The 71,513-nt window shown below is 46.2% G+C and overlaps 2 protein-coding genes across 4 annotated transcripts; one reads left to right on the top strand and one right to left on the bottom strand.

Moving 5' to 3' along the window:
- Nucleotides 1-15,115: 15,115 nt before the first annotated feature.
- Nucleotides 15,116-52,298, top strand: MPP1 (MAGUK p55 scaffold protein 1). Its single transcript, XM_081115382.1, has 12 exons — nt 15,116-15,382; nt 31,641-31,784; nt 32,066-32,144; nt 34,580-34,665; nt 37,581-37,649; nt 40,144-40,340; nt 43,035-43,141; nt 45,934-46,014; nt 48,120-48,200; nt 48,840-49,042; nt 49,275-49,349; nt 51,656-52,298. The coding sequence occupies exons 1-12, from the start codon at nt 15,281-15,283 to the stop codon at nt 51,830-51,832; spliced, it is 1,401 nt and encodes a 466-aa protein (XP_080971508.1). The 5' UTR covers nt 15,116-15,280; the 3' UTR covers nt 51,833-52,298.
- Nucleotides 52,299-55,000: 2,702 nt separating this feature from the next.
- DKC1 (dyskerin pseudouridine synthase 1) lies at nt 55,001-68,717 on the bottom strand (the record flags this gene model as incomplete). Of its 3 annotated transcripts, none has more annotated exons than XM_081081457.1 (15): nt 68,586-68,717; nt 67,748-67,815; nt 67,281-67,367; nt 65,761-65,852; nt 65,364-65,548; nt 64,209-64,273; nt 63,696-63,822; nt 62,921-63,051; nt 61,912-62,055; nt 60,096-60,216; nt 59,056-59,174; nt 58,063-58,166; nt 57,505-57,553; nt 56,552-56,704; nt 55,001-55,884 (listed from the first exon to the last, which is right to left on the bottom strand). In XM_081081457.1, exons 1-15 carry the CDS (start codon nt 68,599-68,601, stop codon nt 55,819-55,821), a joined length of 1,527 nt encoding a protein of 508 aa, XP_080937583.1. In that variant the 5' UTR covers nt 68,602-68,717. The 3 variants fall into 3 exon arrangements, with proteins under 3 accessions (XP_080937583.1, XP_080937585.1, XP_080937584.1); XM_081081459.1 differs by having other exon boundaries at nt 65,364-65,499; XM_081081458.1 differs by lacking the exons at nt 55,001-55,884; nt 56,552-56,704; nt 57,505-57,553 and having other exon boundaries at nt 58,059-58,166.
- Between the last annotated feature and the right edge of the window lie 2,796 nt (nt 68,718-71,513).

The following is a 71,513-nucleotide window of genomic DNA, read 5'->3' as shown; positions in this document are numbered from 1 at the left end:
AGCAGATATTGAGGAGAAGTTGGAGGTTGGAATGCAGGAGCAAAAAAAGCCGGTACTATGAAATAGAGATAAACAAAGACTTTAATGGAAGGAAGATCAGAGGGAAAATGATAGATGCAGGAGACAATTTCTTTGTAGAGGAAAAGCAAAATAATACAACAGAAAAGAATACTCCAAGGTCTAATTTTTTTAAAATGTTGCAGAAATAAAGGAACAATTGGCACTTGGCACTGGGGCAAGTACTTGTTGATTTTTTTTTTTTAATCCTCATCTGAGGATATTTTTTCCATTGATTTTTTTTTGGAGAGAGTGGAGGGGAGGGAGCAGGGGGTATGGGGAGAAAGAGAGAGAGAGAGAGAGAGAGAGAGAGAGAGAGAGAGAGAGAGAGATGTGAGAGAGACACATTGATTGGTTGCCTCCCACATGCACCCCGATGGGGCCTGGGGTTTGAGCCTGCAACCAAGGTACTTGCCCTTGACCAGGAATCCAATCCTCCAGCCTTTGGTCTGTGGGCCGACACTCTAACCACTGAGCAACTGGCCAGAGCTGATTTTTGTATTAATACATTTCACAGCAAGGATTGCAAAGTTTGTCTGTGCTTCTTTAGTGTGTGTGCACTTTTCCCAGAAGTACTGCAGTACTAGGTTAATGTGCAGAGTGGATGGAGCAAGCTCTATTCTATCTCCCTGCTCCAAAAATACATTTAATATATTGTCCTCGGCTAGAGGACGTACCAGATAGTAAACTGATAAGAACAAATACTACACTTGATCCTAACCAAAAGGCCAGGAAGCAATCTCTCTGTGCCTCTTTTTAAAAATATATATTTTTATTGATTTCAGAGAGGGAGAGAGGGGGGGGGGACATCAATGATGAGAGAGAACCACGGATCGGCTGCCTCCTGCATGCCCCACACTGGGGATCAAGCCTGCAACCCAGGCATGTGCCCTGACCGGGAATCACACCTATGACCTCCTGGTTCATGGGTCAAAGCTCAACCACTGAGCCATACTGGCTGGGCCTAGACATAGTTTTTGATCCTGTGCCTCTAATACACCATTAGCTGCAGCTGTAATGAAGACTTAAGCCAGCTTCTGGTTAGCTGAGGAAATCCACATGGAAGCCTCTGGAACTCCAGTGCCAATCAGGGGGGCTGGCAGGCACTACCAAGTATGCAAAGATACATATATAAGGACTTTTTAGTATTGTTTGCAATAGTAAAAAGCTAGAAACAAATGTCCACTGGTTGATTAAGAAAGCATTGAATATTCATACAATGAGTACTATATAGTAACCAAAACATTGTTGTAGAAGGACAATTACATGGAATCATATTCATGAAACATTGTTGAGTGGAAAAAAGATTATAACAGAGGATATATAATTTAATCTGATGTGTTACTTAAAACCATATGTACAGGGGGAAAGCCTTTAAGGACCAAATCAAATTATTAGACACTAGAGGCCCTATGCATGAAACTCGTGCACCGGTAGAGTCCCTAGACCTGGCCTGCTATCAGGGCCAATCTGATTCCCCACCTTCCCACCTCCCTGCCTCCTCCTTCCCTCACTCCCTCAGTGCTCGCTGTTGCTGCTGATTGCCTGCCATGTTCTGCGCCACCCCCTGGTGGTCAGCACACATCATAGTGAGCAATTGGACTAGTTTTCCTGTTCCAACACCTGAGGGGACACTTCGCATATTAGCCTTTTTTATATATAGATGGGTTATCTCCTTGTAGTAGTGACTAGATGGTTTTAATTATTATTACTACTGTTGTTATTTAATTTCATGTTTAGTGTTGTCCATCTGCACTTTCTAATCTTTCCACAACAAACTATATTGTTTGATTAGTATTTTTTTATTTTTAAAAATATATTTTTATTGATTTCAGAGAGGAATGAAGAGGGAGAGAGAGAGAGAAAAACATCAATGATGAGAGAGAACCATTGATCTGCTGCCTCCTGCTCACCCCCCCACTGAGGATCGAGCCCAAAACCCGGGCATGTGCCCTGACCAGGAATTGAACCATGGCCTCCTGGTTCATAGGTCAACATTCAACCACTAAGCCAAGCCGGCAGGGCGATTAGTGTGTTTTTTAAAAGATATTTTAAAAACAAAAGAAGAAAAACTATCTGACCATACTTCTACTTCCACCTCCAATCCTACCTATACCAGAAACATTTTCTCAAGTCACCAAAGCATTTGGTTCAAATCAAAGCATTTGGTTCATATTAAAAGAAGAAGTTGTCTAAGTTCCTATCTTGGAAAAGATGATGTAACTGTGCAGACCAGGAGAGTGGAAAAGAGTTTAAACTTTGTTCAGCATTCATTATTTTCTCTTTTTTCCCACAGCATTCTTGTGGGTGAACCAAACCAATAAAGTCCTAGAAGATTCAATTGGGCAAGCATGGAGTTTAGTTGGCTGGATTTCAAGAAAGTGCAGTGTGCTCTTTGCTTATAATGAGAATGTATCTATCAATTTTTTTTAAAAAAAAACATAAAAAAATAAATTATATTTATCTTGCACTATTTTTGTCTTATTTTCTCCTTTAAAACATGCAATTGAAAAATGGTAATACCCTATTACTGTCTTGATTATAAAAGTAACGCATGCTTGTTGCAAAATTTTTTTTTTCATAAGATACAAAAAGAAGGAAGAGTATCCATAATCCTAGAGCCCGGAAATAAACATTGTTAACATTTTGGTGTGTTCTCTTTTCAAATCTTCCTATGCTCATAGTACCAGTTTCCCAAAATCTTTTCTAGGAAACAATACTTCTGTTTTAATAAAAACATTATGAGACAATAGGGGCTCTTAGGTCAATTAAATTTTTTAAATATATTTTTTATTGATTTCAGAGAGGAAGGGAGAGGGAGAGAGAAACATCAATGATGAGAGAGAATCATTGATCGGCTGCCTCCTGCACGCTCCCCACTGGGGATCAAACCCACAACCTGGGCATGTGCCCTTGACCGGAATCGAACCTGGGACCCTTCAGTCCTCAGGCCGACACTCTACCCACTGAGCCAAACCAGCCAGGGCTCAATTAAGTTTTGAGAGATGCTGGATTAACCAAATGTAAGCATGGTGTTTTTTTTCTTCTTTTTCAATTGAATGTATTGGGGTGACATTGGCTAATAAAATTTTATGGGTTTCAGGTGTACACTTCTATAATACATCATCTGTATATTGTATGATGTGCTCACCACCCCAAGTCAAGTCTACTTCCATCACCATTTATCCCCTTTCCCCTACTCTACTTCCCCCACCCCCTTTCCCTCTGGTAATCACCACACTGCTGTCTGTGTGTATGAGGCTCCCCCAACTCCCTCCCCTCTGACAGCTGTCAGTCTGTTTTCTGTATCTGTGAGTCTGTTTCCATGTTGTTTGTTTCTTTGTTATAGGACCTTTAAGGGCAAATATGAACCTCCAGCAGAGGGTATAACGTGCAGAAATTGGAACACGGGATTGAGAAATGCTGACACACAGTCACAGAAACTCATGGATAATTTTTCTTTTACTAAATAGCACACAGAGCATGCTATTTTGTAGCTTACTTTTTTCTTCACTGTGACATATCATGGATATCTTTCCCTATCAATAACTAAGTGTCTACATAATTTTTTTCCATATATTTTCCTGACCGGGAATCGAGCCATGACCTCCTGGTTCGTAGGTCGACGCTCAACCACTGAGCCACGCTGGCTGGGCCATCATGGCTCTTGATTGCATTATTTTCTCTTGTGCTTGATTTACTCTCAGGTTAGCACAGTAACGTGCTGTACAGGCCTACAAGGAATAGGCTGCACCATACAGCCTAGGCGTGCAGTAGGCTGCACCATCTAGGTTTGTGTACAGGCACCCTAAGATGTTTGCATAACAATACAACCACCTAACATTTCTCAGAACTGTCCTCGTCCTTCAGCAGTGTGTGACTGCATTTAAGGTTTTTCTATGTTTTCACTATCTATTTATATAAAAACCCTGAGTGTAGCGCGTCACGACCGAGGCTCGACCAACCGGAAGGAAGTCAGTCCTGCAGTGGTCGTCTTGGCAATGGCTGTGCCCTCCTCAAGCTGTTTCCTGGAGCTGTTTCCCTTGAGGGCGAGGTTTGAGGCAGGAACTGGCCCTCGGAGTGTGGACGCACTGAGTCCTGGGTCCTCTTAGCAACAGCTGCACCCTCCCTAAGCTATTTCCCTTGAGGGCGAGGTTTGAGGCAGGAACCGGCCTTCAAAGCATGGACTCACTGAGTCCTGGGTTGCCTTGCCAAGGGCTGTGCCCTCCCCAAGCTGTTTCCCATGAAGTTTTTTTAAAACATATTTTATTGATTTTTTACAGAGAGGAAGGGGGTGGAATAGAGAGCTAGAAAACATTGATGAGAGAGAAACATCGATCAGCTGCCTCCTGCACAACCCCCACTGGGGATGTGCCTGCAACCAAGGTACATGCCCTTGACCAGAATCGAACCTGGGACCACAGGCCGACGTTCTATCCACTGAGCCAAACCAGTCAGGGCTCCCATGAAGTTTTAGTACATAATATTAGAGGTTGTGGTGGTACTGTTTTACCCACAGCATTTACAGGAATTGCTGCAAATTTACTTCTTGGTGGAAGAACCTTTCATTCAAATATAAATTACCAATTCCATTAAATGAAACTTCAATTTCTAGACTCGATATAAACAGTGAAGTTGCTAAAACTATTAAAAAGGCCCAAGTTCTCATTATCGATGAATGCACCATGGCATCCAGTCATGCTATAAATGCCATAGACCAGGGGTGGGCAAACTTTTTGACTCGAGGGCCACAATGGGTTCTTAAACTGGACCAGAGGGCCGGAACAAAAGCATGGATGGAGTGTTTGTGTGAACTAATATAAATTCAAAGTAAACATCATTACATAAAAGGGTACGGTCTTTTTTTTCAATAGTTTTATTCATTTCAAACGGACCGGATCCGGCCCGCGGGCCGTAGTTTGCCCACGGCTGCCATAGACAGATTACTAAGGGAAATTATGAATTTGAATGTTGTAGTTGGTGGGAAAGTTCTCCTTGTCTATATATATAAAAGGCTAATATGCTAAGTGTCCAACCATCTGACTGGTCACTATGATGCACACTGACCACCAGGGGGCAAATGCTCAACACAGGAGCTGCCAACCTGCAGTGGCTTAGCAGCAGCGATTCTCGGGTGATGCACCCCGAAACCAGAGAGGAGGGAGCCCGATTCCTTGCAGGGCTGCACGATTCCACCTTCAGCCATGGGTTATGTTGTTGCTGGGGCACTGTCACCCGAATCTGGTTACTGCACACATGCGTCTGCATTCCACACCTTGTACCACAGCAACTTTGCACAGTGCCCTCTCACACTCTGGGACCCCTCAGGGGATGTTGGAGAGTCTGTTTCAGCCCCATCCCCACAGGCCAGGCTGAGTGATCCCACCTGCCAGAGGGACCCTGGCTCACTCCACAGATGCCCTTCGAGCAACAGTGCCACCCCAGGTGCAGCCAGCCAGGTAGGGACTGCAGGAGGTTGGCTCCAGGGCATCTGGCCCATCTGGCTCAGTCCCACCCTGCCAGCCACCTTCTAATTAATTTCCTTTCAATGTGCACGAATCCGTGCACCGGGTCACTAGTTATAAATATAATGCAGGTAATGGTTTTATAAATTATTCACTGGCTTTTCCCTTTTGCTGTTCTGCATTTGAAATCATTCACTCAGTGGACACTTATTGAACACCTACTGTGAGCCTGGCACTATTCCAGGCAGGTAGCAAAACAGACACTCATCCTGGCTCCTGTGGAGCACCCCTGCCCCTGCCAGTGGAGGATTCAGATTATTCAAAGGCAACAACAGGTGTTCCAGGCAGAAGGTGCAGCAGGGCACAGGCACTGGACTGAGAGAGCACCCCTGGTATGTTCAAATAGCAGCAAAGAAACCAGAGTCAGCCCCGCTGGCATAGCTCAGTGGTTGAGCATCGACCTATGAACCAGGAGGTCATGGTTCAATTTCTGGTCAGGGCACATGGCCGGTTTGTGGGCTCAATTCTCAGTGTGTGGCATGTAGGAGGCAGCCAATCAATGATTCTCTCTCATCATTGGTGTTTCTATCTCTCTCTCCCTCTCCCTTCCTCTCTGAAATCAATTTTAAAAATATATTTAAAAAAACCACAACAGAAGAGCTGCATTTTTCTGAACATCCAAGTTCAGGGTTAGTAGCATTTGGGACTCTGCTACACAAACAATTTGATGAGCATCCTTACACACATCTTTATAGTCTTTATATCTTGTCCAAGTTCCTTAAGTTGCTGAATGTGGAATTGTTGTGTTATAGGCTATGAGCATTTTATGGTTTTTTATATTGTTCCACAGAATAGTTGTAACAATTTACACTCCAAGCTCATAGCCCTCTCTCCTCCCACTGTCCTGTACATTGTGTTATTTCATCAGTTTCCTTTATATTTTTGGCCATTATGTTTGGCAATATCTATTTAATTTTGCCTGTATTTTTTAAACGCTTGAGGTACCCTGAGGCTCAATGGCCCAGAATTTTCTAACTTTTTTTTCAAAATATATTTGTATTGATTTCAGAGCGAATGGGAGAGGGAGAGAGAGATAGAAGCATCAATGCTGAGAGAAAATCATTGATTGGCTGCCTTCTGCACGCCCCACACTGGGCATGGAGCTCACAACCCGGGCATGTGCCCTGACCAGGAATCGAACCATGACTTCCTGGTTCATAGGTCAATGCTCAACCACTGAGCCACACCAGGTGGGCCTCACTTCTTTTTCTGAAGTGTAGTGTGCCTACGGAAAAGAGCACATATAAGTTTTCAGCTCTAAGAATGATCACAAAGTAAACAAATTGATTGGCCTCCCCCCTTCGCATCACCAGCTCCTCCTCACCCCTAATGTAACCACTGACCTGTCTTCCAGCATAATAGCCTTGCTTGTTTTTAAACTTCATAAAAACTAAATCATATGTATGCATTCTGTGATTTTCTCCTTCTACTTGCTTTATGTCTTAAGATCCATCATGCTGATGCTTGCAGTAGTAGTTAGCCCGTTTTCCTCCATTCTGTGTAACATCCTATTATATGAAAAGGGCTCTACTCACTTAGACCATCAACTGTAGAAGGACATGTGTATGGTTTCGGGGTTTTACCTAATTGAAATAAAGCTTCTATAAATATTATTGCAGGTCTTGTGGGCCACATATGCAAGGATTTCTCTAAAGAATACACCCATGCCGCCAAAACCGGTTTGGCTCAGTGGATAGAGCGTCGGCCTGCAGACTGAGGGGTCCCAGGTTCGATTCCAGTCAAGGGCATGTACCTGGGTTGCGGGCACATCCCCGGTGGGAGATGTGCAGGAGGCAGCTGATCGATGTTTCTCTCTCATCGATGTTTCTGACTCTCTATCGTTCTCCCTTCCTCTCTGTAAAAAATCAATAAAATATATTTAAAAAAAAAAAAGAATACACCCATGCCGAAACCGGTTTGGCTCAGTGGATAGAGCGTCAGCCTGCGGACTGAAAGGTCCCAGGTTCGATTCCGGTCAAGGGCATGTACCTTGGTTGCGGGTGCATCCCCAGTAGGAGATGTGCAGGAGGCGGCTGATCGATGTTTCTCTCTCATGGATGTTTCCAACTCTCTATCTCTCTCCCTTCCTCTCTGTGAAAAATCAATAAAACATATTAAAAAAAAAAAGAATACACCCAGTGATTGACTTGCCAGGTCAAAGGCTCAGTGCACACTTCACTTCATTATACAATGCCAGCTTCCCAAAGTGATTGAACCAATTTATACTCCTACCAGCAAGCAGGAGGAGTGTAATGTTCTCATTATCCCACTTCCTTGAGAACATGCAATATTATCCGTTTTTCAATTTTTGCCTATCTTATGGATGAGAAGTTGTATCTTATTATTTTTTACTTTGCGTTTCCCCTGATAACTGATGAGATTAAAGGCCTTTTTAAAAGGTTTTATTGATTTCAGAGAGCAAGGGAGAGGGATAGGGAGATAAAAACATCAATGGTGACAGAATCATTGATCGGCTGTACATCCCCTACTGGTGATCAAGCCCGCAACCCAGATATGTGCCCTGACTGGGAATGGAACCATGACTGCTTGGTTATGGGTTGATGCTCAAGTCAATCACTAAGCCATGCCATCTGGGCAATTAAATACCTTTTTCACGTATTTATGGATCATTTGTCTTTCTCTTTTATGAAATTACTGTTAATGAATTTTGCCCATTTTCCTGAATTGTAGTTTCATTTATTCCTTATTTATCAGCAGGAATTCTTTATATATTCTGTATACTAATGCTTTGTAGGCTATAGATATGGAAAATATCTTCTCCCAGTTTGAGGATGATATTTTCACTCTCGATGTGATGTATTTTGATGAGTAGAAGTACTTGTTTTAATGTAGTCGAATTTGGCAATCATTTTTCTCTGTTAGTGTATTTGATGTCTATTTAAGAAAGCCTTTTCTACACCCCACCCCCTAAAAAGGAAACACTTTTCTACCCCAAAATCTCAAGTGTCCCATATTGTCTTCTAAAAGCTTTGTAGGTTTGCCTCTCATATTTAAGTCCTTCAGCTACTTGGAATTAATTTTTGTATGGTGTGAGGTAGAGTCCAATTTTATTGTTTTCAATCTTGTAAGAAGCTAGCCTTTTCCACTCCTGAACTTTGAACTGAACGTTTGTGCCTCAGGGCAATTCTAAGAATTGAAAAAAGCAGGTACTTGCAATAAATTCCAAGAAGCAATAAATTCCAAGGAGCAAGATCAGATTCTGAGTAGCGAGCACCTTGAACTGGAATGGCTGACCAGAAGAAGGCATGGGATGTTGAAAAAGGACAAGCTGTGTGACCATCCATCCTCGGAGTCAGCTGACTCGCTTGCCCAATACTTTTGACCCTGAGCTCTGCCTCAGTAAAAACTTGAAATTGTGTCCAAGGAGTCACCTTCTCTGAACTTCTTCCAACCGCAGTCGTTTGGATAGAATGTTTGCCTGCACCTCTAACCAGTCTGTTTCTGTTTTGATGATATGGCTTCCAACATGCCCAGTACCACTTAATGCAAGTCTGCCTTTTCCCTACGGCTCTGTAGTCATGTTACCAAAGGTCTAAATATGCATAAATCCGCTGGTTTGGCTCAGTGGATAGAGTGTCAGCCCTCGCTTGGGCTGAAGGGTTCCGGGTTTGATTCCAGTCAAGGGCACATACCTTGGTTGCAGGTTCGATCCCCAGCCCTGGTTGGGGCGTGTGTGGGAGGCAACCAAATGATGTGTCTCTCTCACATAGATGTTTCTCTCTCTATCTCTCCCTCTCCCTTCCACTGTCTCTAAAAAAATCAATGGGAAAAAAATATATATATATATAATAAAGACCTAATATGCTAATTAGACCGAACAGCAGAACGACTGTCCGGACAACCTTCCAGATGAAGCCAGGGCTGTGAGGGCCAGCTGAGGCTGCGAAGGCTGGGCCCCTTGCACGAATTTCGTGCATTGGGCCTCTAGTATGTATATGTGTGTGTGTATATTTTCAAATATTCTACAAAGACAATAAGTAACTGCAGATAGTAACAATTTTGTTTCTTCTTTCCCAATCTTCATACCTTTATACTCTTGTTGTTGTTTTGTTAATCCTCACCCAAGGATATTTTTCTATTGACTTTTAGAGAGAGTGGAAGGGAGGGGGAGAGACAGAGAGAGAGAGAAACATTGATGTGAGAGAGACACATCGATTGGGTTGCATATATATATATATATATATATATATATATATATATATATTGCATAAATCTGCTTCTAATCTCTCTTTTGTTCCACAGTGCTATTTGTCTATTTCTGTGCCTCTATCACACTCACTTAATTACCATAACTACAGGTCTTGGTATCAGGAAGGCAGATCTCCCCACCTTGTTCTTCTAGAATGTTTTTGCTCTTCTTGTTGTTTACAACTCCACACCTATTTTTAAATTAGATCATTGAGTTTCACACAACATATCTGTTGAGATGTCTATTGGACTTGCATCGAGTCTATAGGCCAGTTTGGGAAGAACTGGCATCTTCATAAAACCGAGTCTTCCAAACCACGAACACAACTTATCTCCCCATTTTTTTTTTAGCTTTTCTTTAATGGATTCCAACAGAGTTTTATAATTCTCTCCATACAGTCTGTATAGACAGATTTATTCCTAGGTATTTGATCATTCTAGATGTTGTAATAAATGGTGTTTTTTCAATTATATTTTCTGTGTGTTGCCGGTGTACAGGAATGCAATCAATTTCTGTGTAATGATTCTAGCCAGCAACCTTACTAATAGTGCTTATCATTTTAATAATTTATCTGTAGGTTTTCAAATATTCTACAAAGACAATAAGTAACTGCAGATAGTAACAATTTTGTTTCTTCTTTCCCAATCTTCATACCTTTATACTCTTGTTGTTGTTTTGTTAATCCTCACCCAAGGACATTTTTCTATTGACTTTTAGAGAGAGTGGAAGGGAGGGGGAGAGACAGAGAGAGAGAAACATTGATGTGAGAGAGGCATATCGATTGGGTAGCCTCCCAATTGGTTGCCTCCCACATGCTGGGGTTGTGGGCTTGATCCCAGTGTGGGGGACTTGCAGGAGGCAGTCGATCAATGACTCTCTCTCATCATTGATGTTTCTATCTCTCACTCCCTCTCCCTTCCTCTCTGAAATCAATAAAAATATATTTTAGAGAAAAAAAAAAGAAATTGCTTAAAGTTACATTATCTACTTAAAGTTTGTCAGGCCACCTGGGCAGTGTGACTTTGGGCAACCCAACCAGTGCCAGGGCCAGTCTGTACTTATAAAACTTTGAGGGTGGCCGAAACCGGTTTGGCTCAGTGGCTAGAGCGTCGGCCTGCGGACTGAAGGGTCCTGGGTTCGATTCCGGTCAAGGGCATGTGCCTTGGTTGCGGGCATATCCCCACTGGGTGGTGTGCAGGAGGCAGCTGATCGGTGTTTCTCTCTCATCGATGTTTCTAACTCTCTATCTCTCTCCCCACCTCTCTGTAAAAAATCAATAAAAATATGTTTAAAAAAAAAAATTTGAGGGTGGGTTTTTTTTAGCCCCTGGTGGTAGATTCACTAAGTAACCCTACAGAAAACAGGTTTGTGGTTGCCAGGGGCCTGGGGAGGGGGTTGGGAAATGACTGATGATGGGTGTGGGAATGTTGAAATTGCTCTGAAATTAGATAGTGGTAATGGTTGTACAACTCTGTGATTATACTAAAAACACTTGAATTGCTCACTTTATTGTTTAATATATTTTTATTGCTTTCAGAGAGGAAGGGAGAGGGAAAGAGAGATAGAAACATTAACGATGATAAAATAATAATTTTTAAAAAAGAAACATAAACAATGAGAGAGAAGCATTGATCAGCGGCCTCCTGCACACCCCACACTGGGGATCGAGCCCACAACCCAGGCGTGTGCCCTGACCAGGAATCGAACCTCCTGGTTCATAGGTCGACACCCAACCACTGAGCCACACCAGCCGGGCATGAGTTGTTCACTTTAAATGGGTGGATTTTATGGAAAGAGACAAAGACAGAAACTATTCTTAAGGATTGATATCAATCACTGTAGTTACTTGACATATAAAAATGGGAACATTGGACCCAATTTATACCTCTCAAACTCAGTCTGAACAGACTCATGGAAGCTCTGACTCCTACGACTTCCGGACTCGGCACTGAACTGTGGCATATGGGATCTGAATCCCCAGTGACAGCCAGGACCAAAGTAACACAACTCAAAGGTGTGAGGAAAGTAACGCCCAGTTGGGTGAACTTTGGCCACTGAGAGAGATGAGGTCAAAACCTGCTGGCAGATCAATTCCTTTCCCTTCCTTGACAGTTTTGCTTCTGGCTTTGTTTTCCTCTGAACCCAGAAACCAATCTTCTAGTTATAAAATCTTGTCTTGGGTCAGTCCCCAAAGGAGGCCTGCTTCATGGGGAGGTGGGGGAAATGAAGAAAGATTTGGCTTGGGAGAAGGAGCAAAGCCATGCGTTCTACGGGTTCTCTTTCAGGACAAACAAGGCAACTCTGGTTCTGAATATTTTGTATGCACATAGACTCAGCGGTTCTCAACCTGTGGGTCGTGACCCCCTTGGGGGTCGAACGACCCTTTCACAGGGGTCGCCTAAGACCATCGGAAAACACATATATCATTACATGTTGTTTTTGTGATTAATCACTGTGCTTTAATTATGTTCAATGTGTAACAATGAAATTGGGGGTCACCACAACATGAGGAACTGTATTAAAGGGTCACGGCATTAGCAAGGTTGAGAACCACTGGCCTAGAGGAAGGCTCAGAAGGTTACCCCCCAAACTGGGGAAGGTTGTTTCCTCTAGGGAGTGAGAAGGAATGAAGGAAGGGTTTTTCTCTATTTTACATATGCATGTATCTCTGATTTGTTTTCTTCTTGTTTCATTAATATTTCATTGTGTTAATATACCGAAGTTAATGGGCATTTGAGTTGTTTTTGCTATTAACAAAAGTATATCTACAAACTTTGGTGTACATGGTCCCTGTGGTACATATTTAAGAATTTCTCTTGGGTCTGGCTGGCATGGCTCAGTGGTTGAGTATCAACCTATGAACCAGGAGGTTATGGTTCGGTTCTTGGGTCAGGGCACCTGTTCGGGTTGGGGGCTCAACACCAAGTGTGGCGCGTGCAGGAGGCAGCCAATCAGTGATGCTCTCTCATCAATGAAGTTTTTTATCTCTCTCTCCCTCTCCCTTCCTCTCAAATAAATAAAAATATATTTTTTTAAAAAAAATAATTTATCTTGGAAGATAGATGCATGTTCAATTTTAAGAGATAATGGGGAACTGTTTTCCTGTTAAGTAGCAATTGTTATTCCCACCAGCAGTGTTCAAGAGCTCATATGGGTTCACATCTCCAACAGCTGCTATTAATTTTTGATAATTGAATGAGTATACAGTAGAATTTCACTGTGGTCTTGATTTGCATTTCCCGTATCACTAATGATGTAGAATATCTGTTCATATACTTGTTGGTCATATGTATTTCTCCATCTATGAAATGTTTATTCATGATTTTTACCCACTTCGCTACTGGATTATTTGTGATTTCCTTATTACTTTGTACATACATGTATGTATATATATAATATACATATACATATATATTCATAATAGAAATCCTTTGTCACTTGTGTTTATTGAAAATATTTTCTCCCAATGCACACCTAGTCTTTTTTGCTTTTGGCTTTGTCTTTTGATGAGTAAAAGTTCTTAATGTTAACAAAGTCAAAGTTATCAATATTCTGTTTTATAGTCAATGGTTTGTCTGCATTGTTTAATAAATCTTTTTCTATCCCATAGTTCTTTGCCAATGTTTTCTGTCAAGAGCTTTAAAGCTGTGTTTATGACATTTAAGTCTTATCTACCTGGAATAGAGTATGTGTGTGTGTGTGTACGGCATGGGGGAGGGTTACGATTTCATCTCTTTCAGTATAAATACCATTTTCCAGCTTCACTTAATGAAAAGTTCCCCTTTACTTACCACTTCTACCATATACCCCCATTTTACACATGCAAGGCTGTTTCTGTCTTCTCTAATCTATCCCTTTGTTCAGTCTATACCTGCACAATATCACACTCTTAATTTTGATATCTCTCTCTCTCTCTCTCTCTCTCTCTCTCTCTCTCTCTCTCTCTCTCTCCTTCTGTAGTCCCTTAGGGCAGTGGTCGGCAAACTCATTAGTCAACAGAGCCAAATATCAGCAGTACAACGATTGAAATTTCTTTTGAGGGCCAAATTTCCTAAACTTAAACTATATAGGTAGGTACATTGTTATTAACTTAATTAGGGTACTCCTGAGGCTTAGGAAGAGCCACACTCAAGGGGCCGAAGAGCCGCATGTGGCTCGCGAGCCGCAGTTTGCCGACCTCGGCCTTAGGGCAATCTTGGGGAAGGGAGCCATCAATTATGGGAGCTCAGCTTCTTACCAAACAAAAGTGGGTGATCTGGCTCCACACTCTTGCCCTTGGATTTCCTCCTGTTGGTTGAGTTACTAGCTGGTCCAAATAAGATTACACAGAGTAATTAACTGCGTACAATACCGTGAGGTTATTAGCTTGGTGTAAGGGGACCAGGTTGTTGTTTTTTTAATCAGGTAAAGGCTTCTACAGACAGTGAACAGCGCTGAGCCCTGCGCAGTCCAGTAAAAGGTTTTGTTTTAACACCATTAAGGCGTTGGGATGCTATGGAATCCTGTTCCAATGTCGTCCCCCTTCGCTTCTGCTGATCTCTCAAAAATGTGGTCCATCAGCAGCAGGTGTGGCCCATCCAGGTGAAAACCGGTTTGCTTTGGGAGGCCATCGGGTCTTTGATCACTGAACAGCAAAGTATAGTGCCGCCCCAGCCAGCACTGCACAGCAATGCAAATGACAGCATACCTCCCGCGCAGGAGCCCTAGAGGCATTTTCGCAATGTCTCCTACCCGCATCCATTTCTGGGTAGAGCCTGGAGTCCAAAGGGAGGCCGTCGAAGCCCCTAGATCAGCGGTTCTCAACCTGTGGGTCGCGACCCCTTTGGGGGTCGAACGACCCTTTCACAGGGGTCGCCTAAGACCATCGGAAAACACATACATAATTACATATTGTTTTCGTGATTAATCAGTATGCTTTCATTATGTTCAATGTGTAACAATGAAAATACATCCTGCAGATCAGATATTTACATGATGATTCATAACAGTAGCAACATTACAGTGACGAAGTAGCAACGAAAATAATGTTATGGTTGGGGGTCACCACAACAGGAGGAACTGTATTAAAGGGTCGCGGCATCAGGAAGGTTGAGAACCACTGTCCTAGATGCTTTCTGATCTCCCAGGACTTTGGCCAAGGGAGTGGGCCTCGCGCTCAACCAGCGGGAGGCTGTGGGGGTCCCTGGCCTTTTTGGCGCTGTTTTTACTCCGCGGAGCCCTTGGGAATTTAGCCGCAGGGGCCTTGAGGGGAGCAGCGTCTCCTGGTGGCGCTCGGGAGCCAGCGCCGCGGGGGCCAGGCGGGGGCGGGCCCAGGGGCGGGGCGAGGGCGCTAGTGGGCGGGGCGTCCGCGGGGTGGAGACTGGCCCAGCCGCGCCGCCTCCGCCGCCTCCGCCGCCCTCGCCCCGCAGGCACCGAGCCCTCGCACAGCAGCCGCGCTCCGGCCCCTGGTCTCGGCGTCTCCGCGTGTCGGCGGCCCGGCTCCCGCAAGATGACGCTCAAGGCGAGCGGGGGCGAGAGCGGGGGCAGCATGCGCACCGCACTCTCCGACCTCTACCTGGAGCACTTGCTGCAGAAGCGCAGCCGGCCCGAGGTGAGCGGGCCCCGTGGGTCCCCGGGGCGCGGGGTGCCGAGCCAGGAACCAGCCGCGCCGCCTGCTGCGGGACCTCCTCCGTCTGCGGCCCTGGCCCCGGGGAGCCTGCCCTCGGGGGGTCCTGTCTCCGGGGTGAAGGCCGCGGCGGGCAGCAGCGCGTGCGGAGTTGTGGGTGAGGTGGGTGGTTGCCCTGGGCAGCCCTTCTGGGTGGGAATCAGCCGAGGCCGAGGCCTGGACATAGTGGTTTTTTAAGGTCAGGGAAAACTTCTTCGTGGACGGAAAGTCAGGGTAACAGAAAGACTTGAGGAGCAGATCCAAGAGGTCTGATTCGTTGGTGTTGAAATGCTTGTGTCTGGTCAGCAGAAAGGGTTGTAAAAGCCAACTCCGGCTCTAAAGTGCTCACTCACTGTCCCTCTGCATGTAGCAGGATCCCTTGTGTTAGTGCGTGCGTGCGGTCGCCTGTATGTGTGTGTGAGTGGACGAGGAATGCAAGGATTTCAGAGGTAATTCCGCCCTCGGGGTCTCTGCGATGACCTTCGAACCTCTGTCCTCAAAGATGCCCGCAGGGGAGGGTGACCATTTTCTTATTATTTCTCAAAGTTCTGGGTGTGAGTGGGACCCAGCAAGGCAAGGTGGTCGCTCAGGGTCTCTCAGGCAGGGGTGCAGTTAACCAGAAAGCTCACTCACTCCCTCGCTCATCTGAGGTTCTCATCTGGACCCATCAGCCACAGGACATGCCAGTGGCCTGGCCTTCCTCACAGCGTGGTGGCCAGGTACCAGTGAATGAAGAGGGAGGGAAGGAGAGAGAGGAGCAGAGAGGGAGAGGGGGGGAGAGAGAATCCAACTGTGGGCAGTCCTTTTCTGTCTGCTTCCTTTCACTCAACATAAGCTGAGCCCCCTCTCTAACTCCCAAGACCAGACTGTGTGTAGATCTGATGGGCAGGTGGGGAGATTGTCCGCCTATTTGAAAAGAGGCCCTATGACTGCAAGTTATGTGGTGGGTGCACCGTCCGAGTAGACGGCGGCTTTTGTGGAGCTGTGAGTTTATCCTCAAATATTGGATACAGTCTGTGGGTCCTCCCAGTTGTTCTGTTGTTATTAGAGGATTGGGAAAAAAAGCTGAAAGAAGAAAACGTACTAAATCCCTGAATGACAGCGTATCCAGATCTGCCAAGGTGTGGGTGGGCTTCGGAGGGAGAATCTCCAGGTGGTGATGGGTGGCTTCACCCCACCAACCTGCTGATTCTTATTTCTTTTTTTAAAATATATTTTTACTGATTTCAGAGAGGAAGGGAGAGGGAGAGAGAGACAGAAACATCAGTGAGGAGAGAGAATCATGGATCAGCTGCCTCCTGCACTCCCCACACTGGGGATCGAGCCCACAACCCAGGCATGTGCCCTGACCGGGAATCGAACCGTGGCCTCCTGGTTCATAGGTCGATGCTCAATCTCTGAGCCACGCCAGCCCGGCTGACTCTTATTTCTTGAGGTTCACCTTTCCTTCGGGGCTCTTACCAGTCTTCATTGCCAAAACTAGGCTGTGCCTCGTGCTGTGTGGCCTCGGGCAAGCTGCTGAAGCTCTCTGTGCCTTAGGTTTCTCTTCTCTGTAAAATGGCCCCGCCTGGAGAGTCATAGTGATGCTTCCCTGAGATAACGCTTGTCGGGCACTTCAAACCGCGCTGGAACATTGAGCTGCACTGGGACATCCCACATCTCTCTAAGAGCCGCCTGTCCAGAGGCAGGCATCCCGTGTTCCTATCCTGGCAAGACTCGAAACCCAAAGTTTTATTTCTGACCGCAGCCCACATTTAATATTGAAAAAGTGTCAAATGATAATTTTGCAGTAGGTTTGAACTGTAACCTGTCTCTCCCACCATTAAGTACAGTGGGGCCTTGACTTGACGAGTTTAATTCGTTCCGAGACCGAGCTCGTTAAGGAGCTCGTTAAGGAGCTCGTTAACTCAAATTACTCTGTCAACTCAATGCAAAAAATCAGCCGAGAGACAGCTAGTATCTCAAAAAACTCGTTAGTCGGGACACTCGTAAGTCAAGGCCCCACTGTATATAGTTCCTTCCTTAGAGAAACTGATTTTATAAGCTTTCTCTGGCCTTATTCTTTTTAAAAAATATTTTTATTGATTTCAGAGAGGAAGGGAGAGGGACAGAGAGATAGAAACATCAATGATGAGAGAGAATCATTGATCAGCTGTCCTCTGCACGCCCCATGCTGGGGATTGAGCCTGCAACCCGGGCATGTACCCTGACCCAGAATAGAACTGTGACCTCCTGGTTCATAGGTATCAGGTTCTACCACTGAGCCACACCGGCTGGGCTGGCCTTATTCTTTACATAGTGTCCATTAGTACACATAAAACTGATTGTAAAATTCCTACTACTACTTTTCTCTTTAGTCTGATTTGAAGCAGCACTTTTCCCATGACCTGGCATTAAACAGGTCGAGAATCCCTAAAAATTCACTTGTGCCTATCCCACATAAAAAAATGAACGAACAGGCCTGGCCAGTTTTCTCCGTGGTTAGAACATAGGCTCACGGATTGAAGGGTCTTGGGTTTGATTTCATTCAAAAGCACGCGCCTCAGCTGAGGCTCTATACCTGACGCCGGTCAGGCAGGTACAGGAGGCAACCAATCAATGTGTCTCTCTCACATCCATGTTTCTCTCTGTCTCTCCCCCTCCCTTCAACTCTCTAAAAACCAGTAGAAAAAATATCCTCGGGTGAGGATTAACAAACCAAAAAGAAAAAAAAAAGAACTAACAAATAAGTCAGGCCCAGGTGAGTTTCCACTAAGAAGACCTGTCTATTGGTTCTTAGGCCACCATATGCAGCGTCACTCCACACTGGTCATCATTCACGCTGGCCTACTATGTGCAGGCCTGCTGCTGTGGCTAAGAAGGAAATAAGTGAGGATTAGGGTGCTGTGAAGCTGTTGGAGCCCGAGTTGTTTCTTTTCACAGAAAGCATAATAGAAAATAAAGTGTAGCCCAGCCGGCGTGGCTCAGTGGTTGAGCATTGACCTATGAACCACGAGGTCAGGGTTCGATTCCCGGTCAGGGCACATGCCTGGGTTGTGAGCTCGATCCCCAGTGTGGAATGTGCAGGAGGCAGCGGATCAATGATTCTCTCTCATCATTGATGTTTTTCTCTCTCCCTCTCCCTTCCTTTCTGAAATCAAGAAAAACATTTTTTTTAAAAAAAAAAAAAGAAAGAAAAGAAAGTGCAACTTTCAAATTATTTAGTCCTCTCCCCACTTTCCCAGCACAAGGTGTGGTCTCTGTGGGACTCCTTCCCTTCTGGGAACTTGGTGTCTGCCTTTCAGAACTAAAGAGTTTGGTGTCCTTGTGACCACTCGCATTCTAGTCAATATTTTAAATTAGAGAAGATAACCTTTTTCTAAGTCATTTGTTCCCTGACAATGAATTCGATTTCCGAGGTCAAGACCAATTCCCTGAAGTCGGGGTCTCTCTGACCTTGGCATTATTGACATTTTGAGTCCGGTAATTCTTTGTTGGGAAAACTAATATCTGCCCCACTCCCGATTTGGGACAACAAAAATGTCTTGAGATGTTGCCAAATGTACCCTGAGGCAAGCAAGATGAAATCAGTTGACATTTCATTGAGGTAGGGATTTTCCCTAAGCAGTGACTTGCTCAAAACTTTCAGTGTTGCTAAGAAAGGAGGGTTCTGGGTGTGGGGCATAGGAAGGCAAGAGTAAGTAGCCGAGTTTCCAAAAGCTCTGGGAGAGGGGAAGTGACCCCGGGGGAGGAGGGAGGCAGGAAGAAAAGCTCTGAATTACGGAATCAGAACACAACTTTCGTAACTTGGACTTTTCTGATTCTTCACTTTTTCTTTTTCCTCCATATAAAGAAATATACAGGAACAGAATACATATGTATGTGTTTGCTCAAAAATCACCTTTCCTGCAAGGCCTCTTCTGGACACCCTACTTAATTTGTTTTGTTGTTTTTAATTTATTTCAGAGAGAGGAAGGGAGTGGGGGAGAGAGATAAAAAACATCAATGATGAGAGAGAATCATTGACCAGCTGCCTCCTGCACGCCCCCTACTGGGGATCAAGCCTGCAACCTGGGCTAGTGTCCTGACCAGGAATGGAATCTTGACCTCCTGGTTCACATGTCGACAACCACTGAGCCACACTGGTCGGGCTGGACACCCTACTTAAAATCGCAAACCCCCTTGCCCCACTTCTGCCTTATTTTCCTCCATAGCACATACCGTCTTTGATATTCCATCTAATCAGCCTACGGACCGAAGGGGTCCCAGGTTCGATTCCAGTGAAGGGCGCATGCCCGGGTTGCGGGCTCGATCCCCAGTAGGGGGTGTGCAGGAGGCAGCCGATCAATGTGTTTTTCTCACATCGATGTTTCTCTCTTGTCTCTCCCTCTCTCCCCCACTCTCCCTGAAAATCAATGGAAAAATATGCTCTGCCCTAACCGGTTTGGCTCAGTGGATAGAGCGTCAGCCTGCGGACTCAAGGGTCCCAGGTTCGATTCTGGCCAAGGGCATGTACCTGGGTTGCGGGCACATATCCAGTAGGGGGTGTGCAGGAGGCAGCTGATCGATGTTTCTCTCTCATCGATGTTTCTAACTCTCTATCCCTCTCCCTTCCTCTCTGTAAAAAAATCAATAAAATACATTTTTTTTAAAAAAAAATGCTCTTGTGAGGATTAAAAAATAATATAAAAATATTTTTTTATTGATTTCAGAGAGAGTACGGGAGAGGGAGAGAGAGAGAGAGACATCAATGATGAGAGAATCATGGATTGGCTGCCTCCTTCACGCCCCACACTGGGGATTGAGCCCACAACCTGGGCACACGGGGAATCGAACCGTGACCTCCTGGTTCTTAGGTTGACGCTCAACCCCTGAGCCATGCCGGCCGGGCCATGCTCTTAATTTAAGTCCTAGAGTCTGAAACTTACAAGCCCTTTAACTTCAGACAAATTTCTAAACCTTTCACACACAGTATCTGGCTTTGCAGTCCTGTTTGCCTTCAGTGGGCATCGTACAGTGGGTAGATAAAGGGTATTGGAAAAGGATCTTTAGGGAGTTGGCCTTTGGAGTTGATGTATGTGTTCTCAGAGGGCTTTACTGCCTGAGAAACAATGCGCCTAGTTAATGTATAATTTTAAGACAGTACTTGCCAGAAATCCTGGCTCTTAAGTCTTCCTCTCTCCCCCAGCTCTTCCCCCAGTTCTCGGTCACTTGTGGTTAAACAGTGATAACTTCTTCCCAGTGCCTTGGAGCCCGCTTTGGTTTCCTTAAAGTTTGTCTTGGTGTTTTTGTTTGTTTTGTTTTCCCAAAGTGGACTAGGATCTCGTGGGCGGGCAAAGGGTGGGATGTTTGCATGCCCCTGGCCCCGGGCCGGGCGGGGCCGTGGGAGGCCGGCAGCTGTTAAGGGGCAGTGCCCAGGGTCTGCCCTCTTGGTGGCCGCCCACCTTCTGGGCCCAGACTCTCTCCTGTCTCTTTGCCAGCTGCGGGTTGGCAGAGAGCCTGGCAGTAGGCTGAACTGTATTCGTTCTTTCCTCGGTTCACTGTCACTCCTTTGTCATTTGATGGTTTGAATGAGAAGAGCCACTTTCATTGCCCCTGCTTCATTCACTCCCCCCCCACCCCCCCCCAAGTTTGTTTTTCATCTTTTTTTAAAGCCCAACTTCCTTTGAGCAGCTACCTCTGCCCTTTGAACCCTGTGGCAGATGTTTCCTCCAGAGGGGGTTTCAGAGCAACAGGCTTGCCACTCCAGCAGTTTGTAGGATTCAAGGCCAAGAGGCTGCAGGGCAAAGGCCAGCCGTGCAGCCGTGTTTGCTCCCCAGATTCTCCTGAGCCTGAGCAGTCATCTCTAAGGAGGGTCACTCCACCTTGCCTTTCGGGGGGGGGGGGATGGGGAGGCCCACCTCAGCCCCAGGGCTTCCCAGGTGCACCCGAGATGAGGGTGGCGGTTTTGAAGTTGTGGAGGGAACTCTGCAAAATGGAGTTTAGTTACCTTTGACTTTTCCCTTTTGTCAGCATTGCTCTCGTCAGTTACCACTCACATGCGGGTGGCGATGATGGTGGTGGCAAAACTGAAAAAGCCCGGCGGGTGTGGCTCGGTGGTTGAGGGTCAGCCTATGAACCAGGAGGTCATGGTTCGATTCCTGGTCAAGGGCACATGCCCGGGTTGTGGGCTCGATCCCCAGTAGGGGGCGTGCAGGAGGCAGCTGATCTGTGATTTTCTCTCGTTTTTTTTTTTTTTTTAATATATTTTATTGATCTTTCACAGAGAGAAAGGGAGAGAGATACTTAGAAACATGGATGAGAGAGAAACATCGATCAGCTGCCACCTGCACGTCTCCCACTGGGGATGTGCCCGCAACCCAGGTACATGCCCCTGACCGGAATCGAACCCGGGATCCCTCCACTCCGCAGGCCAGTGCTCTATCCACTGAGCCAAACCGGCCTCGGCTCTCATTGTTGATTCTATCTCTCTCTCCCTCTCCCCTCCTCTCTGAAATCAATAAGACTCTATTTTTGAAAAACAGTAGCATGTGCCGTTGACCTTCATCATGCATGTCATCAGTGACATCGCAGACGCTTCTGTTAGAGCCGGCAGTGTCTGGGGGCCCGGGTCCGTGAGGGAAGACAGCAGAGGTAAGGGCTCTGCCTGTGTGGGACTTACACTCCAGCTGCGGAGAGGAGATCAACGGAGTCAACAAGTGAAACATACAGAGCCCATTGGGATGAACTGCCAGCGAACAGGACAGGTTTGAGGAGATCAAGGAGCCAGGACGCATGCCTTAAGATGTCCACCTGGGCCAGGTAGTTACTCTGTGTCACCCCTCCCTCCTGAGCCCAGCCTCTGCCAGTTGTGCAGCAGGAGTGAGAACTGGAGTCTGAATCCCCGTTTTTCTGTCTTCGCCTCCCACTGAAGGTCAGACTTCACTGTGGCCTGTTCCCAGGACTTCCTGTCTTCTTCCCCACTCTCCTCACCATTTGGCTGTAAAGCCCCATTTGCTAGTTGGTTGTTTTTATTGATTTTTATTTTTCTTTATTATTTCTTTTAAATATATTTTATTGATTTTTTACATAGAGGAAGGGAGAGGGAGAGAGAGTTAGAAACATCGATGAGAGAGAAACATCGATCAGGTGCCTCCTGCACACCCCCTACTGGGGATGTGCCCGCAACCAAGGTACATGCCCTTGACCGGAATCGAACCTGGGACCCTTCAGTCCGCAGGCTGATGCTCTATCCACTGAGCCAAACCAGTCAGGGCATTTTTATTGATTTTTAGAGAGAGAGGGAGAGAAAGAGAAACATCAACGATGCCTTAGGCAGTTCGGCTCAGTGGATAGAGCATCAGTCTACAGACTAATGAGTCCTGGGTTCAATTCTGGTTAAGGGTATGTGCCCAGGTTGTGGGCTCCATCCCCAGTGGGAGGCGTGCAGGAGGCAGGCGATCAATGATTCTCCCTCATCACTGATATTTCTCTCTCAGGAAGACAGGGTGGCTCAGGGACAAGTTCATGGTGGAGATTGTGCTTTGCTTTTGGATGCCTGCCTGTTGCGAGGTTGGTTCTTTATTTACCACGTCGGAGGCTTCCGTTGCCCTTAATCATCATTTGTAACTTCTGGGGGAGGGTGATAGTGACTCTTAGTCATCGCGGAGGGGAATGACTTGATGGATAAGCACATTTGAAAGACCAACCTTTGGGATAGCAACTCTTGAACTTGTCTGACTGGAATGTGTTTTGCCTCTGGTAAGCTTTCCTGAGTCCTTAATTTAAAGGCTGACATGTACAAATCAACCTTTGTAATGAGGCTGAGTAAGAAGTTTATCTGCCTCGTCTAGGTCCTCTGTTGTGGAGGCTTCTCCCCCTTTCAAAGGTCGTTTTGTATTCTGTGGACTAAGACTTTCTAATCGGTCATTATTCAGAACATTATACAGGGTTCGCCAAGTCTGAAAGCACAGATGAATCATCATAAATGGTTTATCGTGGGACATTACAGCACATGATAAAATAATATGACCCACCTTTCCAGACTTTATGGCCACCTGTATACTGTTACTTCCCAACACACAGAAATGGTAGTTGCTGATAAACCCATACAATTAATTTCCAAGTTCAGGTTTCAGCTTTCTCAGCCCCACAATAACGAGTGATAAGAGATTCATAAGTCAGGGTCAAAGAAAGTCCTTAATTTTATTTCATGCTGTGCATTAAAAATGTGAGATTCGAGCTCATAATTTGAGGGCAGCAATTATTCAATCCCTGGTCCTTGAATTCCTCATTCTATAGACTCAATCTGTAATCCATGCACATGGTAAAAACATACAAATAACATAGATGGTTAATTTGAGTAAAGGAATTTTCCCTGCCAACTTTATGCTGCTTTTGCTCTGGTTTTCCTGAATCTACTTGGATATCTGATCTTGTGCCATTTACATGGATCTGTGGTGGTAGATACCTAGCTTTGAAGAGTTCTAACCAAATGTCCCAGGTTACCATGGGCAACGCTTCGAGGAACTGCTTCATCACTGTGTATCATGGCCTCTTATTTTCCCATCCCAGAGTATGAGTGGGAATCTCATAGTCTGAAAACCGATCCTGTATACTGCATATTTCTCAAAGATCTGTTGCTTGTACCCATTCCTTGGTACCAAGCTCTCTTAGTTATAGTTCTTTGTTTGCAAACAAGTGCTACTGGCCAGCCATTCTGCTACGTATTTTATGCAATAAGCTCAACTCTACTAGGAGCTCAATAACAGTACAGTATCAAAACCATGGATTTGACATTTGTATGATGTGTGAGTGTAGTTCTATTCCATTTGATCACGTGTAGATACGTAACCACCACTACAATCAAGATACATTGAAGAGCTTGAACTGTTCCATCACCACACTAGAGGCCCGGTGCATGAAATTCATGCGCTTGTGGGGATCCTGCAGCCCGGCCTGTGCCCTCTCACAGGCCAGGACCTCTCACTCCTTACCACCAGCCTGCTTGCTGCTCCTTACCTCTCAGCTCTCTGCTCCTTAGCACTGCCACAGAGATGGGAGAGGCTCCCACCACCGTGCTCGCCAGCTGTGAGCCCGGCTTCTGGCTGAGCTGTGCTCCCCCTCTGGGAGCACACTGACCACAGGAGGCAGCTCCTGTGTTGAGTGTCTGCCCCCTGGTCATCAGTGCGCATCATTGTGACTTGTCATTCCACCATTCAGTCGATTTCCATATTAGGCTTTTATCATATAGGATGTCCCCCTCATTCCCACCATCCCTAACCCTTGGCAACCACTACTCTGTTCTCCATCTCTATGATTTTGTCATCTCAAGAATGTTATATAAATGGAGTCATATAGTATGCAAATTTTTTAGATCGGCTCTTTTCACTCATCAGAATGCCTTTTAGGTCCATCCCAGGTTGTTGCATATATTAATAGTTTATTCCTTTTTATTGCTGAGAAGTGTTCCATGGTAAGGATGGACTGGAGTCCATTGAAGTGCTCCCCTATTGTAGGCCATTCTGGTTGCTTCCAGATTTGGGTATTATGAATAAAGCTGTTATGAACCTTCATGTACAGGTTTTGTGTGAACATTTCCCAACAAAGAACCCAGCTCTCTTCCCAAATGCCCATACCATTTTACATTCCCACCAGCACTGGCCGAGAGATTCAGTTTCTTCACATCCTCACCAGCATTTAGTGCTGTCACTATTTTTAACCTTAGCTATTCTGAGTACATAGTGGTTTCTCATTATGGTTTTCATGTGCATTCCTCCCTGATGATGGGCAACATGTTTGCATATCCTCATTTGCTGTCCTTCCTTACATATTCTTTTAGTGAGATAGCTGCTCATGTCTTTGCTCATTTTCAACTAGATTGTTATTATTGAGGGTTTTTTTAATTTCAGAGAGGAAGGGAGATAGAAATATCAATTATGAGAGAGAATCATCAATCCGCTGCCTCCTGCATGCCCCCCACTAAGGATCAAGCCCACAACCCAGGCACATGCCCTGACCGGGAATCGAACAGTGACCTCCTGGTTAATAGGTCAATGATCAACACTGAACCACACCGGCCAGGCTACACCACACATTCTTGATTACTTGTAGGTATATGTCTTGAAACTGTGTACACAGATTCCTTCTGACTTCCTTTTATATATATATATATACATATATATATATGAAATATATATATGAAATATATATATATATATATAGATTTCAGAGAGGAAGGGAGAGGGATAGAGAAATAGAAACAACAATGATGAGAGAGAATCATTGATTGGCTGCCTCCTGCATGCCCCCTACTGGGAATCAAGCCCGCAACTCAGGCATGTGCCCTTGACTGGAATCGAACCTGGGACCTTTCAGTCCACAGGCCGACGCTCTATGCACTGAGCCAAACCAGCTAGGGCTGTACTGTCTTCCTTTTTGAAAGTGTTTCAGTTGTTCAGGGCCTGTGCCTTCACATCACATACATGATTTTTTAGTCATTCAGAGGGGCTTTTAGTGTAACCCACATGGATCAGGTGAGTGACGCTGCTTGTATATTAGGGAAGTAACGTCCCAGGAACAGGGGAATTGGCAGCCCACACTTGGCTTCTGTACAGGGAGCAGGAAGGAAAGACCTGGAGAGCATATGCCTGCCTGCAGGGGGCAGCCATTCCTCAGCCCAACCCAACAGCTTTGCCCCACTTGCATGCCTTCAAACTGTGCACTCTGATTCCTTCTACTGCAGTGGTTCTCAACCTTCCTAACGCCGTGATCCTTTAATGCAGTTCCTCATGTTGTGGTGACCCCCAACCATAAAATTATTTTCGTTGCTACTTCATCACTGTAATGTTGCTACTGTTATGAATCGTCATGTAAATATCTGATCTGCAGGATGTATTTTCATTGTTACACATTGAACATCATTAAAGCGTAGTGATTAATCACAAAAACAATATGTAATTATGTATGTGTTTTCCGATGGTCTTAGGGGACCTCTGTGAAAGGGTCGTTCGACCCCCAAAGGGGTCGCGACCCACAGGTTGAGAACCGCTGTTCTACTGTCTTCCTTATCCCAGCTCTCCCTGATCTTGTTTGGGATGGCAAGACGCCAAGGCAGTTCTTCTTCTCACTCAGTCCCTTTTGCAGCCTGGGCTGGCCACGTTCAATTCTGGCCGATGAGACGCGAACAGATGTGCGCTGGAGACGTTCTGGGACAGCTGTCCTGGCCCTTTTCCCTTCTTCCTGCCTTGACAGTGCAGCTCAGGGCCTGATTGGCAGCTTTTCGGGAGATGTTTTCACCCCAAGCTCATGTTTTCCTTTCTCTGTACAGGGACTTTGGAGCCCTGGGATCTTGTGCTTTGCAGAGCGACACGCCTCTCCCCAGCCGAGTCCTCCTCTGCCTCTCAGCTCTGCCTGATCAGTAACCCTTCAGTCCCCCATCTGCTTTCCGTCTTCTAAAAAGTGATTGAAATCTCTGGTCCCTGATGACTTCCTCATGTTTTCTTTTGGGGTGTGTGTTTCTATGTCCTTGCCCCCCCCCCCGCTCTCATTTAAACAGGGTGTGGGGTGCACACAGGTACTGAGGCTGCCAACTTGAACCCAAATCACAGTCATGAGAATTCTCTCTCGCCAGAATGGAAAGCATTGCACTTTGTAGAGCTTTTAGGAATAATAGATTTTCATTTGCCTGTGTAGAAATAAATTGAGCCCAGCTGGCGTGGCTCAGTGGTTGGGCGTCGACCTAGGATAAACCAGGAGGTCATGGTTTGATTCCCGGTTAGGGCACGTGCCCGGGTTGTGGGCTCCATCCCCAGTATGGGGTGTGCAGGAGGCAGCTGATTAATGAGTCTCTCTCATCATTGATGTTTCTCTCTCTCTCTCCCTCTCCCTCCTTCTCTGAAATCGATAAAAATATATGTAAAAAACAATAAAAAACAAATTAATTGAAACTGAAGGGATGCATGAAAAATTTTTATTTTATTTTATTTTTATTTTTATTTTGTTAATCCTCACCCAAAAATATTTTTTCCCCATTGATTTTTAGAGAGAGTGGAAAGGAGGGAGGCGGGGGGGGAGAGAGAGAAAGAGAGAGAAACATCTATGTGAGAGGGACACATCTATTGGTTGCCTACTGCACACACCCTGACCCAGCCAGATCGTGCCTGCGACTCAGGTACATGCCCTTGACTGGGAATCGAACCTAGATCCTTTGGTCCATGGGCCAATGCTCTAACCACTGAGAATACCAGCCAGGGCTGATACATGAAATTTTATATGCTGAACATCTGTAGCAGTGTCTTCCTGGATTCGTTTTTTTCTTTCTTTCTTTTTTTTAAATCTTCACCTGAGGATATTTTTCCATTGATTTTTAGAGAGAGTGGAAGAGAAAGGAAAAGACAGAGAGAAACATCTATGTGAGAGAAACATATCGATTGGTTGCCTCCTGCATGTGCGCAGACCAGGGCCCAGGCTGGGGAGAAGCCCGCAACCAAGGTATGTGCCCTTGACAGGAATCGAACCTGGGACCCTTTGGTCCGCAGGCTCATGCTCTATCCACTAGGCAAAACTGGCTAGGGCTCTTTCAGGATTCTTTTTTTTTTTAAATATATTTTATTGATTTTTTACAGAGAGGAAGGAAGAGGGATAGAGAGTTAGAAACATCCATCAGCTGCCTCCTGCACACTCCCCACTGGGGATGTGCCCGCAACCAAGGTACATGCCCTACACCGGAATCGAACCTGGGACCCTTCAGTCCTCAGGCCAACGCTCTATCCACTGAGCCAAACCGGTCAGGGCTCTTTCAGGATTCTAAATGCATCTCAGCACTCTCCTACAGACAGACTTGCACAGCATCTTGACAACAGCCCACATTTGTAAGTGAAGCACTGAGAGCTCAAGAAACGTGCCCACCATTACCCAGATGTTAGTAAAAGAGTCAGGACGCGGACCCAGACAGTTTGGGTCTGTTTCTGTCAGAAGGCGTGCCTATGATCTGTAACCTTTGCTGTGTTTTTTCTCTCACTGATGTCTTTTTTTTAATATATTTTATTGATTTTTTTATAGAGTGAAGGGAGAGGGATAGTCAGAAACATCGATCAGCTGCCTCCTGCACACCCCCCACTGGGGATGTGCCCACAGCAAAGGTACATGCCCCTGACCGGACTCGAACCTGGGACCCTTCAGTCCGCAGGCTGACGATCTATCCACTGAGCCAAACTGGTCAGGGCTCTCACTGATTTCTTTTACCGCAGTAACACATGCACATAGTAAGTAATTTGAAAGGTTTAAGTGGCTACACGGTGAATACAATTTCCTTCTCGCCCCATTCTGTGGTCACCCAGTTCTCCTTCCCAGAAGCAACTACGGTTGCCTGTCTCTCCTTCCAGAGGTCGCATATGCATTTACAAGCAAGTATGAACGTGGCCATTGTTTCACTGTTTATGCTGATGATAGCATACCTTTCCTCGCTGTGGCTTTTTCTTCCTCTTAACAATTTATCTTCAAGGTTAACCTCAGCACCTCCTTGTCATTGCTACATGCTAGGATGCCCCCATGAGATGCAGTGTGAACTAGACTATTGAGCCGTCTACTATAGAGAACCTTGAAGTTATGATTTCTAAATATACAACCGTATCTCAGACAACTCTGTTTTAATAGCGATGTCATATGATTTGGTGTCATGTGAGTCTGGTTGCTACACAGGCAGTTTCTCTTTCTTAGTACTTCCCTCATTTGAGGCCACCCCGTAACTAGAACTATTTGAAATGTCACCATCTTACCAGAGTCTCCATTGACCTCTTAAAAGTATGTTAATTAAAGTGACAATAGTAGCCCTAGTGGTTTGGCTCAGTGGATAGAGTGTCGGCCTACGGACTGAAAGGTCCCAAGTTTGATTCTGGCCCAGGGCACATGGGAAAGGCCACCGCCATCCGTGCTCACTTCTCCACGTTACTGAGGCTTTCCCTCTGCACTTGTCTCCTCTGCCTCGTCCCATTATGAATTAACACCCCCCGTTGGGCTCAATCCCCAGTTGGGGGAGTGCCAGAGGCAGCCGATCAATGATTCTCTCTCATTGATGTTTCTCTCTCTCTCCCTCTCCCTTCCTCTCTGAGATCAATAAAAATATATATTTAAAAAAATACAGTAGCCCTGTCCTCTTAAAAAATGTCAAGGTCATAAAAGGCTGAGGAACTTTTCCAAATGAAGGGTGACTAAAGAGATGTGCAAACTCAAAGCAGTGCCCAATCCTGAATTGAATCTTCGTCTAGGAAAAGAAAATATCTATAACAATAAAAGCATAATATGCTAATTAGACCAGACAGCCAAATGACCTTCCAGACATCCTTCTGGATGACCTTCCGGATGAAGCCAGGGCTTCGAGGGCCCAGCCCCTTGCACGAATTTCATGCATCAGGCCTCTAGTATAGCTATAAAAGACATTAGTGGGAAAGTTGATGGTTTTTTCCACTTTTCAGCTATTATGAATAGAGCTGGTATGAACATTCATGTACAAGGCTTTTTGTGAGAATCTGTTCTCTTTTCTCTTGGGCGAATACCTAGGAGTGGGATGGCTGGGACATAGGGTAAATGTTAACTTTACATAAGAAATTTCCAAACTGTTTTCCACAGTGGCTGCACCATTTACCATTCCCACCGGCAGTGTATGAGAGTTCCAACACTTGGTATCATCTGTCTTTTTCTTTTTTAATATATCTTTTTATTGATTTCAGAGAGGGAGAGAGAGATAGAAACATCAGTGATGAGAGAGAATCATTGATCGGCTGCCTCCTGCACACCCCACACTGGGGATTGAGCCCACAACCCGGGCATGTGCCCTGACTGGGAATCAAACCATGACCTCCTGGTTCACAGGCCAACGCTCAACCGCTGAGCCACGCTGGCCAGGCAGATAGAATCCTATATAATAAAAGCCTAATTTGGACCATTCGTTCAACCGTTTGACCAGTTGCTATGACGCACACTGACCACCAGGGGGCAGACTCTCTGACCAGTCGGTTAGCTTGCTGCTGGGGTCCGGCCAGTCGGGACTGGGTGAGATGGGCCAGACACGCCCTGGAGCCAACCTCCCACAGTCCCTCCCCAACCTCTAAAATATTTATTCTAATTAATTTCCTTTCAGTGTGCACTGGGCCTCTCATTTCTTTATAGCCTCAGAGGTGGTTTGTGAGAAACTGATGTGTGACCCAGAGCATCAGGAAGTAAAGAGGGAAGAGCAGTTGGGTCTGATGCTCACCAGAGCTCCTGTCACTGGAGAGGCGCTCATTGTTGGGATGGGAAAGGCCACCACCATCCGTGCTCACTTCTCCACGTTACTGAGGCTTTCCCACTGCACTGGTCCCCACTGCCTCCTCTCATTATGAGTTAACCCCCCCCCCCCCGCTTGGGCCTTCACTATGGAGTATGTGTGTGTATGCCCCATGTAGGTACACAGCCCCTTACCAGAAGCTCTTGGGGCCCAATGTGCATTAGAAATCACAGTTTTCCTGACTGTGTTCTATTTTTTGTAATTCTCCCAGCAGGGCAGCACCCTGTAAATCAAACACATTAATATTTCTGCAGAGAACTGAGTCAACATGTCTATTAAGTTGGATAAATAAAGCTTTCAGACAGCTTCACATAAATTCAAATGAGATTGGATGCCAAACTCAGAACTGTTGGTGTTCAGAGCCTTGGGGTTTAATTTTTTCAATATGTTTTTATTGATTTCAGAGAGGAAGGGAGAGGGAGAGAGAGAGAGAAACATCAATGATAAGAGAATCATTGATTGGCTGCCTCCTGCACACCCCCTACTGGGAATTGAGCCCACAAACCCAGCATGTGTCCTGACCAGGAATCGAACCATGACCTCCTGGTTCACAGGTCAATGCTCAACCACTGAGCACACCAGCTGGACCATGGGGTTTTATTTTATTTTTTAAAAAATATATTTTATTGATTTCTTACAGAGAGGAAGGGAGAGGGATAGAGAGTCAGAAACATTGATGAGAGAGAAATATTGACCAGCTGCCTCCTGCACACTCCCCACTGGGCATGTGCCCGCAACCAAGGTACATGCCCCTGACCGGAATCGAACCTGGGACCCTTGAGTCCGCAGGCCGACGCTCTATCCACTGAGCCAAACCGGTCAGGCAGGGCCATGGGGTTTTCGAATTGCTATTACAGACTGGCACGGGGGAGGATCTTCGCTGTTTACTTCACACATTGCTCTGTTATTTTGATGGGACAGGCCGTGTCGCACCAGTTGAATGCCGTGACCGAGGACATGTATACCGAAGAGTCTGCTGCCCCAGGTAGCCCTACCCAGGCTAAGGGACAGGAGGTGCGGAAGGTGCGACTCATCCAGTTCGAGAAGGTCACAGAGGAGCCTATGGTAACCCCTTATCCTGTTTACCCCCTGCTTACTCTCAACCACATAAGTCACTGGGCCACGAGAGGAAACTCAGAAACTGAATTAGGGAAGCAGCCAGCTGTCGTATAGCCTGTCTCCATCTCAAGCTCCTCCTCCAAGCAGGCTTCATGCCCGTTCTAGTTGAGGAGCACCCCATGTATAGATGGAAAATCTTTCTCCTGAGAAATTGCCTTAAATTGTCTTCAAGATAACCTCAGAAAGAGCTTACATGAAAGCATTCTGCACCATTGTCTCTATTTCAGGGAATCACTCTGAAGCTGAACGAGAAGCAATCCTGTACAGTGGCGAGAATTCTTCATGGTGGCATGATTCATAGACAAGGTACTCTGTGGGGTTCCTAGATTGTTGCATTCACCTCAGTGGTGAGGGACATGGAGCTTATAATCTTCAAAACTGGGAGCATTTTTTGGCCCTGGCCGGTGTGGGTCAGTGGTAGAGCATCAGCCCTGGCACTGAAGGGTCATGGGTTTGATTTCCCAGACATGTACCTCCGTTGCAGGTTTGATCCCCGGCTCTGGTTAGGCTGCTTGCGGGAGGCAACCAACCAATCAATGTGTCTCTCTCACATCGATATTTTTCTCTCTCTTCCCCTGACTTCCAATATCTCTAAAAATCAAGGGGGAAAATATCCTTGGGTGAGGATTACCCAAACAGCATTTTTGTATGTGTGTCAAGAGATTATTTGTGACTTAATAACTGGCTCTTTAGACTAATTGTGTGATAAGCTCTTCATATGAATTGCCCAGTGCCACCATCTCTCCCTCTGAGCTTTTCTTATACACCTATTTATATACTAGAGGCCCAGTGCACGGATTTGTGCACTGGTGGGGTCCCTCAGCCTGGCCTAAGGTGATCGGGCTGAAACCGGCTCTCTGACATCCCCCAAGGTGTCCCAGATTGTGAGAGGGCGCAGGCCAGGCCGAGGGACCCCACCAATGCACAATCGGGGCCAGGGAGGGACTGAGGGAGGGCTCTAGGGCGTGTCTGGCCTGTCACGCCTAGGCCCGATTGGCTGGACCCCAGCAGCAAGCTAACCTACCGGTCAGATCATCTGCTCCCTGGTGGTCAGTTCGCGTCATAGCAACTGGTCAAACAGTCTAAAGGTTGGACACTTAGCATATTAGGCTCTTATTATATAGGATACCAATATTTTTCCAGTTAATATTTGAGCAATTACTGTATACAACCCATTGCATTAGAACTTGAGTACAGAATAGTGAACGAAACAAACCATCTATACCTCCTGGAGCTCACAGTTAAATTGAGCAAATAGACATTAAACATTAGCTCCTACACTTTTATGTTCAGTTTTGTATCTGGGGTGGCACAAATATTGGTAAGCACTCTTCACATAGAATCTAAATACGGATGAACTTTACCATTAGGTAACAGTTTGTGGTTTTAGCTAAACAACAAAGAAATATCGAACTTTCTGGCGAATGAGGAGTACTGTGTTCTTTGCCTTACATTGTTATTCTTTTTAGTGGGATCTCTAATTACAGGGAACTTTGAGGATGAGGTGCTTTCATTTATTTTTTTTTTAATTCTCACTCGAGGATATGTTTAGTCATTTTAGAGAGAGAAACATCAATGTGAGAGAGAAACATCAATCAACTGGTTGCCTCCCGTACATGCCCTGACCGGAAATCGAACCCACAACCTAGCTATGTGCCCTGACCGGGAATCAAACGTGCAGCTCTTCAGCATATGGGACAGCGTTCCAACCACCTGAACTACCTGGTCAGGGCAAGGGCGAGGTGTTTTTATTCTGCTGTTGGAGTACTGAGGTCAGGGAGGATGTGATAGTCTTAAACTGTGAAGTACTTGCCTCAATACATTCCTCAAGGGAAACAAAAGAACATTCATGGTTGAATTGTGTAAAATCCTGTATTGTGTACTATGCTCTAGGTCCGTGGTCGGCAAACTGCGGCTCGCGAGCCTCATGCGGCTCTTTGGCCCCTTGAGTATGGCTCTTCCTAAGCCTTAGGAGTACCCTAATTAAGTTAATAACAATGTACATACCTATATAGTTTAAGTTTAAAAAATTTGGCTCTCAAAAGAAATTTCAATCGTTGTACTGTTGGTATTTGGCTCTGTTGACTAATGAGTTTGCCGACCACTGCTCTAGGTCATGGTTTATTTTCTATGGTATCCTTTTTTTTTTTTATGGTATCCTTTTTTAAAATATATATTTTTATTGATTTCAGAGAGGAAGGAGAGAGAGAAACATCAATGATGAGTGAGAATCATTGATTGGTTGCCTCCTGCACGCCCCATACTGGAGACCAAGCCCACAGCCGGAATCGAACCCAGACCCTTCAGTGTGCAGGCCGATGCTCTGTCCACTGAGCCAAACTGGCTAGGGCTGAACATTTCTTCTTTTTTTAAAATATATTTTATTGATTTCAGCGAGGGAGGGAGAGGGAGAGGGAGAGATAGAAACATCAATGATGAGAGAGAATCATTGCTTGGCTGCCTCCTGCATGCCCACACTAGGGATCGAGCCCACAACCTGGGCATGTGCCCTGACCGGGAATCGAATCGTGACCTCCTGGTTCATAGGTTGACGCGCAACCACTGAGCTACACTGGCTGGGCTGAACATTTATTCTTCACAAAATTTTTTTTCAATTACTGTTTACATTCAATATTATTTTATGTTAGTTTCAGGTATGCAGCGTAGCATTAGACCATCATATACTTTACAGAGTTAAACATTTATTCTTTTGTGGACTGATTTTTTTCATTTCATGGCAGGCTCTCTTCACGTGGGGGATGAGATCCTAGAAATCAATGGCACAAACGTGACCAATCACTCGGTAGATCAGCTGCAGAAGGCGATGGTGAGTATTTCTATGTCATTGTCTTCATCGGTGTCACTGTGCCTCATTTTCCTGTCAAAGTATTTGTATCTCGTAGAGGAAACGATTACCGTTGGCAATCTTTATTCTGTGCAAGAAATGAGAGTTCTCTGCTTTCATTGAGTAAACTTCTCAAACAAGGCAAATAGCGCAGAGCATCTGTCTAGAAAGAACGTTGGCCTGGGTGGCAGAAGGCTGTGGTCTGTAATGGCAGCTCGGAATCCCTGCCCTACTTTATTCTAGCCCTGTGATTTTGAGCAAGTGAATTAACTTCTCTAAGTCATCTGTGAAACAAAGATAGTAACTCATTCTTCTTTTTCTTTTTTTTTAAAGAATTTATTTTTTATATTTTATTGATTTTTTACAGAGAGGAAGGAAGAGGGATAGAAAGTTAGAAACATCGATGAGAGAGAAACATCAATCAGCTGCCTCCTGCACACCCCCTATGGGGATGTGCCCGCAACCAAGGTACATGCCCTTGACTGGAATCGAACCTGGGACCCTTCAGTCCGCAGACCGACGCTCTATCCACTGAGCCAAACTGATCAGGGCTTATTTTACTTTTATTTATCTTTTTATTGATTTTTTACAGAGGAAGGGAGAGGGATAGAGAGTTAGAAACATCGATGAGAGAGAAACATCCATCAGCTGCCTCCTGCACACTCCCTACTGGGGATGTGCCCGCAACCAAGGCACATGCCCTTGACCAGAATCAAACCTGGGACCCTTCAGTCCGCAGGCCGATGCTCTATCCACTGAGCCAAACCGGTTAGGGCAGTAACTCCTCTTCTTATGTCACAGATTTATTATGAAGAGCAAATGGGATATTCTAATAAAAAGTTGAGTGTGCCCTTTAGATTCGGTCAATATTTGTTGAGCACTTACTATGTGCAGGCATTGTACTTGGTGTATGTGCTGCCTGTCCTATGGGCCCCTCCAGATTCTTCACCATCTTCCTCCACCTCTGCTCACACCAGAGATCATTCCTGTAACCAAAGCATTAAAATACCCTTGGGGGACACAGACAATAGGGTGGTGAAGGCCTGGGGCGGGGGGTGGGGACAAGCTAGAAGAGGTCAATGGAGGGGAAAGGGGGCCATATGTGATAACTTTCAACAATAAAGATTTTTTAAAAACCACCCAGGGGTGTTTGGGTGTAATTGGCCACTGCAGCAGAAGCCACACCTTGGGCACTTCGGAGTGAGATTCTAGGGTACTTGCCTGGGAATGAATCAGAGAACAGCAACCCAGAAGGAAGTGTCATTTGAAAACCAAAATGTGTTTTCTCACTTGAGACAGAGATGAGGAAATGGAACCTTGGAGAGTTCTGAAACTTGCCCACAATCACATGGCTTTTAAGAATTTGCTTTCAGCCCTGGCCGGTTTGGCTCAGTGGATAGAGCGTCAGCCTGCGAACTGAAAGGTCCTGGGTTCGATTCCGGTCAAGGGCACATGCCCAGGTTGTGGGCTCGATTCCCAGTGAGGGACTTGTAGGAGGCAGCCAATCCATGATTCTCTCTCATCATGGATGTTTCTATCTCTCTCTCCCCCTCCCTTCCTCTCTGAAATCTATAAAAATATGTTAAAACAGGGGTCCTCAAACTACGGCCCGCAGGCCACATGCAAATACAAATATTGTATTTGTTCCCGTTTTGTTTTTTTACTTCAAAATAAGATATGTGCAGTGTGCATAGGAATTTGTTCATAGGTGTTTTTTTTTAAACTATAGTCCGGCCCTACAGCGGTCTGAGGGACAGTGAACTGACCTCCTGTTTAAAAAGTTTGGACCCCTGTGTTAAAAAAAGAATTTGCTTTCATCAAAACTTCTTGTGTAGACTTCTGCTTCTGACCAAGATGGAGAACAGGGACCATAGTACCCTACCTCTTTTTTTTTAAATATATATGTTTTATTTATTTTTATTTTTAAAAAATATATTTTATTGATTTTTCACAGAGAGGAAGGGAGAGGAATAGAGAGTTAGAAACATCGATGAGAGAGAAACATCAATCAGCTGCCTCCTGCACACCCTCTATTGGGGATGTACCCACAACCCAGGTACATGCCCTTGACCAGAATCAAACCTGGGACCCTTCAGTCTGTAGGCCGATGCTCTATCCACTGAGCCAAACCAGTTAAGGCCGTACCCTGCCTCTTGAAATGACCCAAATCCTAAATGCCCATGCCCCTAACGACAAAACTCCAAAGTACTTGAAGCAAAACCTGGCAGAACTAAAAGAAGAAAAATAAAAATCCATGATTATAATCCAAGATTTCACTATCTTTCTCTTTTTTAAAAAATATATCTTTATTGACTTCAGAGAGGAAGGGAAACGGAGAGAAACATCAATGAGGAGAGAGAATCATTGATCAGCTGCCTCCTGCACTCCCCCCGACTGGGGATCGAGTCCACAACCCGGGCATGCGCCCTGGTTCATAGGTCAATACTCAAGCGTTGAACCATGCTGGCTGAGCGATAAATGCTCTTGATTCAAAGCTTAGTCTGGCTTCACCCATTATTTCAGTTAAACCTGAAAAGGAGTGAAAATTGAGTTATCAGCTGTTAAAGTGTGTATACTACATTGTTTTGGGACACCCTGTATTTGTAAATGTTTTTATTGGTGTAGAGAAAGCCTCGGACATGTGTGCCAGGACTCATCTCAGGTACTTTGTGGTCGAGTGTGGGGAGGAGGGGAAATCATTAGCTTTTTCTATATTATTCTTTGTGCGTCTCCATGTTGTTACAGTGGTTGGAGGCACATGATACTAGAATTGAAGGAGGAATTGTCCTACAGAATTTCCAAGTGTGCAGTAAAAATGGGACTTTGAGGGGGGAAATGGCTTTATAAAACCCAAATCATCCAAGTTAACATTTTATCACCCTTTTCTTTTTCAATAGAAAGAAACCAAAGGAATCATCTCATTAAAAGTAATTCCCAACCAGCAAAACCGTCTTCCTGCATTACAGGTGGGTTTGCTCTGTTGCGATGATGGCAGAATTCAGGCCCAGTGTTGAGATGTGATTGAAATGACATGATTATATTGAAAATATAAAAAAAAATGGGTTTTTTTATTGACTTCAGAGAGGAAGGGAGAGGGAGAGAGAGATAGAAACATCAATGATGAGAGAGAATCATGGATCGGCTGCCTCCTGCACGCCCCCTACTGGGGATCGAGCTCGAAACCCGGGCATGTGCCCTGACAGGGTATCAAACCGGGACCTTCTGGTTCATAGGTTGACGCTCAACCACTGAGCCACGCCAGCCGGGCATAACTTTTAAGTTCTATATATCTTACAGATGTAGCTGCCTGGTGCTCTCTGAACTAAACTAACATCCATTACAAATAGACAGGCCTTCTTTCTGCCCACCGGCAGGGCTGGTACTTTGCTGCCTGTTTGCAATGAATGTGAAAGGAAGGGATAATCTCCTTATTCCACAACCCCAAGAAGAAAATGGGTGAAGAGAATGAAGAGATCATTCCTAGGAGGAAAAATACACATGGCAGGAAACATATGAAAAAATATCCAATCCTACCGTCGAAGAGAGAAATAGCTCGGATGGGGCCTTGACAGATGAATGTGGGAGGAGTTTGGTTTGGTTGGTTTGTTTGTTCAAAGCAACTCTGAAGTTTTATTACAGATTATTGTAACGACAAGTTCAGGGTCTTTAATAGACATATCAGTGTTCATATTTTCATTTTCTTGTGTCATGGCTGATAAATTGTGTTTTTCCAGTGATTTGTCAAGTGTATTTGTGTGAAATTGTTCATAAAATCGTATAACCTTTTGAACATCTCTGGGATCTCTGCTGATCTCTACTGGGAAATTGTATCTTCTCTCTTTTCTTAATTGGCCTTGCTAGATTGTTAATTTCGTGAATCTTTAAAGAACCACTTTTGCCTTTGTTGATCCTCTCAACTCTATTTTCTGTTTGATTTGTTTCTGCTCTTTATTATTTTTCTTCTTCCTTTGGCTTAGATATGCACCCCTAATTTTCCTACCCGAGGTAACTGGTATTAAATTCTGGAGTAGTTTCTTCCAGTCTTTTTTTCTATGTATAAATAAATACTTTTTTTAAATGTCAAGTGTGCTAGGTATTGTTTTTGTTGACGGATATTCTCATTTAATGTTATATCAGCAGCATTTTTCAAGGGCTTTAAATATTCTTCTACAAATTGATGTTTGTCGGTAGGTGGTCATACATTCAGTAGATGACCATAACTTAACTAAATTCCCCATTCTTGGAAAATGACGTTGTTTCCAGTAGTTCATCTTTATAAACAATTTTGTGGCCCTAGCCGGTTTGGCTCAGTGGTTCGAGCATTGGCCCGAGGACTCATGGGTCCTGGGTTCGATTCCGGTCAAAGGGCATGTACCTCAGTTGCAGGCTCGATCCCTGGCCCCCGGTCAGGAACCGTGCAGGCAGCAACCAGTCGATGTGTTTCTCTCACATCAATGCTTCTGTCTTTCCCCCTCTCTTCCACTCCCCCTAAAAATCAATGGAAAAATATCCTCGGGTGAGGATTAACAAAAAAATAAAATAAAAGGAAAGGAAAAGAAAAATAAAATAATTCTGCAGTGAAGATATTATCTATACATTGTAACTGACAACTCCTGCATAGAAGTGGATTGTGGGGTCAAGGGGACATCAACTCAGACCAATAACCACAAACATGTTGACTCAAAAAGGCAATTTATACCTTCTTGTTGGAGGGCTCAGGTCTGACCCCTCCACAAACACCACAGTAACCAGTTCCAGTCGCTTCAGCTCCCCATCTATTCTTTTTTTTAAAAATATATTTTTATTGATTTCATAGAGGGAGAAGAGAAAGATAGAAACATCAATGATGAAAGAGAATCATCCATCAGCTGCCTCCTGCACGCCCCCCACTGGGGATTGAGCCTGCAACCCGGGCATATGCCCTGATCAGGAACCCAACTGGGGACCCCTTGGTTCCTGGGTGGATGCTCAACTAGTGAGCCATACCGGCTGGCAAGCCCCCCGGCCCCCTCCCCCCCCCATCCATTCTTTTTTTTATAGCAAAGGTGGAGATTTATTGAAGAAGAAGTACAGACTCCCACATGGGGAGAGGGAAAGAGTCCCACAGAATGGACTCCCAAGTAGGGAGGGGGGAAGGGTCCCCCCCATCCATTCTTGCCTCTGAGTTATTCATTCAGTCCTGACCCTACTTTTCTTAAAATATATTTTTATTGATTTCAGAGAGGAAGGGAGAGGGAGAGAGATAGAAACATCAATGATGAGAGAGAATCATTAATTGGCTGCCTCCTCCATGTGCCCTTGACTGGAATCGAACCCAGGGCCTTTCAGTCCACAGGCCAACACTCTCTCCACTGAGCCAAACCAGCTAGGGCCTGACCCTACTTATTTACAGCAGAACTTTCTATTACGCATGCTGATGCCGGTGTTTCTCCTGAAGCTGCCCCTTGCCTTCTCTTTCAGATGTTCATGAGAGCGCAGTTCGACTATGACCCCAAAAAGGACAATCTGATTCCTTGCAAGGAGGCGGGACTGAAGTTTGCCACTGGAGACATTATCCAGATCATCAACAAGGATGACAGTAACTGGTGGCAAGGGCGGGTGGAAGGCTCCTCCAAGGAGTCAGCAGGCCTGATTCCTTCTCCTGAGCTGCAGGAATGGTGAGCTGCTTTCCCACGGGTGGGATTGGCGGGTGGAATGGGCTCATACCTGTCACCAGTAATGTTTTCGCTTCCCGAACCTGTCATCTTGCGTGTAATCTCTCTCTCTCTCAACCAAGCCAATCTCCCAGCTTCCCTGGCATAGTGGGTAAGGGCACAGTAACAATTAGTTGATAAGCTCACCTAGCAGGACTTTTTTTTTTTTTAATATATTTTATTGATTTTTTACAGAGAGGAAGGGAGAGAGATAGAGAGTTAGAAACATCGATCAGCTGCCTCCTGCACACCTCCTACCGGGGATATGCCCGCAACCCAGGTACATGCCCTTGACCGGAATCGAACCTGGGACCTTTCAGTCCGCAGGCCGACGCTCTATCCACTGAGCCAAACTGGTTTCGGCATGGACTTTTTAAAAATATATATTTTTAAATATATTTTTATTGCCGAAACCGGTTTGGCTCAGTGGATAAGAGTGTCAACCTGCGGACTGAAAGGTCCCGGGTTCGATTCCGGTCAAGGGTATGTGCCTGGGTTGCGGGCATATCCCCGGTAGGGGGTGTGCAGGAGGCAGCTGATCGATGTTTCTCTCTCATCGATGTTTCTAACTCTCTATCTCTCCCTTCCTCTCTGTAAAAAATCAATAAAAAATATTAAAATATATATATATTTATTGGTTTCAGAGAGGAGGGAGAGGGAGAGAGAGAAACATTAGTGATGAGAGAGAATCATGGACCGGCTGCCTCCTGCACTTCCCACACTGGGGATGGAGCTGCAACCCGGGCATGTGCCCTGATGGGGAATCGAACCGTGATCTCCTGGTTCATAGGTCAATGCTCAACCCCTGAGCAAGCAGGCCGGGCTGGCAGGCCTTTAAAGGAGCCCGAATTGCTCTTCATTTGTCCGAGGGCTTCTGTTTCCTCAAATGCTCTCCCCGTCCCTACAAGGAAGTGGCAGCACCGGGACTGGCGCTTCCCTGGTCTCCTGCCTCCCAGGCCAGCGCCTTTCTGAGAAGATATCTTCTGAGCCCTGCAGAAAGCAGTCACATTTTAAATACTCGTCCTTTATGCAAATTGCCAGTGCATAGAAAATGAGGGGAGAATCAGCCTCTATCGCATATACTTAGCTGGTTGATCCAGCACTATTATTGCAAAGACCACACTTCCCCCATGCACTGTGGTAAATCAACTTGTTCAAAAATGAGCTCAGAGGCAGGGGCCAGGCCTCAGGCCCCCCGCCAGCTGCCATCCAGACCAATGCACGGATGGCTTCCCAGGGATTCCCAGGGCTCACCACCCCCTCACCTCTCAGGAGAGTTCTTTTTTAAAAATATATATATTTTTTTATTGATTTCAGAGAGGAAGGGAGGGGGGGGAGAGAGAGAGAGAGAGAGAGAGAGAGAGAGACATCAATGATGAGGGAGAACCATTGATTGGCTGTCTCCTGCACGCCCCCTACTGGGGATCAAGCCCACAACCCAGGCATGTGCCCTGACAGGGCATCGAACCATGGTGATCTCATGTGACCTCCTGGTTCATAGGTCAACTCTCAACCACTGGGCCATGCCGGCCGGGCCCTCTAGAATTCAAATACCTGGCAATGAGAATGTGTCCGGGAGGGAGTGAACCCCCACCACGTCCTCCTGTCAGCGCAGCCTGACATTGCAGTTGGGCTCATTCCACCTCTCTCTGTGGAGCCCCGGCTCCAGGCAGCCAGCTCCCAGTGTGGTACTGAGAATACAGCGGACACATCGGCACATGTGATTCTCTCCTCACTTCCTCCACGCTGCTCACCACAAACCCAGAGCCTTTACACACAAGAGAGTGGTTGAGAGAAGGAGAATGGGGGGTGAAGGGAGGGAAGAAAGGATAGAAAAAGAGAGAGATAGAGAGACAGGGTGAGGGTTGCTGCCAGAGACAGCTTAGAAAGAGCAGGGATATGAGAACTTGAAGATGAGAAAGGGTAGGTTATGAGAGAGAGATGAGGAGTACGGGGAGAGGAGAGAGACACGTACAGACACTGAGAGGCTGAGAGACTGAGGGGGGTTCTCAGAGAGAGACAGAAAGTGGGGGGCATGCCCTGCCAGTGTGGCTCAGTGGTTGACATCGACCTATGAACCAGGAGGTCATGGTTCGATTCCCAGTCAGGGCTCGTTCCGGATGATGGTTCTCTCTCATCATTGATGTTTCTCTTTCTCTCTCCCTCTCCCTTCCTCTCTGAAACGAATAAAAAAATATTTTTAAAAAATTATAAGCCCTAGCTGGTTTGGCTCAGTGGATAGAGTGTCAGCCTGTGACCTGAGGCAGCCAATTAATGATTCTCTCTCATCATTGATGTTTCTATCTCTCCCTCTCCCTTCTTCTCTGAAATCAATAAAAATACGTTAAAAAATAAAATAAAAAGAGAGGGGCAGAGACAGAGAGAGAGAGAGAGAGAGAGAGAGAGAGAGAGAGAGAGAGAGAATGAGTGTTAGAGACTCACAGAGAATGAGCAGCTGGCAGAGGGTATGAGAGAGGAGAGGTTCAAGAATGACATGAAGGTTTTGGGCAAATGCCAAGGGAAGGAAGAAGGCAGATCAGTCTGGAGGTTTTGCGTAGACGGGGAAGGTGGTTACTCAGCTCTGTCACAACCCAGGGGAGCGAGCCTGGGGCTTTCCCACTGGCCTCTGCTGACACCCTTGATCATCTTTCCTACCAGGAGGGTGGCGAGTGTGGCTCAGTCTGCTCCAAGCGAAGCCCCAAGCTGCAGTCCCTTCGGGAAGAAGAAGAAGTACAAAGACAAGTACCTGGCCAAGCACAGCGCAAGTGAGTGTCCTTGAACTTCCTGGGCTCCTCTCTGTGGGCTCCTGGCAAAGGGCAGGGGGTGTGGTGCTCAGTGCAACATACGTGATGCCGAAAGCATGCCATTTCTTCTGCTTTTTTTTTTTTTTTTTTAATCCTCGTCCGAGAATTTATTTTTTCATTGATTTTCAGACAGAGTAGAAGGGAGAGAGGAGGCGGGGTGGGGAGAGAGACATTGATTGGTTGCCTCCTGAACAACTGGGGCTGAGGATCAAACCCACAACCAAGGTATGTGCTCTTGACCAGGAATCAAACTCACGACCCTTAGGTCCACAGGCCGGTGCTCTAACCGTTGAGAAACCAGCCAGGGCATCTTCTGCTTTTCTTACTATTTCTTTTTTTAAAATATATTTTTATTGATTTCAGAGAGGAAGGGAGAGGGAGGGAGGGAGGGAGAGAGAGAGAGAGAGAGGCATCAGTGATGAGAGAGAATCATTGATTGGCTGCCTCCTACATGCCCCACACTGGGGATCAAGCCTGCAACCCCGGGCATGTGTCCTGACCAGGAATCGAACCAGGACCCCGTGGTTCATAGGTCAATGCTCAACCACTGAGCCACATCGGCTGGGCTCTTCTGCTTTTCTTTTATTTCAGAGAGGAAGGGAGAGGGATAGAGAGATAGAAACATCAATGATGAGAGAGAATCATTGATTGGCTGCCTCCTGCATGCTCCCTGCTGGGGGGGGATCGAGCCTGCAAGCCAGGCATGTGTCCTTGGCTGGAATCGAACCTGAGACCTTTTAGTCCACAGGCCGACACTCTATCCACTGAGCCAAACCAGCTAGGGCTCTTCTGCTTTTCTTTTATTACATTCATCTTCCCAAGCTCTCTGAGACAATGCCAGTACATACAGGGTGTCCCAAAAAAACGTATCCACACTTTCACAGCCGATAGCTCAATGTTGAAAATGAAATGTATTTTAATAAACACTGCCTTTATAATTAGTCAGAGCGTGTGCATACATTTGGGGGGACACCCCATATTAAGGAAGGCCAGTGGCCTTTTCACACCTACTCATCACCCTCACCCCTCAGGTAACCAACTGAACAGCCTTCCAGACCCTTCTCAGTGTGCCATTCCCATCAGCATCCCCAGCCGGAAGGGCTGGACACCCCCAGAGCATAGCTTGTCTTCCCGAGATCTCATTCTGGCTTCGTTTTTTAACCTACCATGGTTGGGAATATAATATACTAAAATTATAACCGGATTTTCAGGCAGATTGTAGATAACAAATGAGTAATTAACACTTTTTTATTTTTTTAATGGTACATCCACTTTATTTTTAATTCTTTATTTTAAATCCTCTCCTGAAGATATGTTTCCATTGATTTTTAGAAAGAGTGGCAGAGAGAGGAAAAGACAGAGAGAAATATCAATGCGAGAGGAACACACTGATTGGTTGCCTCCTGCACAAGCCAGACCAGGGCCCAGTCTGGGGAGAAGCCTGCAACCAAAATACATGCCCTTGACCGGAATCAAACTCAGAACCCTTCTATCCACTGAGCCAAACTGGCTAGGGCAGTGATGGCGGACCTTTTGAGCTCGGCGTGTCAGCATTTTGAAAAACCCTAACGTAACTCTGGTGCCATGTCACATATAGAAATTTTTTGATATTTGCAACCATAGTAAAACAAAGGCTTATATTTTTTATATTTATTTTATATATTTAAATGCCATTTAACAAAGAAAAATCAACCAAAAAAAATGAGTTCGCGTGTCACCTCTGACACGCATGTCATAGGTTCGCCGTCACTGGCTAGGGCAAGCATGTCAAACTCAAAGGCTAACATGGGCCAAATAAATAAGGTTGAAGTTTATACGGGCCACACACACAAATAAAAGCCTCAATTTTCATAGAAACGTAGGTTTATTTTGGTGGAGACACGCTGAATACAAAGGGCTGAAATAAATGAGTCATCGTTCACATAAAATAATCGAACATTTTAATAAAAATTAATATTTTTTCTTGAACATTAACTTACCAGACACTGAATAACTGCATAAATTAATAAGCGTAACACAAATAAAACTATTTTTCTTGTTCTCCAAAAGCGAAATATTTCCTGTTGCGCACACCAAACAAGTCAGTCCAAGACTAATGACGTGGCCATCGGCTGCTAAAATATTCGCTGCTGGCATTAGTGGAGAGAAATGGCGCGCCTGCGCGTAAGGCACGTAAGGGAAATGAATGCCACAGGATTATAGCACTCAGTCATTAGCAAACGTTGTAGTTCGTTATTAATAATTATGTATAAAGGATATTGTAAAAATGAAGTTATGAAATTTTTATTAAAACGTTTCTTGCATGCCTTTATATTGGCTGGGCCGCACAGATATTCGTTGTGGGCTGCATGCGGCCCGCGGGCCATGAGTTTGACATGCTTGGGCTAGGGCAGTGGTCGGCAAACTGCGGCTCGCGAGCCACATGCGGCTCTGTGGCCCCTTGAGTGTGGCTCTAACACAAAATACTGACTTCTGCGCATGGGCCACAAAGTTTCAATCGCAGTGTACATGCGCGCCCGCACGTGGTATTTTGTGGAAGAGCCACACTCAAGGGGCCACAGAGCCGCATGTGGCTCGCGAGCCGCAGTTTGCCGACCACTGGGCTAGGGCATTGAGGTAGCACTGGTTAAACGCCTCCATCCTGCTCTGGATAAAGATGGGAAGAGGCAGGAGAGTCACAGGCAGGGAAGCCGCCTGGCGCGCTTTCTCCTGGGCTCTGGAAATGAACTTTGCTTGGTTTCCTTTGTCTCTAGTTTTTGACCAGTTGGATGTCGTCTCCTACGAGGAAGTGGTTCGGCTCCCTGCGTTCAAAAGGAAGACCCTGGTGCTGATCGGTACCTTCTTCTTGCCCCTCCTGTTGCTTTGCTCGTTACAGGACCTTTCTGACCTTGTTTTCCTGCCTGTAGTGTCCAATCCTTCCAACAAAAAAGACAGCGAGGAAAAGAAGAAAAGAATAGGAGGAAGGTCTGTTGGGTTCTCCATATAGGACAGATATAAGGAATTTTCTGAGTTCTTACCTCATCTGGGTTCACCTTACAAGTTTTCCTGCCACTAATTCTTTTTTTTTAATGTGTTTTTTTTGATTTTTAGAGAGACAGGAAAGGAGAGGGATAGAGAGATAGAAACATCTGTGAGACATGGATCACCTGCCTCCTGCACGCCCCCTATTGGTGATCAAGCCCGCAACCCAGGGCATGTGCCCTGCCCGGGAATCGAACCAGTGACCGTCTGGTTCATGGGTTGATGCTCAACCACGCCAGCTGAGCTGCAACTAATTCTATTAGATAGGGTTTGGGGCTGGCCAGTCCTAACCTGGGTTTTTCTCTTTGTTCATCTGACTGACCGTAGAGGTGTTCCAGTCCTGAGCCTTTTGTTTGTTTGTTTGTTTGTTAATACTCACCTCAGGATATTTTTTCCATTGATTCTTTTAAAAAATATTTTTTTATTGATTTCAGAGAGGAAGGGAGAGGGAGAGAGAGATAGAAACATCAATGATGACAGAGAATCATTGGTCAGCTGCCTCCTGCACACCCCACACTGGGGAACGAGCCCAAAACCTGGGCATGTGCCCTTGACCGGAATCGAACCTGGGACCTTCAGTCCACAGGCTCTATCTTCTGAGCCAAACCAGCTAGGGCTCCATTGATTTTTTAGAGAGAGTGGAAGTAGGGGATGAGTTGGAATGTGGCGGGGGGGAACAACATCGATGTGAGAGAGAGACATCCATTAATTGGCTGCCTCCCACACCACTCCCTCCAATTGGTGCCAAGAATTGAACCTGCAACCCAGGCACGTGTTCTTGACTGGGAATCGAACCCACGGCTCTTTGGTCCAAGGGCCGACACTCTAATCACTGAGCCAAACCAGTGAGGGCAGTCCTGTGCTTCTTTTTTAAGTATATGTGTTAGAGTGCTTTGTTAGTAACATAAGCTCTGTAGTCATCCACATGAGCTCTGGCCTTGAAATGAAATGAGTCCTTGCTCCAAACCCAGGTATGTGGGCCTTGGCACTGGAGGGTGGCTCACCTCCCTGTCTTCAGAATTAAACATTAGTTGGTTAGAAGATCTGGATTAGGTTTTGGTGAAATTTCCAGTGAAAACACCATCTTAAATTCAACACTATTCATTTGGGAGAGCTCAGTAAAGCTGTCCTTAGAAAACAGAAACCCCCATATGTTAGCTGGCTCCTCTGTGGAAGTAACAGTTATGCTCTGAGTCCTGACCCTCAGCCCTTAGAAAGAGCCTCCTTCCGCAACTGGGACACAAGGGCCTGGAGCCCGAAATCCCCCTGCACCTAAAGCAGGGTGGGGAACCTATTTAGTGCAAAGGGCCATTTGGATATTTATAACATCATTAGAGGCCTGGTGCACGACATTCATGCACTGAGGGTAGGCGTCCTTCAGCTCAGCCTGTGCCTTCTTGCAGTCTGGGACCTTTTGGGACCCCTTTTGGCTGAGCAGCACTCCCCCTGTGGGAGCGCACTGACCACCAGGGGGCAGCTCCTGTGTTGAGCATCTTCCCCCTGGTGGTCAGTGCGCATCATAGCAACCAGTTGTTCTGCCATTCGGTCCATTTGCATATTAGGGTTTTATTATATAGGATTCTCAGGCCATACAAAATTATCTACTTAAAAATTAGCCTGCTATATTTGGTCAAACATTTAACTCACCCCTAATGCTTTGGCAGGGCCAGACCAAATGATTTCACGGGCCTTATACGGCCCAAGGGCCAGACGTTCCCCACCCCTGTGCTAAAGGAACGCTTGCACCTGACCCCAGCCCAGAGGCTGTGCCAACTCACTTTCACCTGTTGGCGATTCCAGGCCCTGAGAGAGGAAAACCATGTCCTATTCCTACTACCATCCCCTCCTTTCTCTCTGGGGAAAGAAATGGAAGGCTTCATGAAAATCAGCAACCTGGATTCTCTCTCCTCTTCTGCAGGAGCCAGTGGGGTGGGTCGCAGCCATATTAAGAATGCCCTGCTCAGCCAGAACCCGGAGAAGTTTGAGTACCCAGCCCCGTGTAAGTAGCTCTGGGAGCCTTGGAGGGCAAGTGAGAGCACTCTCCATCTGAGATACCGTAATGGTCCTTTTTTTTTTTTTTTTTTTTGGTGATTTTATTTGAAATGTTTCATTATAAAAACAAAACACAATTTAGGCAAGATACAGATTTGAACCCGTAATCGCTCCAACTAACAATGTAACTTTTCTTTTTCTTTTTTTTTAATATGTTTTCATTGCTTTCAGAGAGAGGAAGGGAGAGGGAGAGATAGAAACACCAATGATGAGAGCGAATCATTGACCGGCTGCCTCCTGCACACCCCACACTGGGGATCGAGCCCACAACCCGGGCAAGTGCCCTGTCCAGGAATCGAACCGTGACCTCCTGGTTCCTAGGTCAATGCTCAACCACTGGGCCACGCCAGCCGGGCTGATAGAAATTTTTTATGTTGGGCTTTGCCTCCTGAGGGTTAAACATGTTCTGGGTGGATGGGGGATTTCCTGATCTGCATTCATCTCCTATCGTCAGCCCTTAAGGATCCCGAGGGAGAAAACCCCCTATCAGCTCTCTGCACCACAGGCAGCTAGCGTTTTGGTACAGACACCATGGTCCATGGTGCGGACCCTGAGTTTGTCAGGGGCTGGGGCTTCTTGTGCACAGATACAACACGGCTGCCCAAGAAGAATGAGGAGGACGGGAAGGAGTACCACTTCATCTCCACGGAGGAGATGAGCAGGAGCATCTCTGCCAACGAGTTCTTGGAGTTCGGTAGCTACCAGGGCAACATGTTTGGCACCAAGTTTGACACAGTGCACCGGATCCATGAGCGGAACAAGATTGCTATCCTGGACATCGAGCCGCAGGTGGGTCGGCGCGGAAAGGCAGGCCCGTGGGGAGGGGATGCTGAAGAGCAATGCTGGGGGGCATGTTTGGGGAGCTCATATTTGCTTCATATACTCTCAGCGGGGTCATCTGGAAGAACAGTAGGATAGGAAGCGATGGAAATAGGACTGGGCTTGGTGACGCCCAGAGATGCATCGGGACAGCTGACTTAAGTTTTTAACTCTTTTCTTCTTTCGCCTTCCTCTTTTCTAGACTCTCAAGATTGTCCGGACAGCAGAACTTTCACCTTTCATTGTGTTTATCGCACCTACTGACCAGGGCACTCAGGTGGGAAGGAGGGGGTTGTACAGGGGGAGGGGTTAACTCTCTCTTTTTTAAAAATATCTGTTTATATCATAGAGGAAGGGAGAGGGAGAGGGACAAAAAACATTAATGATGAGAGAGAATCATTGATCGGCTGCCTCCCGCACGCCCCCTACCCAGGCATGTGCCCTGATAGGGAATCAAACCGTGACCTCCTGGTTCATAGGTCGACGCTCAACCACTGAGCCATGTCAGCCAGGCTATTTGAGTTGTTTAAAACCTTGGGCTATTGTAAATAATATGGCACCAATGGCTCTGTACATATGGCATTGCATGTGTGTGCAAATATATCTGTAGGGGAAAATCCAGACAGGATTGCTGGGTTCAAGTATGCATGCTTTGGGAAGTGGGAATTCAGAGATGATTATCTGGGAGAGTGCTTGCTTCCCTGTGCCAGGATCATGTTTTCCAAACTTTCATTTTTGACTAATCTAATAGAGGGGAAAATGGTATCTCATACTTTTATCTTGTACTGTAAGCAATTATCATGTCAGACTCTTAAGGGCCATTTGTATGTATGTATGTATGTATATATATATATATATATATATATATATATATATATATATATACCCAGCCACCAGAACAGTGGAATGACCAGAACAACCTGTGGCTATGACATGCACTATGGCAGCCAACCAGCCTGATCCGGCCCGATCAGCCCATCCCCACAGGCTGCCCGGCCCTCAACACCTCCATCAGGGGCGGGGCCGGCTGGCCAACCGCCTGTGGCCCCTCTGCCGGCAGGGCCCAATGGGCCCCGCCTGTGCACGAATTCGTGCACCAGGCCTCTAGTGTGTGTGTGTGTGTGTGTGTGTGTGTGTGTGTGTTTGTGTGTAGTTTTTATTTCAGAGAGGTAGAGAGAGGGAGGGAGGGAGATTGAAATATCAATGATGAGAAAGAATCATTGATTGGCTGGCTCCCACTTCCCCCTCACTGGGGATTGAGCTCACAACCCGAACATGTGCCCTTGATTGGAATCGAACCCAGGACCTTTCAGTCCGCAGGCTGACGCTCTATCCACTGAGCCAAACCAGCTAGGCCCATTTGTATTGTCTTTTTTTTTTTAATGCATTTTATTGATTTTTTTACAGAGAGGAAGGGAGAGGAATAGAGTTAGAAACATCGATGAGAGAGAAACATTGATCAGCTGCCTCCTGCACACCCCCTACCGGGGATGTGCCCGAAACCCCAGGTTCATGCCCTTGACCGGAATCGAACCTGGGACCTTTCAATCCGCAGGCCGACGCTCTATCCACTGAGCCAAACCGGTTTCGGCTGTATTGTCTTTTTAAAAATATGTTTTTATTGATCTCAGAGAAAGGGAGAGGGAGGGACAGATAGAAACATCAATGATGAGAGAGAATCATCAATCTGCCACCCTCCTGCACCCCCTCTACTGGGGATTGACCCCACAACTGGGGCATGTGCCCTGAGGGGGGAATCAAACCGTGACCTCCTGGTTCATAGGTTGATGCTCAACCACTCAGCCATGCCAGCCGGGCTATATTGTCTTTTCTGTTAACACTTAGTTTATTGTTCTGTTGGGTTATTGGCCTTTGTCTTAGTGATTTCTAGGAACTCTGTATTAGCATAATTAGCCCTTCGTGGTATCAGTTGCAAGTTTTTTTTTTTCCAATTTGGCATCTCTCTTGGTGTTTATTGCTACAGTACCATTTTTACTTTTACAAAGTTAAATTATCAGTCTTCATGGCCACTTGGTTTTGGGGCCTAGAAAGAGGCCCGGGGTTCTAAGTTGCACTTGCCCTTGTCCTGCGATTGCAGCTCTGGTGGTTGCTGAAATGGCTGTCCATGTTCAAGGGCAAGAGCTGGGAGATAGCTATTGGTCTTCCAGAGAGCTCCAATTAGCTTGAGGGTTAGTTTGAGATCCTCTGGTAATTGTTCGTAATTGATTGCCTCTCTATGCCCTTCCAACAGTCTCAAAGTCTTCAGAATTTGTCTCTAAGCCAGGCAATGGTCACAACAGTCAACACCTGCTTAAAAGCTGTCACTAGCCCCACCAGCGTGGCTCAGTGGTTGAGCGTCGACCAATGAACCAGGAGGTCATGGTTCAATTCCCGGTCAGGGCACAGGCCTGGGTTGTGCAGGAGGCAATCAGTGATTCTCATCATTGATGTTTCTATCTCTCCCGTTCTCCCTTCTTCTCTGAAATAAAAAATAAACAACTACTTTTAAAAAGTTGTCACTAGCCCCTCTGGCTGGGCGTGCTGCACCTGCTTCATCAGTGGCTGCTTCTCTTTCCTTTGCAGACGGAAGCCCTGCAGCAGCTGCAGAAGGACTCGGAGGCCATCCGCAGCCAGTACGCGCACTACTTTGACCTCTCGCTGGTCAATAATGGCGTTGATGAAATCCTTAAGAAACTGCAAGAAGCCTTTGACCAAGCGTGCAGATCTCCACAGTGGGTGCCTGTCTCCTGGGTTTACTAGGCTTGCAGAAACGGGGCTACCATATACTCTCTCCAGTATTTGGAACGCCACTCCCCTTGCTTTAAGACAAACAGGGTCGCTCCAGCTAGTTTTGTGTCCGCTTCCAGCTCTATGCAACTATCCTAATTAGGCCAGTGGGTGGCAGTCTTACTCAAGCTCCTCAAGGGCTCAGCTCTGGTTTTCCTGCTGCATGTGGCCCCATTGATTTCAAAAGAATCTCTGGAAATTGGGGCAGGTGCACGACCCAAATGCAAATGCTAATCAAAGATGGTGCTCACAGCGAGGAAAAGCCTGGACCCTGTCCCTCTAAAGCCTACGCTCTTTCACCTTTAATCACGCCTTTACTATGAAGAAAGCATTTTTTTTACTGCCTTTCTAAAATGCCAAAATGAAACAGCTCTGCAATAGGATGTCTGCTCTAGGAAAACCCTCAACAGCAATAAAGAGATTACTGTTAAAATGCCAATGACCTTGTAACTCTCTGGGTTGTTTTTTTAAAATATATATATATATTATTGATTTTTTACAGAGAGGAAGGGAGAGGGATAGAGTTAGGAACACTGATCAGTTGCCTCTTGCACACTCCCCACTGGGGATGTGCCCACAACCCAGGTACATGCCCTTGACCGGAATCGAACCTGGGACCCTTCAGCCCTCAGGCCGACGCTGTATCCACTGAGCCAAACCGGTTAGGGCTCTGCGTTTTTACCTGTACCACAAGCATCTGACTGGAGAAATGTCACTCAGCGGTTCTCAACCTGTGGGTCGCAACCCCTTTGGGGGTCGAATGACCCTTTCACAGGGGTCACCTAAGACCATCGGAAAACACATATACAATTACATATTGTTTTTGTGATTAATCACTATGCTTTAATTATGTTCAATGTGTAACAATGAAAATACATCCTGCAGATCAGATATTTACATGACGATTCATAACAGTAGTAAAATTACAGTTATGAAGTAGCAACGAAAATAATTTCATGGTTGGGGGTCACCACAACATGAGGAACTGTATTAAAGGGTCGCGGCATCGGGAAGGTTGAGAGCCACTGTCCTGGAGGATGGCATCGCCACCAGATGCCTCCCTCAAGTGTTGAGCAGTCCTTTATAAAAATGTATTTTTATTTATTTCGGAAAGGAGGAGGGAGATAGAAACATCAATGATGAGCCCTAACCAGTTTGGCTCATTGGACAGAGCATCCGCCCACGGACTGAAGAAGGGTCCTGGGTTCGATTCTGGTCAAGGGGATGTACCTTGGTTGTGGGCTCGATCCCCAATAGGGGGCAGTTTCTCATCAATGTTTCTAACTCCCTATCCCTCTCCCTTCCTCTCTGTAAAAATTAATAAAAAGTTTATCATTTATCAGCTGCCTCCTGCACGCCCCACACTAGGGATAGAGCCCTTAACCCGGGCATGTGCCCTGACCAGGAACCAAGCTTCCTGGTTCATAGGTCAACACTCAACCGCTAAACCACCTGAACAGTCTTAAGGGTCAGAATTATCCTACCTCCTATTTGGGGGCTAGGGTGTGCATGTGCTGGGCAGGGCACACATTGGTGCACTGAGGCAGGCATGTGTACATGTACACGTGCAACACATAAAAAGCACTCTGAGAGCATTGGTGTGAGATTGTCCAGTTTTGCTCCACGAGGAGATAAGCAAACATTTTTGCTTCTGCTGGCACCAGCCTTGGCTATATGGTGTCTACTAAATCTTACCATTTTTCCCAAGCCACTCCTTTTCTTTCTCTTTATTCAAAGATATGGCTTTTTAAATATATTTGTCTTAATTTCAGAGAAGGGAGAAACATCAATGAGAGAATCATTGATTGGCTGCCTCCTGCATGCCCCCTACTGGGGATCAAGCTCACAACCTGGGCATGTGCCTGATCAAACCTGGGACCCTTCAGTCCACAGGCCAACACACTGTCCACTGAACCAAACCGGCTAGACCACAAGACATGGTTTTAGAGCACCCACATGACTGGCTGCCCAGATTAAACTCTCAAGAGCTGGAATGAGCAACTACTAGGATTACAAGCACATGCCCTAAAAAAAACCCCTACCCCGTCCCAAGCCTAGTGTCCACACAGGACTTGACCCTGAACCCATCCCTGGCAGGCATTTAGTTTCCTAATACTTGGAGGCTTACATTCTGGTGGGGGGAGCAGGTGGCTTAGTAGGGGGTCCTTGCTGCATCTGGAGACTGCTCCCTATGTCAGGGGGCTCCCTTCTCCATGTCCAATATGGGGGCGGGGGGCCAGTTCTTTTAAGTAGGAGGCGCTTTGGGGATTAGAGAAATGAAAAGACACAGAAATAGAGAAGCTGGGTCTGGGTGGGCTTCTAAGTTCTCTTCTGGCAGAGAGGCAGAGACCCAGCACAGAAGCAGAGTGTTTATTTTACAGCCCAAATTCCCCAAAATATCAGGTTTCACCAAAACTCAAGGGAGGTATTCCAGGTGCTTGACTGAATTTACATAATAAAAACCCATTCCCAGCACCTAGGCTTTGAGAGTTGAGCTGAAGGCATTCTCACCTTTTGGTCAGAAATGCCCCCAAGGTAGGGCTGTGCCTACCCCTTGGGTTCAGTCAACATGACTTAGAGAGCCAAGGCGCCTTCCCTGGCAGGGGGCCTCCCACAGCTCCCATATTGTTTCATGGGTTTTGGTACCAAATTGGAACCAATCCTAGATGTCACCAAGCCCTTGATTCCTGAACATTCACTCACCACTCCCCCCGAGGTTTTTGCCACTCACTGGCCCCCACACCACTGAGTTGGAGCACTAAGTATTTAGATACTTGAAGGCCTGTCAAGATCTGGCTCTTTGGCTGGCCCATGTGGCTCAGTGGTTGATCATCAACCTACTAGTATAAGCCAGGAGGTCATGATTCAATTTCCGGTCAGGGCACAGGCCCAGGTTGCTGGCTTGATCCTGTGTGGGGTGTGGAGGCAGCCGATCAAGGATTCTCTCATCATTGATGTCTCTCTCTCTCTCTCTCCCCCTCCCTCTCTGAAATCAATAAAAATGTTTTTTTTTAATCTGGTTCTTTCATGCTTCCTCAGGCCTTTCGCAGGCACCCCCCACCCATTCAGAGACACACACACCTTCTGCCAGACACATTACATAATTAGCATCAAATTTTAAGTATGACATAAAGGCCCCCTGATTTTTAATCGAAGTACTTTATATTTTTTTGTTCTGCTAGTTTGAGACCACCATCAATTAGAAAACCCAACAGGAATACTTTAAAAAAACATAGTAAGCAAACTTTAATAAGTAAAAATTACAACCACCTTCTCCCAGCAAGGACCGATTGCATCCTTTGAAAGAAAGAGGGTATAAACAAGAGAATACATTTTGGATTTTGTCACAAACACAAGTAGTCAGCTGGACCGAGGTACATGAGGCTGTACCCAAGGTGCAGTGCACCAACTGCTAGGCCAGAGGGATAGGAATAGCTAGAAAGGTGGAAGACCAGGAGTCCTTGCCAGCCGATGGAATAACACAGGTGGCGCTGACACCAGCCTGGCCCACTGTCCTCAAAACACGCTGGAGATTTACCCCAGCAAACATGGTTGTCCTATTCTTTTACTTGCTCTGCACCGTTTCACTGTGCGATTGCTATCAACTTTTTTTAACAGAAGGGCATGGGGGAGTGGCAGAAGCAAACGAGTAGAGGAGGATGGAGTTAGAACAGCTGTCAGGAAACAGCTGTGCTGGTTACCAGGCAGTGCAGGGTCTGAAGGCGAGGCTTCCCCACTACCCCCAAGGAGAGAAGTGGGTGGTATCCAATCTGCCTCCTGCACCCATATCCTTAAAACAGGACAAGATGGGATGACGACACCAGGTAACATCACTAAGGTCTCGGCTAGCAGCTAAATGTGCCTCAGCTCTCACCCTTTAAGAACAGAAGGAACTATGTTTTCTCAATAAGGCTTTAATTTCTCCTCCCAGCTGGGCACAGTGCTTAACGTGATCGCCACTAGTCAGAAACGACTTCCATTTTGATTTTCTTTTTCTTCTTCTTCTTTTTGGTGGTATCACTGTCCTGGGAGAGAGAGAAAATAAAGCTCACAGAACCTGTTAACAGAATAACTGCCACTCTCCCAAAAGGAAATCGGAGACGCTCCACGCAGGCAAGTAGGCCTTTTCAGGATCTGTCAGGATACCCAGGGTTCAATCATTTTTGAACATAACAAAGTCCTGAGCTTGTCAGTGGCGCCCCAGTGGCCCACTTTTACAAACAGGAGCATTCAGATTCTCAAGCTACACGCCCTACCACCTGCCATTCACAGAATTCTAACTATGAGCAGTTACTATACAATGCCAGGGCCTGCCCGACCACAGTGGCTCAGGGTGGCATGTTAGCCTGTGAACCAGGAGGTCACGGTTCAATTCCCAGTCAGGGCACATGCTCCAGTTGCGGGCTCGATCCCCATTGTGGGGTGTGCAGGACGCAGCTGATTGATGATTCTCTCTCATCACTGATGTTTCTATTTCTCTCCCTCTCCCTCTCTGAAATCAATAGAAATATATTAAAAATATAAAATGCCAGGGTCTGTCTCTACGATCCTGCAGGGATAGTGGGGGGAAAAGGCACTCCAGTAATATGGCACAGCTCCCCAAGTAACCAAACTGGCACCAACTGGGCAATTCAAACAACCCCGCACCTGAGGACTAAGCGAGCTAAGGATCCTGAGCATGTCTATACACACCCCATCTGCCACCTCGCCCGCATCCTCTGCAGCGGCTTTGGCCTTCTTCTCCTTCTTCTTCTTTTTCTTCTCCTTTTCCTTCTCCTTCTCCTTGACCGGCTCTGGAGACTCTGGCTCTGGCGAAGTCTCATCACTTTCACTCTCTCGACTCCGCTGAGGAGACAATTGACCAAATGTTAGATTTTGGGCAAAAATGGATGAGAAAGATTCAGGAAGTGAAAAGGTAAGAAGAGATCCTTACTGGGCACACAGGAGGGTCCTGAAGTTTACCAAGGATTCAGAGACTGTCTCATCCACAAAGAGCAGGAAGCCCGTATTCCTGGAGGCCAACCTCACTAGGATTACAAGTTGGAACTCCATGTCCCCTAGGGGTGCCCCTTGAGTCCTCAAAGGTGACAAGCAAAGCAGGAAAAGCTCCTCTAGACAGCTTGCTTCAAGTCACTCTGCCACACGTCTTTCTGTGCTGTCATGCCAGTGGTCCCCAACCCTGGGAAGCCAAGCTGCCACTTTGAAACACTGAACTGGTGCTGTCTGGAGATAGCTTGCGGGTGGCATTGCTCCCGCATTGCTCCTGCTGAGTCCCACACAACTCCAAGTGTTACAGCCTCCCATTTCAACACACGTGTGCCATCACTTGACCCAGGGTGGGGGCCAGAATAACACGCACCCCCCAGTTTCCGTGCTGCCTGAGCTGAGGTGGATGATGAGGCCAGTCTGATTCCTGAGCCCCCATGTCTCCCAGCAGACACAACAGGAATGTGATCTGGCACCTACAGAGCGCCAATGAGTACCCTGGGGCACCACATGTCATCTCTCTGTGCACCACGCACCCACGGGGCGGAAGGCCCTGCCAGACCGAGCCAGGATATATGGCCGGACTGCAGTCACCAGGATAAGCCACACAGAACCATCTCCCGAAGTGCAATCCAAACGAATCACCACATGCCCCGTACCTTTGTGGCCTTTACTGGTGAAGCAACCACCTCTGTCTTCACGGCATCACTGAAAGGAGAGGGGAGCCAGGGGGTTAGATTTGATGAACAGCTTTCTGGGGAGGGACTGCTTCATCTGCAGCCAATCAGAGTTATCTGGCAAGTCTAAAGCCACCATCAAAATATTGACGCTGGACAAAGCAACTCACCACTTACTGTTGCAGACTGACTCCCTCTAAAGTCCCACATGCCAGACTAGAAAGGGATAACTGTCTGCTGCAGAGGCCCGGCACTCAAGGCACGGCAACCTCCCTGCCCCAACAAATCTACGGCCAAGGCCCCATTCACCGCCCTTCCCCCAACAAATCCTGCCCCCTCCCCACAGCTGGGCCCCATGACCTCCTGGCCTCATGTGTAGTTGATGTGCTTGTCCAGGTGGCCGGGCATGCTGCGTCCACCCCTCCGAGTTCCACATCCTCCTGTCCCCACTGCCACTGCCATCCAGTGTAATGTCAACTCCTGCACGCAGGCAAGCATGCAGTCTGCATGCCCTGGGCCTCCACAGCATCCTGCCCTCACCTGTAGTCAACATACTCCTGTGTCCAGGTGGTGGGCGTGCTGGCTGTGGCCTTGCCGTGCTTGTCCAGAAGGCCCTGCTTGATCATCAGCTTCTTCTGACTGGCCTGATGGACATCAGGATTTCAACGTCAGGACGGCGTCAACACATATAGCAGGCTGACTGCATGCACATGGCCCAAATCAAGTTTCTCCCTTGTGTATTCTCACCTGGGCCCCAAGCTCCCATATAGAGCACTCAGAATTCACCCATTCTTGCCCTGGCCAGTGTGTCACAATGGTTAGAGCATCAGCCAATGCACCAAAAGGTCTCAGGTTTGATTCCCAGTCAAGGGCATGTACCTGGGTTGCAGGTTTGAGACCCTAGCCCCGTCAGGGTGTGTGGGGGAGGTAACCAATAGATGTGTCTCTCACATCTGTTTCTCCCCCCCCCCCGCCACCCCCACTCACTCCCAATCTCTAAATAGCCTTAGGTGAGGATTGAGAAAAACCAAACAAATAAACAAACAAAAAAAACCCCACCCATTCTCTTTGATAAGCACAAACATGGGACTTGGTAAAGGTCACGGAGCTTACAGCCTTAGTGAGAGCCTCTGCAGTGTCATTATGTGGCACAGGGCCTTTGCACATACTATTCCAGCTGCCCTGGACTTTTCCCTAGCTCATCACCTCATCACCATCTAATCCTTCACACTGGCAGGGCTCAAGTGAAGCTCCCTTACCCAGATCCCCTCATTGCAGACTCTTGAGGTGCCAGGCTCCTTGAGAAACCCTCACCTTGGCTAAAATTCACCATTCTGAGTGATGCCCATCTGCTTCATCCCATCAGACTGAAATCTCTAAGATCTGAGGCGGGCCAGTTCCTACTCACCACTGACTCCCCCAGAGCCCAGCACAGGGTAAGGCAGTGGCGGTGGGGTCACACCAAGAGCTGCCCAAGTGCTCAACAACGCTGAACCTAGTAACTCAGGAGGGCACATGACTGGTCCCACTTACCTTTGGACCTAAACCCCACTTCCGAGGGTAAGTGTCTCTTTCCATGATCACTCTCTTGATCTTGGCTACTATCCCATGGTCGCAGGTAGAGATCACTGCTGTGGTCATTAATGCAATAGCTGCAGGTGTTCAAAGAGAGAAAAGAATGATTTAAGTCCAGCCAGTGTGGCTCAGCGGTTGAGCATCGACCACAGTTAGATTCTAGTCAGAGCACATGCACAGGTTGTGGGCTTGATCCCCAGTAGGGGGTGTGCAGGACACAGCTGGTAAATGATTTTCTTTCATCATTGATGTTTCTATCTCTTTCTCCCTCTCCCATCCTCTCTGAAACCAATCAACACTCTCTCACTCTCTCTCTCTCTCTCTCTCTCTCTCTCTCTCTCTGACTTAAAGGGGCAAGACACAACAATTGCTAAGCCCGAATTCCAGTTTTACACTTTTTAAAAGCTCTACTGCCACCCTAGCCGGTTTGGCTCAGTGGATAGAGTGTCGGCCTGCGAACTGAAGGGTCTCAGGTTCGATTCCGGTCAAGGGCATGTACCTTGGTTGCAGGCACATCCCCAGTACGGGGTGTGAGGGAGGCAGCTGATGGATGTTTCTCTCTCTTCGATGTTTCTAGCTCTCTATCCCTCTCCCTTCCTCTCTGTAGAAAATCAATAAAATAAAATAAAAAATAAATTAAAGCTCTACTGCCTTAATTGAGGTTCCTTCGCTAAAGATGTACATATGGATATATAGACAAGAAGTGGAATAAAGGCTCTTCATTGATAACCATAGATACTTATTCCCGTTCTTCAGGATGTCCTCTCTTCTCATTAGAGAACCAACCTGCTGAGACATGGCCTCTAACAGCAGCCAGAGGGATAAGGGAAACCCCGTCTACCTCCTCCTCGCTTGGGTCTGTATGACATGGCCCTTTGCTGGGACCACACCTACAGACCCTTGGCAATACAGTGAGATCAAACCGAGGGACTAGGATTTGAGGACCTGCTCTTTGGGAGCCTGGCTAGGATGGTGCAGGAGGGAGAGCTTCCCCATACCTATGCAAATAGCTTCCCCTTTGGTGGTGATGACCACGATCTCCTGGTTGACTTCAATGCCGTCCTCATATCGCAGCACACCTGGAAGCATGATCTTGGCCCCATAGCAGATTGCGTTCACCTACAAGGATGACATCACCCCTGAGAGCCCCAGCCACTGCCTTCACCCCACACCAGAGCCAAAGGGGAGGGGGCCCGTGGGCATCTCCCCACATGTGAAATGGGGCCAAGGATAGTCATTATCTGCAATGAGCATGTAGAGACTCTGAATAACAACCACTCACCACACACTAGGACTTTAAACAGCAACTCCTCTATGTCTGTGGAACTTAAGGATGTTTTCATTTTAAATCAATGCCTAACCTTAGTTTCCCTTAATTGCTCTTCTGTTCCTTTAATGAGAGAAAACCTTAACAGAACTAGGAGACATATTAGATCTACTGGGAGGTTTGGGTAGTGACAGGTTCCTGGAGTAACTTGCAAGCAAGATTACCAAGACCTATTGAACCAACTACCCACAGGTTTTGGCATAACTTATAGGCCAACAGGTACGTGTTAAGGCCACCTCTCCCCAAGTTCAATGGCACTTAATGCATCCCGCTCCACCTGCCTTGTCCTATCTAGATCTCTTCTGTTAATGACCATGGGTTCAATTCCCAGTCAAGGGTACATACCTCGGTTGCAAACTTGACCTCTGGCCCCAGTCAGGGCGCATGCAGGAGGCAACCAATTGATGTGTCCCTCTCACATCGACATTTCTCTCTCCCCATTCTTCCTCCCCACCACTCTCAAAGGAAAAAAAAAAATCAATGGAAAAAGTATCAAGTGATGATTTTTTTAAAAAATTCTATTTAACAGGTTTTGAATATGAATGATAAACCTCAAATTACTGAATACAGAAATTTATGTTCTTCAAAGTCAGAAAATCTTTTTATTACTACATAATGTTGGACAAAAACTTGGTTATGCAAGCTGGGCACAAAGACATCTTTAATTTATAAAAGGCTATTCTCTGACCATTAGAAATAAAAAGGCTATTTTAAAAATTCTGGACTACTTAGAAGAGAAATAACTTATCTTTGAAACTCAAGTCTCAACTTTTTATCCCCACCAAAACAACCTTTTTGACCTAACCAGTTTGGCTCAGTGGATAGAGCGTCGGCCTGCGGACTCAGGGTCCCAGGTTCGAGTCTGGTCAAGGGCATGTACCTTGGTTGCGGGCACATCCCCAGTAGGGAGTGTGCAGAAGGCAGCTCATCGATGTTTCTAACTATCCCTCTCCCTTCCTCTCTGTAAAAAAAAAAAATCAATAAAATATATATTTTTAGAAAAAGAAAACAAAAAAAAAAACACCACCTTTTCTTGCAGCGATTTAAATAAGATCCATTTATTACACACATGCAGAACTACCAGGTTATGGGAAAGCAAATTCCATGTACCACTGATAGTCTATTTCTTGAACCAAGTTAGTTTGGGAAAACTCTTAGGTAAATGTTTAATTAATTTGCGTTATTTAAAAATAGCATTAGACCTAGCATTCAACTTTTACTTTAATTCAGGATATTTGGTTCTGATTTAATAAAAAAGTTAATCATAAATGCATAAATGCTTCATTAAAAAAAAAGGAAGAAAAAAAAAAAAGGAAGAACCCAGTGTCCAACCTACACAACAAAACAACGAAAAGCAGAAACCCCATGGAATTTAAGTTGACGTCACGTTTCACCTCTTTAAATAGAAAACGTTTTCAGAACGTGGACCACATCTCAGCTGTGAAGTCACGTTTTGTCCAAACATGGCCTTGAAACCCAGAACTTACTGCGCTGTCTTTCATAACCAGCCGTTTATGAGACGTCAACAGCTTTTCCAGAGGGTAAACAACCCGCCGCAGGTAACTCTCATCTTTGTGGTTATCGTACAGCCACTGGGCATCGAGCACGTCATGCATTGTCACCATGTGGTCCTGAAAAGCAGCCACGTGTGAAAGTTAGTCATTGTATCTCAAGTAGCACAACAGACGCCAAACTTCCAAAGGCGGAATGAATCGAGTTGTCTGCTAATCCAAGCTCATTAGTCTTCGGTCCCTTCAGAACCTTGTCTCTCTTGGATACCTTTAACCTGCTGATGCACAGTAGGTCCTCAGGTTACGTCAGAGACCGTTCCTACGGCGCGACGTAACGCGATTTTTGCCGTTAGTCGGAACCCACCTACGTAAGCATCTAGTCACTCACATGGAGCACATACACAGCAATATATCAAGTGAAACAGTAAAAAAAACTTATAAGAAAGATAACAATTCCTGACCTTTACTTATGGTAAATAATAAAAAACATAAAGCACATATGTACATATGTCAAAATGATGGAACTTTTTTTTATAAATAAATGGGAGATGGTGATGTAACCACGAAACGACATGTGTTGAGTTTGACATAACCCGAGGACTGTCTGTACTTCCATCTGAGCAAGCATTTTTGTAGGCTGGGAGGTAAGTGAATAGAACAACGTTTTCTATCCGGTCATCTCCCCTAGCCTGTGTTTCAATGTCCCAAAGTTTAATTAACAGAACAGGGAACTGTCCTGAACTGAACTCAACACTTTGGAAATTGCCTTTTCCAGGGTGTGAAGCAGGTGGCGTTCCACCAGGAGCTAGAATATACAGGCGGGGGGGGGGGGCAAAAGTTGGTTTATAGTTGTGTGGAAAATAATACAATAATTACTAAATAATAAACTGTTTCATCTACTCACAACTGTAGATCTACTTATGCCCCACCCTGTATTAAGTACCAGCTCTAAAACTGCTAGGCCCTTGATGGTGTATGTGTATACCTTCTCGCTCATGACTCCAGAACGAATCCGCCGAAGTTCCTGCATCTGACCGCCAACTCCCAGTAACAAACCAAGGTGTACACACAGCGTCCGAATGTAGGTGCCGGCCTCACAACTCACCCAAAAGATTCCTAAGATGCACACACACACAAAAGTAGCCCACATGTTCCGGAGTAAACACGCCACCAGTTGAGAAACCCAGAGTTATTCTCTACCTGAGCCAGAGAGACTAAAGACAGACACAGGCCATGACTGCACCATGTTCTAAACCAGTGATGGCGAATCTATGACACACATGTCAGAGGTGACATGCGAACTTTTGGTTCATTTTTCATTGTTAAATGGCATTTAAATATATCAAATAAATATCAAAAATATAAGTCTTTGTTTTACTATGGTTGCAAATATCAAAAAATTTCTATGTGACACGGCACCACAGTCAAGTTAGGGTTATAAATAAATAAGATCCGTTTATTACACACATGCAGAACTACCAGGTTATGGGAAAGCAAATTCCATGTACCACTGACAGTCTATTTCTTGAACCTAGTTAGTTTGGGAAAACTCTTAGGTAAATGTTTAATTAATTTGCGTTATTTAAAAATACCATTAGACCTAGCACAGTCCATGCTGACACGCCAAGCTCAAAAGGTTCGCCATCACTGTACTAAATTAAGGACATGTACTTTGAATTAACAGAGTATAATTCTCAAGAATCCATTTCTACCCACGCATGGCCTGTTAACTAAGCTCCTTCACAGGCCTAGTGACCCACCTAATCTTCTTTCAGGATCATACTCAACCATTTTGCTCTCGTAGATGGTCCGCACTCGGAGTTGCCTCTTTACTGCAGCAATAAGTGGGGGGCGCTGGAATAAGGCGCCTGTCAGAGTTTCTAGGGCCTGAGAATAAGCACAAACCAAAATGATGACTCGTATTGCATAGACTCTCCAATAACATCAAAGGGCATTATTTGGGGGAGTTGAAGGACACAACTGAAACACATAAGATTCCTGTCCGTCATTTAAGGTCTAAAATGCCCTTTCAAATTTTTGCTTCTTTCTTCCACTACACAGGGATGGCTCAGTGCTGAAGCAGAACTCTCTCCTCAGAAGGGACATGGCCGGAAGTGCCCCTGCCACCTGTAGTCACCAGTCCAGGCTGCGATGGGCAGCCTGCTCAAAAGGGCACGAGAGAGGCCAGCCAGGAAAGCTGACCTGTCTCCACATGCCTAGGGGCTTCAGAGATCCAAGTCACCAAAAGATGCCCTCCCTAGAATTACACTTACCCTAGCAAGCTGAGTCCCCCCTTCAATAGCATTGTGCAGCCGGACAATTCCCACATACTCTTTGCCTGAAAAATGACAAAAGAGTAGTCAGGTGTGGCCACTGACTTTTCTGTATTTTTTATATACTCCTATCTCATCGCTCCTATTTTGTGCAGCAGGAAAAGCAGGCAACTGGACCTTCTGTTTCTGTAAAATTTGCATTAAGACCGATTTCCTGGGGCAAGTGTGGGAAAGGGATGCAGACACAATCTCTCACTCCCTGGGAGTTCAACGTTCAATGTGCTGACGAGGATAGTTGGAGAACCCGGTGGCGCCTGCAAACCAGGAAAAACTCTGCAAAGTGAAGGTGGAGAATCTTCCCAGATGAAAATGCGGGAAGGGTAGCCCTAGCTGCTTTGGCTCAGTGGATAGAGCATCAGCCTGCAGACTGAAGGGTCCCGGGTTCGATTCCAGTCAAGGGCACATGCCTGGGTTGTGGGCTTGATCCCCAGTATGGGGCATGCTGGAGGCAGCTGATCAATGATTCTCTCTCAGTGAGGTTTCTATCTCTCCCTCCCTCTTCCTCTCTGAAATCAATAAACCATATTTAAAAAAAAAAAAAAAAGAAAATGCGGGAAGGGCACTTTATTTATTTTTAAGCCCGAGGATATTTTTCCATTGATTTTTAGAGAGTGGAAGAGAGAGGAAAAGAGAAATATCATTATGAGAGAAATGCATTGATTGGTTGCCTCCTGCACTTGCCCCAATCAGGGCCCTGGGCCCGGGAGAAGCCTGCAACAAGAGGTATGTGCCCTTGACCGGAATCAAACCCGGGACCCTTCGGTCCCACAAGCTGACACTCTATCCACTGAGCCAAACTGGCTAGGGTAAGAAGGGCACTTTAGACAGAAGCAGCAATATCACGGCAGAGGAGCCTGGAGTGATAAGCTGAGCTGGACTCGAACACAGGTCTGCCTCAGTGCTAGGAACAGACATGGTTGGCTCAATGTACACATGCCTAGTAACCCAGCATTCCAAGGAAAGGCAAACAGCACAGATGGTACACAGAAAACTAGGATTTTTATTTTTTTTTAACTAATGAAGAAATTGATTTCAAGAGCCAGAATGTGGAAGGGAAAGGAAATAGGGAAAACCTTCCAATGGCAAATTACATACCTGCACTCTGTTGCGATTTTACCAAGCGAGTGGCTCGTTCTATGCACACGATTAAACAGCCGGTCACCTTGGGATCCAGAGTACCACTGTGTCCTGTCTTCTCCACCCGAAGTATTCGTCGGATCCAGGCTACCACCTCGTGGGAAGAGGGGTTAGAGGGCTTGTCAAGATTAATGAACCCTGTCCTAGAATGGAAAAGAAATTACTGGGCATTGGTTCTGGTCCCCTAATCAAAACTGAATCTGAAGAGTCAAAGAGAATCCACCATGGGTACAGGCGATGAGATTTAGGACAATGCCATTCTAAGATGCCACTACCTCCTTAAATAACTGATGCTAAAAGGTGTCATTTTGAAAAGAACAGAAGTTAGAACCGTGCTCGCTCCAAACACACTTACCTGATATAATCACCAATCTCCCGCTTCAGAGGATTTGAACCACAAGGAAGAGGCGTATAGTGTGTCGTCCTTATATTTAGCTTATCAAAATTCTAGAAAGCAACGATACAACACAAAACTATTGCTCCATGTAAAACAAGAAATGAGCACCCACCATCAATTGTGATATGGTTACCCTTCAAGTTCACAAACTTGAGTTTGTTCCTGTATTTTCGTTATCTGCTGTGACAGACTGTTTCTCAGGGACAAAACACAGCCAAGTCGAGGAGGACTGGCAGCAATGTTTCTCCAGCACGGCTTGTTTGTTCTTCCTCCAAATGCTCCTCTCTCTGTCTCATGTCTGTTCCTTGTTACTCTCCTTTCTGAGGCACAGTCACTGGTCTGAAAGCACTCACCTCACTTGAAGCCCACCTTTCATATCACCCGCCCCCAGTTTAGTTTTGTTATGGTGTTTATCACAAATAGAAATTATTTTAACTATCGCCCACCCCTAGATTTTAAGTTTCACGACAGTAGGGACATTGCCTACCAGGTTCACTGGCATATTCCCAAGGCCTGCGATAGAAAAGCAAATGCTATCTAAATGGCAGGCACATCTGGCTGTGTAGAAACTCAACTGGGTTGAATTATATAAACAAAGCTCATTCCTTTCCCATATATGTTTTATTAAAACACTTTGTCAAGGGGTGTTCTCGGGAACCCAATCTCAGAGCTGGTGCCTAGTCAGTCCTTTAGGAAATTTGCAACTCAACTCATTAATAAACTGCCTTATTAAAAACCCAATATAGCCAAAACCGGTTTGGCTCAGTGGCTAGAGCGTCGGCCTGCGGACTGAAAGGTCCTGGGTTCGATTCCGGTCAAGGGCATGTACCTGGGTTGCGGGCACACCCCCAGTAGGGGGTGTGCAGGAGGCAGCTGATCGATGTTTCTCTCTCATCGATGTTTCTAACTATCTCTCTCCCTTCCTCTCTGTAAAAATATCAATAAAATATATATTTTTAAAAAAATCCAATATAATAATCAATCATTTCTAGAGGACATGTTACATGCCAGGCACTATGGCTAGACATGTTTCATGGATTACCTTTGGCTTGACTTCCTAAAAGATATTATGAGCAAACAGCCTCAGAGAGGTGAAATGACTGGCCCAAGGTCACACACTGCTCATGCTCAATAAGCACTAAAGTAGACCTACTCCATGTGTGGCTCACAAACTGGTACCAGTTGGTCAAGTGAAGTACAGAAACCAAGAACTAATTGCTTATAAACTGTGATAGCAATTTAATGTTGTTTTGACATCTTAACTGTATTCGATGACTGTGCCGGGTGCACTGGAAATGGAAAAAAAAAACACCTGGTCCTTCATCTCAGACTTTGAGGAACACCACTATAGACTATCACCTGGCACTTCCTAAGTGAAGGATGCTAGAATTAAGCAGTCGTAACGAACTGTTTAACCGTTAGAACTGTTTAACTGTTAGAGCCAGGCACTGACCTCATGCACAATCTTAGCCACGTACCTTTAGCAACAGAGGCCACTGAGATGTGTCCAGCTGAGCCACTTTGGATTCAGGTTTGATAAGAAATTCTCCAACGTGTTGGATTTCCTTCCAAGGACAGAAACACACTCTATTAGACTTCCCACCGTATTCCGCACAACTCCATTAACGCCAAAGCCTATGCCCCTTCAACAGGACCCACAAGGGAAAAAGAAATAAGCCAGGACCTCAAAAGGGGACAGGTATTTAAAGAGAAAGAGGGATAGTGGGTCTGCAGGTGGAATAAGAAAGAAAATTTCAGGGAAAGCAGTTGGTGTGGCCAACACCACTTAGCGAATTGTATGTGATGGGAGAGATTTAGGTTGGCTGGGGTCTTGTACAACGACCACCCAATTCTAACCCATTCCTTCAAAACCTCTGACAATAGTTTCATTTGTTACCTAAGTTTTGCTTTTAGTCAAAACAAAGTGAGACATATTCCTACTCACTGCAACATCTTCTTCTGGTAATGACTTGGATTCTTTTTTCTTTTTATGCTTCTTGGGCAAAGTAACTGCTAAAAAACAAACACACACGAGATTTGAGAGTTCTTTCCGAAAATAAAGGCAATGAAGTTTAAAATAGAGAACGAACCAGGGCAGGTAGGCAATGGACGTTTGGCCTACAATTACTTTGGAAAACAAAAGTGCGTAAGGCCAAATGCGCGGGTTGCGTGGCTCAGTCACAGACTAGAAGCGATCGCACGTGTCAGCTTCCATTAAGTTCACCACGTGGCGGGGCTTCCTGTGCTGCAGAAGCGCTCGGCCCGCGTGCCGGAAAGTTCCCTAAGTGACTCCTTGATTATCCCCGCGTGTTTGTGACCTCCAGAACTTTCTTGCGTGTCAAAGCTACGCCCGAGCCCCTCCACCCCTTTTCTTCCGCACCCATTGCGACCATCCTTTCCTCCCTCGCCCCGGTGCGCTGCCGGCGGCGTCTGGGCTGCTGGCAGCACCGGTACTGATCTCCTGCCATTGCAGGGTGCACGCCAGCAGAGTCGTCGCCTTTCGTTGGCGACCCGGGCCCTAAGGTTGTGCTGTCAGCGGGAGGCCCGGGCCTCGTAGCGTCAGCTCATCGCGAGGGCCTCCCGCGTTCTTGCCCTAAACCGTGGAGCCAAGGCCAAGAGGCAAGGCTGGCAGGAGGCTCGGCAGCGACCGGACCCGCGGGGCAGCTGGAGCTAACGGAGAGCTCTGGCTCCGACGCCGGCACCCCGACCCAGGATCTCCGAGGCAGCAAAGCTGGCCCCAGGCGGGAAAACAGTCAAAACAGTCGTGACAGACCGACCCTTACCTTCCATATCCGCCATGTTCCCCGGCAGAGCGTGCGAACCGCGCGAGCCACCTCCAAAAGAGCGACTATAGACTCCCACCGCCCAGAGGCCCCGCCGCTAGAACCCGCCCACCTGTGCGCCTCCCCGTGCGTGCCGCGCCGCGGGGCGGGGCCAGGATGAAGGGGCCGGTGGCGCGCGCGCGCGGGCCACCTGCGCAATCTCATTGGCTGTATTCTCCCCAGCGGTGACGCGCGTGCGCGTGCGCGTGCGCTTTGGGTCTCGGCCCCCGCCCTTGGCAGCTCGGGCTGTGAAGAGCGCAGCCCCCCCCAAGCAGCGCGTAGCCTGTGGGCGTGGCTTCGGCCGCTGTTGCTCTACCTTCACTGGGTTTAACCCGGATTTGCGCACCTGGGCACCCCGCTGAGTACTCCATTAACTGTAGCTTGTTGCTGCCTCTCGCCAACCCTTTAAGGTTACTATCGGATCAGTCCCAAGAGAAAAATGAAGACGTTAAGGCACCGAGAGGTTGAAAGCCCTTTGCTACTTACAATTTCTCATGCAGCAGCAGAGTCGCTGGCCAATAGGAATGGAGTGCGAGCCACTCGTGGACTTTTAAATTTTCTAGCAGCCACATGGAGAAAAAAAGTAAAAAGAGAAAGTTGGCCCTGACCGGTTTGGCTCAGTGGATAGAGCGTCGGCCTGCGGACTGAAGGGTCCCAGGTTCGATTCCGGTCAAGGGCATGTACCTGGGTTGCGGGCACATCCCCAGTGGAGAGTGTGCAAGAGGCAGCTGATCGATGTTTCTCTCTCATCGATGTTTCTAACTCTCTATCCCACTCCCTTCCTCTCTGTAAAAAATCAATAAAATATATTTTAAAAAAAAGAAAGTTGAAAATTATTATTATTTTTTTTAATATATTTTATTGATTTTTTACAGAGAGGAAGGGGGAGAGACAGAGAGTTAGAAACATCGATGAGAGAGAAACATCGATCAGCTGCCTCCTGCACACCCCCGACTGGGGATGTGCCCACAACCCAGGTACATGCCCTTGACCGGAATCGAACCTGGGACCCTTCAGTCCGCAGGCCGACGCTCTATCCACTGAGCCAAACCGGTTCCGGCGAAAATTATTTTAATGATGAATTTTATTTAATCCAGCTATCCAAAATATTATTTCAACATGTAAGCAATACACAATATTATGAAGAGGATATTTTACTTTTTTTTTGGTACCAGATCTTTTTGGTTTGTGTTTTACACTTAGCACGCCTCGAATAGCCCCAGGATCGCTTATGGCTGCGGAATTGCACAGCTAGGAAGTGGCTCCTGGTTTAAGACCTCTGCGCTTCTCTCAAGGTGGGGGGAGGGGGTCTTAAACTTGCCTCTCTGGACTTGATGGATCCCTAGTTATATATTTTATTGATTTCAGAGACGGAGAGGGAGAGAGCTATAGAAACATCAGTGATTCAGCTGCCTCCTGCACTCCCCCTACTGGGGATGGAACCTGCAACCGGGCATGTGCCTTGAAGGGATTTGAACCCAGACCCTTCAGTCCGCAGGCCAACGCTCTATCCACTGAGCAAAACCAGTGAAGGCCCTAGTTATTTCTTTATTGCTATAGTAAAGTGTGCCTTTTGCCATTATCTTTTCTAATGAGTTGCTCCTGACAGAAGAGAGCAATTATTGCTTTTCTTCTAATCCTTCTCTGCCAACCAAAGAATAGATAATATTCCATTTTATTGTACTGTGGCTTAAAAAAAACCCAGATGATTGGTTTTTCCTCAGATAACTTTTACTCTATCAAGAATTTATTTTGGGCCCTAACCGGTTGGCTGAGTGGATAGAGCGTCGGCCTGCGGACTCAAGGGTCCCAGGTTCGATTCCGGTCAAGGGCATGTACCTTGGTTGCGGGCACATCCCCAGTGGGGAGTGTGCAGGAGGCAGCTGACCGATGTTTCTAACTCTCTATCCCTCTCCCTTCCTCTCTGTGAAAAACCAATAAAATATATATTTTTTTAAAAAAATTTATTTTGGTGTGTGCCAAGGTAATGATAATAATGATTTAAATTAACTTTTTATAGATAACCAAAGCCCCCAGTATCAACCAATCCATAGGCAGTTCATTACTTCCCCCATTATTTTATAATATCCCATTGGTACAGGTTTGGCTGAATAAGTTTGAGGTATTCATTGATGGTTCTTTTATGAGGTTCATCTTTCTCCAGCATTCATCTGATCTGTTAGCAAAGCCTGTCATCTTTGCTTTTAAAAGAGATGCAGAGCACAGCTGGCATGGCGCAGTGGTTGAGCATCCACCTATGAACCAGGAGGTCATGGGGTGATTCCTGATCAGGGCACATGCCCAGGTTGCGAGTTCGGTCCCCAGTAGGGGGCGGGGGGCAGGAGGCAGATCAATAATTCTCTCTCATCATTGATGTTTCTATCTATCTCTCTCCCTCTCCCTTCCTCTCTGAAGTCAATAAAAATATTTTTTTTAAGAAAAGATAGACTGCATATAAGCATAACCAATGGACATAAGACACTGGGGGATAGGGGAGGCTAGGAGACTGTCTAGGGTGGGGGGATAAAATGGACACATATGTAATACCCTTTGTAATACTTTAAGCAATAAATAAAATTTAAAAAATTTTAAAATAAAAGAAAAAAAAAGAAAAGATAGACAGAAGAAATCAAGATGGCGGCATAGGTTAACACCGGAGATTGCTGCCTCAAACTACCAATTCAAAAATACACCTAAAAGACGGAACGGACATCACCCAGAACCACAGGAAGGATGGCTGAGTGGAAATTCTACAACTAGGAGGAAAGAGAATATCATACCCAGACTCAGAGGAGGCGCAGTGCTGAAGTGAAATACTCAGGTGCGGAGTGCGCGCAGAGCAGGCTGGCGGCGGAGGGCGCGGTTGTTGTTTTCAATCCGGAGGGAGTT

The sequence above is a fragment of the Myotis nattereri genome (assembly GCF_964212035.1).
Source record: "Myotis nattereri genome assembly, chromosome: X".
In the NCBI taxonomy this organism is placed as follows: Eukaryota; Metazoa; Chordata; class Mammalia; order Chiroptera; family Vespertilionidae; genus Myotis; species Myotis nattereri.
This window is presented reverse-complemented; position numbering and strand designations above follow the sequence as displayed.

Bases quoted from the DNA above. Each gene is read 5' to 3' on its own strand.
- MPP1 (XM_081115382.1), top strand. From the start codon at position 15,281: ATGACGCTCAAGGCGAGCGGGGGCGAGAGCGGGGGCAGCATGCGCACC. The intron at 37,650-40,143 runs GTGGGTTTGCTC...CTTCTCTTTCAG, and splicing joins ACCGTCTTCCTGCATTACAG to ATGTTCATGAGAGCGCAGTT. The intron at 40,341-43,034 runs GTGAGCTGCTTT...CTTTCCTACCAG, and splicing joins TCTCCTGAGCTGCAGGAATG to GAGGGTGGCGAGTGTGGCTC.